The 64146-nt window shown below is 37.1% G+C and overlaps 3 protein-coding genes across 3 annotated transcripts; 2 read left to right on the forward strand and 1 right to left on the reverse strand.

The window, feature by feature from the left end:
• The first annotated feature begins 5757 nt into the window (after positions 1 to 5757).
• On the forward strand, positions 5758 to 11550 carry LOC145766229 (uncharacterized protein C1orf50 homolog). The gene is made up of 5 exons (XM_082577898.1): positions 5758 to 5808; positions 6492 to 6619; positions 7257 to 7334; positions 8834 to 8974; positions 9272 to 11550. The coding sequence occupies exons 1-5, from the start codon at positions 5796 to 5798 to the stop codon at positions 9446 to 9448; spliced, it is 537 nt and encodes a 178-aa protein (XP_082434024.1). The 5' UTR covers positions 5758 to 5795; the 3' UTR covers positions 9449 to 11550.
• LOC145766228 (ubiquitin-like-conjugating enzyme ATG3) lies at positions 9513 to 18304 on the forward strand. Its single transcript, XM_082577897.1, has 7 exons — positions 9513 to 11695; positions 12295 to 12457; positions 12950 to 13104; positions 14229 to 14321; positions 14977 to 15132; positions 16288 to 16415; positions 17003 to 18304. Exons 1-7 carry the CDS (start codon positions 11624 to 11626, stop codon positions 17157 to 17159), a joined length of 924 nt encoding a protein of 307 aa, XP_082434023.1. The 5' UTR covers positions 9513 to 11623; the 3' UTR covers positions 17160 to 18304.
• Positions 18305 to 38028: 19724 nt separating this feature from the next.
• LOC145767275 (mediator of RNA polymerase II transcription subunit 8-like) lies at positions 38029 to 39304 on the reverse strand. The gene has a single exon (XM_082579066.1). The coding sequence runs from the start codon at positions 39257 to 39259 to the stop codon at positions 38636 to 38638; it is 624 nt and encodes a 207-aa protein (XP_082435192.1). The 5' UTR covers positions 39260 to 39304; the 3' UTR covers positions 38029 to 38635.
• Positions 39305 to 64146: the final 24842 nt, after the last annotated feature.

Genomic DNA, 64146 nt, shown 5'->3' on the forward strand with positions numbered 1-64146 from the left:
ATTTATTGCTGACTTTGCTGTAAACAGCCCGTAGAAAGCAAAATACAAAGTTTGGAATTTTTTATGGTATTTTCATTTGATTTAATTATTTTGCCTACTGCACGTAAGCGGCAGTGTAACTCAATTGATAAAAGCATCCAACTGGTATCTGAAGGTATAATTATAAGCACGGCGGTTACCTCAGTGGTTTGATTCTGGATCAAGAGGTTGAAGATTCGATGCCTACTGCCGCTGTTGCGATTCTATTCATGCATAACTTACAAAAACTTTTGTCCCTTTACAGTACATTATGTTCGATTTTTCGTCATGTTGATGAAAACAGTTCGTGCTGCATAGGGTGGGGCAGCGCAAATCAAGAAAAAAAAAATTATCGTTATCGGACATTATCGGCGATAATTTATCGTTTATCGTTATCGCTTAACTTTTTTTTGATTTATCGTTATCGCTTTAGGCATTTTTCGTTTATCGATTATCGTTATCGCTTAACTGAAAAATGAGTTATCGCGCCCAACACTGACTGTTGGTCACAGCGGAAAACCATAATATATTCGTGGGAAAGTTGCTGCCTAACCATGGCCACCTGGAGATGCGGCCTGATTTGTCACATTTTGCAGATTTTGATTACAGCTACTGCTAGTGTTTGACTGACATTTTCTGAGATGCTTTTACTTTTTGCGGTTTCCGAATGACATAAAACTTTTTTGTTGTCTTGGGGAAGCAGTAGCAAATGAGAAAAAGTAAGTTGAAAAACGCAAAATCAGACTGTTATTGAAAATTAACAGTCTGACTAAAATCCTCGAAATCAAATTTTCTTTGTTTTTCAACATGTGAGGATGTTAAGACCTATTGTGTCATCTGGGGAAAAGAATAAAGTAAGCGTAAAAATCTAATTTTTAGAAAAATTTATTTAAACGTTCGCCCAAAGTTAGAAAAACCTGAAAATTTTTGCAAAATGTGACTAATCAGGCTATATTTTTAGGTGGCCATGGCCTATAACATAAAATTCCCGAATCCTTTCGTCTGTATGCGATGACACCAAAAAAATACTCTTCTGAAAACGTCTTTTTCACGAATTGTATTTCAAGAAAAAATAGCCACAGACTGTCGAAAAAGGAGCGCAATACATTCGCACTAAAACTTGTCACCACAATACAGATTAGGGGAGGGTGGGGTAAGATGAGCACCTTTTTGCTGAAGTCGCTTTTACAAAAGAACGGTTTGTTTTGGAAAATTTTAATAGGGTGAACTTAAAGCACTAGTGAATCAGCTACATTTTAGATTGAGTTTTATCACCTTGCGATTTTTATATTTTTTATATTGATGCTTATTCGCGTATTGCTCAACTTACCCCGGCATAAATTGTATGGGGTAAATTGAGGAATGACCTGGGGTAAGTTGAGCAATTCGATTAAGTTGAAGCATTCCCCTGTCAGTTTGTTTGTATAATTGCGAGGCATTAGGCTATGCTTCACAACACAACACTGTTTTTTTTATCCAATACGAACCTAAAAAGACACAAATTCAACAGTTCAAACATTAAATAAGCTAAGGCTATTTCTTTTGGGGTAAGTTGAGCAACTGCTCCAACATACAGTACTTCAACTAGCATTGCACACTTTACCCCATCCTGATTTTTGTGACAAAATTACAAATATTTAAAAAACTACAGGACTAACCAATCTGAACGTTTTATTGAATATCCTCACACTTCATGCTTACCAATACAAAAAAACAGATTTGATTTACATAGTGTAACAATAAAGTTATTCAGTTTTTGGCAAAAAAATAAAAATTTCGAATTTTCGACATAGCCTAAGCAATATAATCTGATATAATTGCGTGCCATTGTAAAATGCAATTCTCAGTGGACATAACAAATACATTGAATGAAGTGGCATTATGAGTGATACATCCAGAATAAAAAAATTCCTCTGACTCGTTTTTCCAAAAACAGGGGTTGCTCATCTTACCCCATTGCACACTTTACCCCAGTCTCCCTACTGAGAAGAAAAGACGGAAATTTTGTCTAGTTGATAAGCACAAGCAAAACAGTTTTAATTTCGACCAACCTTTCCAACAGCGATTCTAAAATGAGAGAATTGATTGCGATATTTCAAATGCACGTAACCAGCTTCTGTGACGTAATTTTCCATATGCATTGTTATGCAATTTCACAGGTGTTTAAAAGGATTGTGCAATGTTTTATAGGTGTTTCGAAGAGATGATGCAATCTCTGCTCATTTTTTAGCAATATTCCTTGACGTAAGACGCCAGGTTAAGTAGACCTTAACGGTTTTATGTGACGTTTGATTTGGGGAACGATTGTCCGTAACAACTGTCTGTTGTTTTTCAACCCTTGCGAGTAATGCTGTTGTGAAAAGATTATTTTCTCTTGTCTCTGATCAGAGGTGGGCAGTAGCGCACTACTTTTGTAGTCCCCCTACTTACTTGCAACTCTTTTGAAAGTTCTGTTTCAACGTTTTTAAAAGCAGTTTTCATCTGAAGTTTCTTCAAACAGACATTTCTAGCTAAAACTGTGTACTTTTCTTGTAAAGGGAAACAGTTTAGGCTATAAATTTTCTAGGCGTTGCAAAGTTACAAGCTGTGAAGAATCGTCGCAAATCCATTGTTATTTCGTTTTTTAGCACCTTGGAAGTACAGAATGAATTTAAGCCAAGCACCGAAATCGTCGATTTACACGACATTTCTTCTGCTGAGACTGCAAATGTCATGCATGAACGCATATAGGCGTTCAAAAATAAATAATTTATTTTTTCGCAAAATTTTTTAAATCTTATTTGAGAAGAACCGAAACATTTCAGTTTGTATAAAATGATAATTTTCAATTGACTCAAGGTGAAGAATGTGAATGTTCATTCTTTGAGAGTAGCCTAGGCCTATTTGTCAGCCATTTTTAAATGTAATCTAAAAATTTAGTCAAAAAATACAAAATTTCATCAACTAAACGCAATGAAATTATTGCTGAGTTAAAAAATACCAAGTCATAACTTAGGCCTATATATAGCGCCAAAATCTCGGGCTAATACTTGCAACCACTTTAACACAAGATCATGACAGTACTGCGTGAAAACCTCGAAACTGGCAACTGCGATGCCAATCAGCGTGTAGGCTATGCGCTCTTCGCCAAATGCAACTCCCTATTCCTTCCAGTGCTGCGGTTGAGACAGAGACATTTCTCTGTGGGAAAAGGTGTGACTCAGCGACTCGCATTTCAAAAGGTTCGTGTATTTGAAAGATGTGTAACAATAAATTTCACCTATCAATAAATGAATAGGCCTACATGATCGAAATATGCAAGTTGTATAGCCAATCCGTAGGCTACACTGCAAAAGTGGCACACGTTCCAGTTCCCATAGGCCTACTGACAGGAAGGCAACGAACAAACTACTCGAACGTGTTTTCTATACCGACGTTGAAAGTTCAAGATCATTTTGACATCACAATAAAGTGTTTTCTGTTTCAGTTTAAGACAGAAGTAGCGGTAGCAAGTAGGCTAGCATGCAACTTTTAAAGTAGCGGATGTCCACCTCTGGTTTATAAACTAAGCCACGCAAAAGAATGCAGGCAAATTTGCTTGAATCATCTAAGAATTCGGGCAGAAGCGATATTTTCAAAAACACGCTGCAAGGCCCTCGATGCCACGGAAGACATCAGTTCAGTTTGTTTTAATTTCTGACCATTATCACAACGAAAAACAAAATAGGCTATGCCAAACATAAACCGAGGTCTAGAAAAAGGTAGAATCGCCAAAACGCAAACGTGTTGCAAAAATTTACATGTGACATTGTGTAACTTAGGCTATGTCATTATCATACTCATAGCTATGCATTGTCCGGCGTCCGCCCCATTGCTGATTGGGTTGAGAACCTGAATTCACGAACGAAGAAAGTGCAGGATAAAGCGAGTGGCTCTGGTCCTAGTTTGACTTATGGTGTGCGCTTGAGCAACGCATTTCAAGGACAGCGGCACCTGGTGGATGAAATAATTTACCGACAACAACACTTCAATAAATGGAATCTTATAAGTTCACTTTGTCAAACGCGGTGATCGGGCATGTGTCAGTGGTTCAAAACCTTTCTCAGTCCGGGAGATAAAGATTCAATCTAAGAAGAATCATACGACAAGATCTCTTTAACTATAGCGTACGTGAACATCAAGTCTTGTGTAACATCATAACATTTGATGCATTACTTCGTAAATATGTTTTTTCTTTTGTTGGAAGATGCGAAGTATCGTCTAACTCTATTGTTGCCTCCCTGATGAGGTCTGATTGCCATCGTATATCAAATTACCGTCTTCATTATAATAATTCTATGTATGCTATTAACTAGTTTTGATGGCTGCCATGTCATCTGATTGTTTTTATCGTTCTCAATACTTTCAGTTCTTCTAACTTGTAACGCTACCGTACCATTGTCTGTAAACTTGTAACAGTAGATAGCCTATTTATTGAGATTTTGTGCATTTGCAGTTTGTGTATTATTTTGTTATTTTTTGATGTTATTTCGTTGTTGTTGTTCGTTATTTGTGCATATGCAGTTTGTGTATTATTTTGTTGTTTTGTTTTGGATATGGACAGCTTTGTCTGATGCAAATAAATTATTATTATATTATAACAACTGTTGGCAAACTCTGTAGAAGACTCAGAACTATGAAATGAGATGTTTGTCTCAACTAATTTGCAAAATGCGTGTTTCCACCTAATTTCATTCCTGGTATTTCAGGTTAAAAAAGAAAAATTAGAATGTTGTTGATGAGACAGTTAAGGTATTTTGCTGTGTTCAAAGCTGTTGAGTGCAAAAGTGTCAATATTACAAATTTTCTTTATTTTATTAAACTTTTTTCGTTTTAATATACATCGTGTGACATCAGGAATTGAATTTTTTGCACAGAAAAATATTTAGCTAATTTTCAACCTACAGCGCTGGCTTCATTTTGAAGTTGATACTTGATATACAGTAGCTTTTTTCAGATTTTGAGATGTGGCAACCTGGTTAAAAGGGAGCAGGTCTGGTCAACAGAACAGAACAGCAGACTGAGCAGAGAATCCAGAGATCTACCTTTTCCAAGATCCTGATCCGATGGGTATATACAAGTCCTGATCCATAGTTTTGGAAATATAAAGGATCCTGCCAATTTTCAATGCTTCTATAAACATCTCTACTTCCTGGCAACCCTATTACACAGCAGGCCTACTTTATTCTTTAAAAAAGTGAATTCTAAATGACATGTCAATGTAATTTAGAATAGCAATGCCATTTTGAACTTGGATGCACACTGAAACTAATGCTCACTTCACGTCATACATAGGCTAAATATAACGAATAATATCTGGTAAGTTTATACGCTGGACTGCTTTTTAACCTTTAATCTGCTGCAAAAACTTTTGAATTCTGGACACCTGATCCTGCTTTTCTGCAAAAATCAAATTCTTGTCATGATCTTGCCAGTTCTTAATGATCCATCTCTGCAAAACAGAGCACTGTCTTTGTAAACTATTATTGATTGATCATAGATTTAACAAGAAAGAGAAAAAAGCATAAGCTGTAAAGAAAAAAACTTGTGTAGGTTTCGAAAAGGTAAACCAATACACAAATAACAAGGGAGTAAAAGAAGCATGAGCTGTAAAGAAGAAAAAAGGGTGGGTTACGACAAGAAGAAAATAAAATTTCTTGCTAAACCTATCGTTATGTTGAAAATCTAATTTTAGATGTAATTACAGGTGATAAATATATTTGTTACTGCAATTTTTTGAAAGTTTTGTATTGGTGACAATGAGCAATTCAGGTAGGATTAATTGTAAATGTTTGGGTTTGATTTTCTGAGGGTGGTGACTGACTTTGGTAGTCTTTCGCTGCCATCCTTGTTGCAAATTATTTGTGTTGTATAGAATTTTGTTTTTTGTCAGCAAAACAAATAAACTAAAATACGAAATTTAGTGTTAGCTGATAGCTAGTACCGGTAGCATTACTTTTTGTACGTTAGCTACAAAGAGTAATAAATTGTGGTCTTGTTAGTAGGTTTTAGAAAGTGGTTAATGTTGCTACAAAATGCCACAACAGCGCACGCTTTTTGCAATATATTGTACATATGCAAAAGAGTTGTGCATACAGAATGTGACACTTTAGGTGACGTAGCGATTGCTTAGATTGGAGCTGGTATACAAGTCCCCCCTCCCCCACTTGGTGACTCATGACAAAGACAGGACTCAACCAACATAGGATGAAACTACTTTACCTTTGCTTTACTGTTCACACACTTCAATCCACATCTTTTGGTCGATTCCTCTTTGTCATCAGTTGCCAGGGGGGGGGGGGGGGGGGGTCTTGTATACCAGCTCCCTTAGGTTTACAGCTTTGATGATGTGAAGTACAGTCGTGTTCTAAAGCTGCAATTAAGTGTATAAAGCTTAAAACTTGTTTTTTAGCAATCTAAAATTATCAATCATTAATTCCTTTTACATGCTTCAGAGAAAGAGAAATCTTTAGCTTTGTCGTCTGTCACTTGTGGAAATTTTAGTGGAAGAGCTCATTTAGTAGAAGGAAGTAAACCAAAACACAAAGAAGATTTAATTGATTTGGCTCAACAAATACAGCAAGTAAGTGACAATTGTTTTCCATTTATATTTAGATTATCGTTGTCTTAATTGTTTTCATTTTAGCAAGACACACAATTGTATGCCTTCGTGTAATCTAACCAACAACTTTTGAGAAGTGTTTCTTACTATTTCTAGCCCAAAAATATGTTTAGATTAATGTTGTTGACCCACACTTTTCGGTACCCGGTCATTTGGCCGACAGACATTTGGTCGACAGGACGTTTGGTCGACAGACATTTGATCGACAAGACATTTGGTCGACAGGACGTTAGGTCGACAGAACGATTCATTTTAGGGTTAAGGTTAGTTAACCTAACCCAAATGTCCTGTCGACCAAATGTCTTGTCGACCAAATGTCCTGTCGACCAAATGTCTTGTCGACCAAATGTCTGTCGACCTAACGTCTGTCGACCAAACGTTCTGTCGACCAAACGACCGGCTACGCACTTTTCAGGATGTTTAAAATCTCATGTTATTAATTCTCAGTCTTATTTGAATATCACTACTATATATGCATCATTGAGTAATTAATCTGTTGAATCTAGGAGATGTTTGTATGTCTGATGAAAGTTTTTATACATCATAACATAAAAGTCTTAGTAATAAAAATGTTTAAATTTTTTTTTTACTTTTTTAGTGTGACTCTTCAATTCAAGCTGCTGCAAGCAGCAAGCTTCGAACTATTTTAGATCAAATGAGGCATCTTCAAGAGCAGGTACCATACTGTGAACAATAATGTTTACTTTTTAGCATCATGAATGAAAATATAAACAAAAATTGCATATGTTTCTTCCAGATTTTAAATCAGACAATTACAAATGTTTAAACCAAGGTTCTCAAACTCAAATTGCTCTGAGAGCCAAATGAATATTTGTCAATTAACTCGAAGGTTGCAATACCGTTTTACATAGCGGAAAGTTAAGCCTGTCTTCCTGGCCCGTTCCGCCATTCTAAATTTTGCAATTGGGTGCTACAGTCCACAAATTTTCGATCCATATTCTCCTTCCACTGGCACCTCTGCAGCCTAGCTTGCTACCAAAGCTGGTGGACCTTCCTCGGTTAGATCACCACCTCAAAATCACACCACTCATTGCCGGGTTAGCAGGCTCGTTTTTTTAAATCTCTAACCTGGCTATGTTTATTGTGCTCTTTTCGACGTGTGTATTCTATTGTACCCGTGCATTGCCCATGCTGATAAAACAAACCATCACCTTTCAAAAAATAATAACACAGTACAAGTGCAATAAAAAACGTAGTGAGAACGCATCATAAACGTAAGATTATAAAAAAGAAATAATAATAAGAACAAAGAGATAGAAAACACTGTAAAAATAAAAAAGTGCAAATGAAATGACTTGGATCTGGAGAGGAAAAATCTTGCAACAACCTCTCAAACAGCGCATAAAAAACTAAATTCTTGAATAACCAACTGTAGCAAATGAGCTACCAAAGTTGCTAATTGTGATAATGGCACAAGAAGTGAATAGACAATGCGATTGTGATGTAACAAGACGGGTTTCTCGTATGCAGGAAAATGGTATGACACTGGGCTAGCACTTAATAGTTGTGTGAAGTTTGATCACTATTTTCAGATTTTTTCAGCAATTTTAGTGTGAACTGTGAATATTAATTATCTTATCAAGTGAACAGTGAGTAAGAGTGAATTTGAATTGTTAATGATTTGAAAATTCAAAAAAGCATTGCGACCGCACCTAAACGTCCTCGCGCCACGTATTTGAGACCCTAGTTGATTTAAACAATTGTGTATTTGTTAATTCAAAAGTTTCTCAAAAACATTTTTGCTACAATGAAAAATGAATTTAAAATTACAAAGAAATTTGTGATTTTAAATTTGGCTCTTTTGTGTTTGGTCTGTGCATGTTTGTCCATCTTAAAGTTGTTTTCTCTTGACTGCTATGGCATATGTAGTTTTTGAGTAACTAGTCGTTATTAAATAGGAAAATCAAGACCAAGTTATCTACTATGCCAGACAATTAGAATATTTTCAACAAAATTTTACCCAGCTTTTCAAACTTTTTGACTTGGTTTATAAGTTACAGATTTTTATAATGTTGATATGCAGACTTTTACAAGTTACAAATTTTTACAATGTTGATATATGCAATGTTTTTGTTATGACTTTAGTTCTCAACTTGTTTGGGTGCTGTTGAACAATTTGTGTTTTATAGTTTGCTAATTAATATACAACTTTAGGCACGTAATGTTTTGGAAGAAACAAAACGAGATGCTGATTTGCATCATGCTGCATGTAATTTCAAGAAAATACCTGGAAAATTGTATTATCTTTATAAGCGAAAATCTGGACAAACATACTTTTCTATGCTTTCACCTGAGGTGAGATTATTTGACGACTGACATATGTGTGGTATTTTAATGCCCATATAGTTACTTTTATTTAGTTTTTCTATACTTTTTGTGCTATCTTTTTCAAATAATGAATTTTAACTTACAATTAAAGCTGGAACGAGTTTATTTTATGTTGATTTTAGTCAAATAACCATTGAGTGTTTTTCTTGTGTTCTACATTAAAAAAAAATCCAAATTCAAGCAATATTTGTCACAATACTATTACCCTCCAGGGGAATTTGTAATTTTGTATGACTGTATTGATGCATCAATGTCTTTGTTCAGGAATGGGGTTCAAGTTGTCCACACGAGTTTCTAGCTTGCTATAAACTGGAGTTTGATTTGACGTGGACTCCATTTGAAAATATCAAAAAACGTGAAGAAGACAATGCCATGATAGAGAAATTGATTAAGCAGCAGTTTCAAACTGCCCTTACCAATGAATCGCATGACCAACTTTAAGTTTTGTGACTTAGGACTCTGACTTTCTAATTCACTTTTAATTGTAACCTAATTATTGTTGAAAGTGGTACAGTATAGGGATTAGGAATGGTTGGTCATTCTGCACCATTACATTTTACTGTCAATCCATCTTTTTCAATATATATACATGGTTGTTCTGGGTACCATTCTCAGTCAAAGAAACTTTATATAATTGCCATATACTGTATTTCATTTGCTACGATTTTATATTGAAGTGTGTGTCACAGGAGGTTTCTAAAGATTAAAGCAGTGCTAAAATATTTTCATTAAGCCCATTAAGCCATTTGAGTTTCACCCTTATTTGAGATCATCAGTGATGCATATCTATGTGTTTTGAGGGCATGTTTTGAAAGCAGGTCTGTGACAAGATTGAACAAAAGAAACTAAATTTACACCTTTGTGAATAAAATGGAAAAAATACAACTTTTTTTAAACGGTTGAAATTAATGGATCAGCTTAGTGTAATGGTGGGAATTAGTTTGATGCAAATTTTATTGTGTAATTTTAGAGTTTTTTTAAGTAATGCTTAGTATTATAGGAGCTTAGGTAACTCATTTGCACTATGTTGTAGCTGTTAGGTTACTGGTTAGATTTGGTGTCATTGACAAGATGGTTATGTGGGTGATAGGTATTAAAAATGTGTGACAAACTTAAAGAAGTAGAAAAGTTCCTACAAAGGTTTTATAAAGGATTACTGTAATTTTTTTGCATGTGACAAGAAAAACTTAGAAACTTTACGGTTTTTGTATTGTACCGGTATTTACATATATGATGTAGGCTACAGGGTAATACTAAAGATATGCTTCGTATTTCTAAATGATTGCAATGTCGTATATATTGTCATTTGCGGCTTAGTGAGTCTTACGTGTTTTTAATGTTGAATTTTGAAATACGTTGTTTTTTCTCGTATGCAACATTTTGTGGATTAATTATTATTTGTTATGGGTGAATCATTCAACCTTCTGCCACTATATTAATTATTTTGCAGTTTGCACATCTTGATCACGTTATCGTTATAGTTGTCAAGTAATGGCGGTTTACTATTATTGCTAATCTCAGTGTAAGGTGCAACGTTTTGAAATAATGCAAATCACTGATCAGGCATCGCTCAGCAAGTGTTTCATCGCATAACCAACCTAGTCGTTGAAGTGTTGCGTTCCTATTCCAACTAGTAAAATTTATGCCTCTTTATTGTTTATGCAGTTGTTAAAACAATGCAAAGGGCACTCTTATATTAGACTCAGAGTTGTTATGCAACATCCATAGAAAAAATTTGCCAAAGCATTTAAACAAACATATATCATGTGACTAAAACATGTGGGCACATGAAAACTAGCGGTTGTGCAATGTGCATGGGGCTAAGCGCGCAAAGAAAGCAGCATAGTTTTAGAAGGAAGTCAAGCTGATTCTTTGGATTTTCTATCCAAGGTTACGGTACTGGTGATTTTGCAACACGGCGCTGTGAAGGCAAGATATACAGTAATTTAAGTTTACCATTTCTGGACCATTTTCAACCACCAAAAAACAATACGTAAGGATTCTTTGGAACAGCACACCATGGCGAATACGTACAGCCAGTAAATCACTAGCACTAGCTGGCACAAGGTCTTACTAGGTCACCCAAAGTAGTTTTATTTTACAGTGAGGCTGATAAGGACTTGTAGATCAATACCAGTAATATATCGCGATTGTTTGCATCACTTATCGTCAAGTAATGTGTTGTGGCAGGTTGAATGTCTCCAAAAATTATATCTTTGTATTGTTTTGAAATAAAATTGGGGAGTGGTGTGTTGGAAAAAGGAAAAGTGTTGCTGTGTTTTTCCCATTTGATATCTCGTGCATTTCTACTCCTAAAGATATTGCATTTGTTCACGTGTTTGTTTCGTATACTTTACGTAACTTTGTTATTCTGCACTACAGACGTTTTTCGCTTGATTTAAACTGCAGCTCTTGTTTTCAATGAGGATGTTTTCTTTTTGTCACCGATACTATTTTATGACGTACGTGTCGTATATTTGGAAACAAAAATTCACAGTTACAATTAAATAGCTATTAGTTTACAATAATTTCTATGTTTTCAGGGTATAGTAGGAAGTAGAATATATTCTTTCAAGTGACACCATTACATGTTGCTAGTAACATAAGTCACGCACAATGCAGAATGTCTTTAACTCGCTGAAGAGCAACGCTCTGGGTGTGGCAGAAATGCTAACTCCCGTTTTAAAGGTTTGTTTGACTTTTTGTTTTATTTCTTTTTAGTTGGATTTGCTTTATGTGACTTTAATCCACCGGAATGGCCCGATTCGGTGAGTCCGATCCCTTAACGGGGGATTTTTTCAATTTTTTTTTTAAATTATCGGGTACCGTGGCCTAATTATCATTGCCGTTTTAGGGTTAGGAGTTAGGGTTAGGGGTTAGAGGTTAGGAACTCACCGAATCAGACTCACCGAATCGGACTCACCGAATAGTAGCAGACCCGTAATCCACAAGGTTTACATCAAAGTTGCATTGCAACCTGGTGAAGCACCGCTTTACTTCGCTTCAATTTTTTTTGTAAAGCAAAGATAAAGTGGTTTACCTTTGACAGCTTGTTAACGGTGCTCTCTTGCATCAACTCGTATAAAGGTTATCTAATATTATAAATTTTTTGTTGCTGAAAGCCCTATAAATAATGTACTCGGTTAAGCTAAATACTGTCTGTTATGTAAAGCAGCGAGAGCAACTCATATCTGCAATGGATACAGCGCTGTATAGAAACACGCATTCCCACGCTCTGATCGTTTCGAATGTACTTTATCATTGTACCGTACCTTTATATGTTCTAGGAATCCAAGTTTAAAGAAACCGGTCATTTGACACCTGAGGAATTTGTGGTAGCTGGTGATTTTCTTGTCTACCATTGCCCGACGTGGCAATGGCTACCAGGGGATAAGTCTAAAGCCAAACCCTTTTTACCAGCAGACAAGCAATACCTCCTGACAAGGAATGGTGAGCAATTTTCTTTTCACGTCATCAGCATTCTCATGTTTGTGCTACGTTGCACTGTTGAACTCAATCACGTATCTCGCACATGTGTCGGCAACATGATGGAGTGGTGAAAGTAATTGACTGACGCTCAGAAGGACGTCGGTTCGACTACCATTGAGTACACTGGGCTTTGTTTTGACAGGATGGGTAATGACAGCAGTGAAGATCAATACAAAATTACTTTCCTTGTTTCGCGGTCGGTTTTATCCAATTTTTTTAAACTTTCAATTATAAATCTGGATGCTGCAAAAAACAGGATAATCAGCTATCGAGGTTGAAAGTTTAAAGGAATTTCAAATTCTCTTAAAAATGGTTTATTTTAATGAACATTATAAGTGCTTGTATATTGTTATCACCATCGTGATATACAGAAGCATAGTTTGTACTGTGGATGCGGTGCAGTTATTATTATTTTTGTTAAACACCCCTATAATTCACGTCATCGTTACACAGTCCCCTGCCACAAACGTTGCAAGCAAATGGAGTACAATGATGAGAATGAAGCAATAATTGAGGACGGTGAAGATGGTGGATGGGTGGACACACATCACAATGCAGACTTCAATAAGCTACACGATGAAGTGAAGGAAATGACTATATCCAAAGAGGTTTGTATCTTCTCAGTCTTCTCTCTTTGTATGTCAAAGCCAGAGTTGGACCAATTGCATAAATATATTTCAATTACAATTTACATTACAATTTTGCTGTAAAAATTTTCAATTACGATGGAAATGTTTCGATAATGTTGCTTATCAGCTATTTAGTTATTGTTTATATTTTAATTTTATTAAAAGTGGTTGAATTGCGCTTCATAAGCATCAGGTTGCAAAAAATTTCTTTGCAATGCCTTCCACAACAAGACTACTTTAGCAGCGGCATGCAGCAAAGTCGTAATGGAGCAAACACATACAGCAAACTAGCACTATTTGTGAGCCGCAAATAGTGCTCAATTGTGAATGTGCCAAAAAAACTTCAAATTCTACGAGTTTATTTCAGACGCTGCAAATACTTGTCACAAAGACGACTTGTGCGTTTGCAGCGTTTCTGTGTTACCTTATCTGTAAGTTGCTTAGATTTTGAGCAGTGAATAATCATGCAATCCGAACCAGTTCTGTTTCAACGATATTCAGGTTCTAGAAATCCGTTCTTGAATTGAAAGCTTTAGAACATAATGTCTTACGAAAAATCAATAAAAATATTACAAAGCTTCTAGAATAGATAAAATGTAAAGTTAAGATAATTTTCTTAGTTAAATTATCTTAATTTGAGTAAGCTATGTATCATGTAATTTTGTTCACCAATGACAATGGATGGATGGATGGTCATTTTATTTTTGTTTGGATGCGAAACGCCGAAACATACATAAAACAAAAACTGACAGTGTGCATCCAATGAGAGAGTGCGAAAGACCGTAGCCCTGAAGGCGTAGTGATTTTGATTTTGCTTGACATCTTTTTGATTTTGCTTGACTCCACAATGATTTTGCTTGACATCGATAAATCTTTCTTCGTTGGCTGCTTGCTTGATAATTTTAAACTTTAAAATTGACTGAAATAACGTTATTGTTTTATAACAGCTAAAGTATTTCAGCGACAGTTTCCTTGTCGATTTTGCTTCAGATTTACTGTGTCACCACATTATTACCCAATATATTACCCAATTACCCAATACAGCCCCTCGACCCTTATAGTATGAACGCTTGCTTGTCGTTTCAAACTTTTTAAATTTACAGAAAGCAGACTCGGTGTCAGAGGAAGACACTGATGATGAAGAGGCCTTGGACATGGAGGCTTATGCAGAGCAAATGCTGGAGTGTCAGGATGAGGTGGGGAAGTTTGTGGTGCAACAATCTCGCCTTTTATCGTCTCATTTGCGTAACATTTAGAAGTCAAATGTTTTTTTGTGAATTTGTTTTTTTTTTAATCGCTGGGACTAATCAATAATAAAAAGCATTTAATGGATTTAGATGAACCTAAAAATCATTTAAGAATTAAGATTATTATGCCATCATTATTCTTGCGATATAGTTAGTCTTTCAAACCTGTGCTTCAGAAAAAAGCCTTATTCCTAAAAAAATCATTATTTTTTTACTTTTGTTGTTAGTTTGCGTTATTTTTAGTACCACTATATTTGTTTCCTTGATAAATTGCAATTTCAAAGGACTGTCGATAACTGCAGCTGTGGTATCTTAGATTACAACTAATTGGGCTTTGGAGAAGTCAATAGCCATCAATCTATTTTAGCCCACCATTTTGAAAGTTGATTTTTGGTACAAAAAGTTATTATGGCGAGATGAAGGTTTTTCATTGCTCGAAGCTGCGAACTCTCTTCAGGAGCTCACCAAATTTAGGTTTACTTTATTCTGACGGCATGCTACCGAAGAGAGTTAGACGAAAAGTACCGTAGCCTTGAGCAGCGAAGAACTTTTTTCTCGCCATACTAGTAAAGTTGTTTTGATCCGAAAACGAATTTTGTTGCAGGCAACCGTTGACGTAGTATCGGCACAAAAAGCCAAAGATGGCGCAACCACTCAAGTTGATGACGGGACGATTTTACAAACTAGAACTTACGATCTCCACATTACGTATGATAAGTATTACCAAACTCCCCGACTGTGGCTGTCCGGATACAATGAGGTACGTATACAATTCAGTGCTGTGTCTTTATTTCATCTAATTTGAGATTTGATGTCTTTTAAAACCTACATTGCAAAAGGCTTTAGTTTGTGACCATTTATGCTAATTTCAAACTATTGTAGTATTGCGGAGTTATAATGAGGTGCTATTGGCTGTTGGAGAAAAGTTTATGAATTACCGATTTTTGAATATGTATTAAACGCTTTACTTCTATTTTGTGGAACTTTATTCAAAGCTCCATCGCGGCATGACTCCATTTATAGTTTGCAAAGAGAAAAAAGTCCAATAATTCTTGACATGCGTGAATTAAGACCTTTTTGTTTTAAAAGTGTGAAGGAGTTGGCTTTTTTGAAGTTGTTTCAAATTTTCGATTTTTTCAAAGTGTTATTATTACAGTAGTCCCCGCTTGTTAAGGCCAATTTGGTCCGGTCTGGAATTACTCCCATTAAAAAAAACAAAAAACGCGCTTAATAAGCCCAGTCCGATTACATTTGCTTGAATTTGGGTGAAAAAGCTCCACAATTTACTATTTTTGCGTTGCTTTCGACAATTTCCTGTTTATAACGCTACTAACGTTCTTAATGTAACTATTTCGTCACAAACGGTTTAACCTGGTTCTCATTTCACTAGGTTGTACCAGACGTTACTTATACGTCATCTACGATTGTACTCTTTGGTTGTAGAAAACACGGCTCGTGGTTTACACAACTTGCACAAAAACGCAATTTTCGAGAACCGATCGTTGTGCACAGTTGTTAACAGATGTAGGAACTTTTAGCCACAGTTCAGTCTGCCATAGTCAATTCTGCTTAAAGGAGTGGCAGGAATTCGTCCCCCACCTAATAGGCCCACCCGCTTATTTTTCAGCTCAAAATCTTCCGGTCACGAGGTGGGCTTATTAAGCTGGGACTACTTGTATTATTATTATGTATTTACGTCAGCCAGCAGAGTTGCCCATATCTAAAATGACACAGTGCACAGACTGCAAATACATGAAGATCTCTTGTCATCTGTCCAGTGCGACTTTAACTACTAGTGTGTTTCCATTCCACTATCACATTGATTACGATAAACTGATGCATCAAAAACACATATTGATGCGCAAAGGGCTGCAAGCTGAGATGACGACTAATGATGCATCAAAATACCTTTCAGGAACGAAAACCTCTTTCGATGACTGAAATGTACGAGGATATCAGCCAGGATCATGTCAATAAAACAGTGACCATTGAACCACATCCTCATCTTCCACCGCCCAACATGTGCTCAGTACACCCTTGCAAGTAAGATAATATTTTATATTGTAGATGTGATGTCCAGTTTTCAGAGGTGTACCGATCCAAGGTTTTTAGAATCCTGATCCGATCTTGTTTTGCTTTTTGAGATCTAGATCTGGAAATTTCTAGATATCTCAGATCCGGATCTGAAACAGATCCGAAGCAATTTTATGTCCGAAATTTTGTTATAAAACTATTTCACCACATGACAGATTCACACTTTGTGAAAATTAATTTATAAAACGGAATCATGAAATTCAGTACCGGTTGCTTACTACTTAGTAGGTGTATGGTGCTTAGACTACATCATGCATTACTGCCTGATCACAGCTTATAGCACTTTTGGTCCCTACATTTCAAGCATCCTGACTTGTAATGTGTTATCTTCCTTCAAATGCATAATTGCGTACTACATGATGGTGACGCAACCACTATGGTTACTGAAATAACCATTCAGTGCATAGCAAAGCAATAACTACAACATATAGGGCAGGCTGTAAGCTTAATATTGAAATAAAGTTTATCATTTGTCAATTTAATGCCTCACCCTTCTGTGACAAGGCAGTGAATCCAGTTTACACTTTCAATTTCAGGCATGCTGACGTGATGAAGAAAGTCATGCAGATCGTCGAGGGTGGAGGTGGTGAATTGGAAGTGAAAATGTATTTGCTGGTCTTTTTGAAATTTGTTCAAGCTGTTATCCCGACTGTCGAATACGATTATACAAGACATTTTGCTTTGAAAGCATAAGACCATTGTTTCGGACAGTAGAAATCGCTTAATTCGTCACCTCAACGGGAATGCAAAAAAGTGTCGAATAAAGCAAACCCACCTGTTTGCAAACTAGTGGATACATGCTTCAAATTTAAATTCTGAGCTGTATCGTATCGTGCTATTGTTATTATAATTCTCGGACCATTGACGTATTTTGTAACTTTGGAACATTTATTTTTAAATTTTTTCTGAACGGGATCTTTCATATTTTGCTTTAACTAGTAAACCTGGGAATTGGTTAGATTTTTTGCTATTTTGTTGGACTGAAGAAGCTCTTTACCTTTGCAATATTACTTTGTCTAAACTTTTTGATTTAAACTTAATAAGTTATAAAAAATACCAGCCCCTCTAAACCCCCTTTCTAAGCACGGTTAAAATACAAAGAGGTGACGAAACTATTTAAAAGTCAAGTCAATTTTATTTTCTTTCAATACCACATATAAGCAAACAAGTAAATGTGTAAAGTGTAAATGAAAAGCTTCATGTTGGAAACGACAAAACTGTGACCAGTTGATCAAATTGACCACTTTAGCAAAGATGAATTAGACAAATTCTACTGTGTAATATGGAAACTGTTACAATGTCCCAATCCATGCTGCACAGTTGTATCCTGTTTCATTGATCCTTACTTTAAGACCTGGTCTTGAATACCAATGTGATATAGGCATAAAATTTACCGACACAGATTTTCAGCAGCATTGGTTTCCCTGTTCTCCCGCTTGAGTTAGCCTGTGTTCTAATCATTTGGATTCGTGCATATTATGTTACTTTTTTGATTGAAATTTTATTCCTCTTTATAAATATATTTCCTCCAGGCACAATCGCTGTTTACTTAACAGATATTTCCATGATACTGGCACTTGTCCGATGACGGGTTCTACGTTTTGCTCGCTGTATGTCGTAGGACTTGTTTATATAGCCTAAGTTTTATTCTTGCTTGAGATTTCAGATTATGCTCCGAGTGTTTATCCCTATTATAAGGATTCCCGTCTACTTGGTGTGAAGCCTTCACAGTACATGAGGTCTTGGTCTATGTCTAAACCGGCTTACGGAATTCGGTTTAGAAGTCGCAGTGTATCAATACAACTCAACTATATGTATTTCTCATTAAAAAATTTGTGACAACACTAAGTGTTGTAAACAGTGCTTTTTTCGTATGAGTAAGCATGCCATGCTTTTGTGACTGAAACCCGTGGCATCGAAAAAGGTCTCGTTTACCCGACTTCATCGCGATCTCTGAAAGAATAGGGAAAAGGGTCTTGTTTTCCGTTTCATCTTAAAGTATGAAGGTTTTCAAAACCTCAACATCTGCACATTTTAGTTGATTGACTGGAACAAAGCCTGGCGAAGACGGGACGTAGGAAGGATAAGCCTATGTTTGTAAATAATTTATCCTATTTTTAAACACAGAGTCAGGTCTTTACAGTAGCGTTGACTGGGAAACCCAGGATTAGGCCTGCTTTTGAAGCTGGTAAGAGAGGAAACGCGATCAACCAGTAACTAAACCAAAATGAGAATGACACGATTATCTTACTACTGAGCCTAGGTAAAAATGAATGAGAAATAGCGACTGAACAATTGAAAAAGCACGACATTATTATCAAATCAAAGAATTTGAACAATACACACGCACACTGGAAAAATAACGCAATTTGAATGCAACAGAAACCTACTAAGTAAATTCACAAAGCCGGTCACAACTACTTGATCAATCTGTTCAAGAACTAATTTTAAGCATTACCGTACGGTAAACCTTTTGCGCTTTTTTGTTTGTCGTGTCCAGGCTTACACCTGTAAGTTGAAGATTTAAATTAAGTGGACGGGAAGGCAAGGAAGCCAATCTTCATGTCCACCTTCAGGCATGTCTTTAAGAGCCCTGCCAAAGACACAGCCGCATGCTGAGCGGTGTCGAACCGGCGCCCTTTCGATTGCCGTTCCAGGGCTCTCGGCTATGCAGCCGACTTACGACATCAAACGGCGCCGCCGACAAACAAAACCATGTTCTCCTTGCAGGTAATTGTTTTTGTCATTGTTTCCTACTTGTAACTACTGTATTTTGTGAGTCGTGCAAGGCATGGTGTGTTGCGCTTAAAATGGCTTTGCCCGTGGTAGGATTTCTTTGTGGGGTTTTCTTTGCCTGCCTTGCTCTTCATTACTATGAGCTAAACGTATCAAGATGTGTTCCCCTCACGACCATCAACACTCTTGATAACGCACCATGGCCCATCTTCATAGAAATTGTTTATACAAATCTTGAAAATATCAGCTAAAGCTATATGGTTTAATAAAGCTATTGCCTGAATATGTGTTGTTGTTTTTATTTTTGTTAGTAACTTTTTCGTTTTTTCTTTTCTATTTATCTTAAATTTTTCTGAAAGTGTTGCAACCCTGCCAAGTTTCTTTCAACTAAACAACTTTTTTCGGTCACAAGCACGTTTTAACGCTCGTGTTTTGTCGCTTCTACCTTTTTATCAACCTTTGCTATATTAACGTGCATTGTTTTTGATATGATGGTCAGAAATAGAAACAACTGAACTGAATTCCTGCAATATTTGACCTAGAGATGCAGCAAACCCAAAATTTTTATCCGCACACCGTACCGCAACTAAATCATCTATCCGCACACCGCAATTTATCTGGAACTTTGACATTGTACCGCTCCGCACACCGCAATTTATCAGGAACTTTGACATTGTACCGCTCCGCACACCGCAATTTATCTGGAACTTTGACATTGTACCGCACCGCACACCGCAAATTACAAAACTTTCAAAAAATATTTTAACGCGTTATTTTTCAGAAAGTCAATTGTGGCAAAAAGCACCCATGGCATAGGCCTATAAGTGGTAACCTACTACCAGTACAGTTGTGCACTAATTGACTAACCAGATCATATTCTCTTATCAGCAATGCATCTAAGTTCTAAGACATCATGCTTTTTCAAATAGAATGTTCCTTGATCCAGTATCAGGACTTTTGAACACTTTTTGTAAGCAATAATGCAATTTTTATATCAGTGGCTCTATGAACTACACACACAAGAGTAAAACTTATAGCCTGAACTCACTGGGCTAACTGTTATAGTAACTAATGCGGTAGTTGCGCTGGGCCTATAGCCTGGGAGCTGAGCTTATCAGCTAGGCTATTAACCACAAACATTCGTACAAATTCCCTCACAGGACAGCCCCAAAACCCTGTCAACTGCAAACCAGGGTTGCCAGACTAAAATTTGAAAAAAAGGCCAAACTCACCAAAAAAAAGGCCAACTTGAGGCCAAATAGGTAAAAAAAAGGCAAAAAATAAGCCAAACTCAAGCAAGATAAAATAAGCATTGTAAGTCGTGACTCAATGTGCCAGAATCTGAGCTTGGATTTGTTCTTACTAAATATCAGCATTTAGAAGCGGAGATGCTAGACTATGAAAAGGTCTTAAAGCCAAAATAATACAAAAGGTTTGGTTTTGAATCTTTATCCTCGGACTGACAGAGCTTTGATAGGTTATTCCTGGTATGTTTCGCATACTTGTAGAGGCTTTTGACGCGGGCCGGTTACTGAGATTGACAGAGTTAAATTTCCGATTGTTGAAGTCTTGTTGCCAGGGAATTATTCCATCCATTAGGTGCCGCTGAATGGAGAGCAGTCCTTAAAATGCGTTGCTCAAGCGCACACCCCGAGAGTCGAATCAGCACCGCTTGATCTTGAAGCTTCTTCGTTCACGAAGTCACGCGCTAAGGCTAACCAACTGTGCTATCGACTATCGAGGCAGACTTAAAAAAGCCAAACAAGGAAAATATTAGATAAAAAAAGGCCAAATGGATATTTACCTGTAACTGTCTATAATATTCATATTTCTTGATATATTATGACTTTAATAAATTATCTAGCGGATTTTAATAAGTTGCAGCAAAAATATTTCTGAAAGTACCGTAGCCCGAAAAATAGCAAGTATAAAAGATCTGTGGCGAATAAGTTTAAATTCGCTGCAATGGTGAGATCTGGCACCACTGGCTGGCTTAAAAGGGTTGAGCGCAGTCTGACTCGACGCCAGTGTCACCAGTGCTTCCACTTTGAAGGATTTTATCCCGAAATCGGGATTTTTCAACGCTTCGAAGGATAAAAAAGGGATTTGAAGAAAAGAAGGATTTTTTAGGGATTTTTAACAATTTTACAAGGAAATTTTGTCTTAAAAAGGGATTTGTTATTTTTAGCAATTTTAAAGAAAATTTTATTCATATTCCCTTTCAAAAGTTCTAAAAACGACTGGAATAACGATGATCAGCTGGTTTCCGTCGCCACTCGCCATCCGGAAACCCTCTCATTCTCTCTTCTTTCACCCATTCTCGCCTTTCCGTCGCTTCTCGCTTGGTTGATTTCTATTCTCGGCATTTTGGGAATTGGAGTTTAGACGTAAGTTCAGTGAGTGAGTTAGTTTTAATTCTTTTAGTTAAAATTTGGTAGTCCGTTGATTTACGGTTGAATTTGAATAGCAATGACAAAGTTTAGTGAGTTTCGACGTACAGTGGCATGATAAGCTTAGGCTAGTGGTATCCTTCCGGTTTAGAAAAGTTAGTTATAGCCTAGGTATGCTAATCTATTATGGCGTGATAATACTAGAGCTAGCTAGGCTGTCCTGTGTGTAGGATATGTATCGTGTACAAAGTCAGACCGAGTCAGTATCATGAATAGGCCTAGTATCTTAAAGTTTTTCATCAGTCTCAGATGATTGTGAAGATGTTACTGACAAGGAGAAAAAAGAGATAGCCTAGCCTATAGAGTTGAACAAGTTAGCACATCAAGGAAAACCAAACTAGACACAAAAAATAAATTTATTAATAGATGGATATTGGATACGGTAATTCGTTACTGGACATTTACCACCTGTACATTTTCAGTGTTAGGGAAAAGTTAGGAGTCTGGGTGGGAAAGATTAGAGTGGTACCGGCACTGTAATTGGTAAATGATGTCCAGGACTCCGGGTGGTAAATGTCCCAGAACCGACTAACTGACAAGCAGTTTTTTGGCTGGACAGTGAACAAAGGAAGTAAACCATGTTATTGTAAAATATGTGTAGCCTACTATTCTAGTAAAACAACGTTGCTTCGACATATTGAGCTACGTATAAACAATAGGCATGAATAGGCCTAGGCCTGAATTTTCATCAGCTTCAGATGATTGTGAATATGTTACTGATGAAGACAGAGAAAAAAGATGTAGAGTTGATAAAGTTAGTGCATCAAATAAAACCAAAACTGCATACAAGAATAAATTTAAAGTTGTATTATTGGCACCTTTTTTAACTTAAATAACGTCAAAAATAACATCGCCTATCAAGGAAATTTTGAAGGATTTCCGACTGATAAAAAAGGGATTTTTCAGGACAAAAAAGGAAATTGAAGAGGATTTATCAATTGTCAGAAGTGGAAGCACTGAGTGTCACACGAGTAGGCTATTAAACAAGTATAGAACATGTCTTGAACAATGGTGAATATGGTTTTCATCTGGTAAGGTTACGATATATGAGAAATATTGATTATATTATGCATTTTGAAGAATAAATTTAAAAAAAGCCAAATCTAGAAAAAGGCCAAATGTATAATTTCTAAGTCCAACAGACTTAAAAAAAGGCCAAATTCGAGAAATTTGGCCTTAAAAAGGCCAATCTGGTAACCCTGCTGCAAGCCATTTGCATAGCTTTCAGTGTTGTGCGGATATTGAAATTTGATAATCCAATCCAATCCGAAATTTTTTAGAAATATCCGAATCCAATCCTGATCCAAAAATAATAGGAAAAGCAATATCCAATCCAGATCCGAATATCCGAAAACTAGCATTATACTTATAGCAGACGAAATGGCCCGTTTCGGTGAGTTTGATCCCTTAATGGGGGATTTTTTCAATTTTTTTTTAATTATTGGGTACTGTACCGTAACCTAATTATCATTGCTGTTTTAGGGTTAGGGGTTAGAGGTTAGGAACTCACCGAATCGGACTCACCGAATAGTAGCAGACCCTATAGCAGACATATGTTACACTAACATTTTTTTCTTACCCTACCATCCTTGTCTCAATTGCAGCATAATGAATTTATACTGATATTAAAGTAGCACTCAGCCTACCAGTAATCAATCTGAAACACAACAATAAACCACAATAACAAAACAAAGAAAATAGCAGTGTAAGCATGCACTATTGCACACACTTATCAAAAGCATACTGTTTTTGAATATAGCCTAATGATACAAATGTCATTATAAGATCAGTGTATAATAAATTGTCACTAATCACATGCTAACTTCCATGAACCATACAGAAATGTAATTCGTTCACAAAACTATTCTTCCTCAGACCTAAACACAGAGTTGAGTACAAGTAAAGCATCAACAGTAGTTGATAATGTGAATACAATCTAAAATGTCAAGTTAAAAGCATAATAGTATACTGCACAGCAACAGGAGATCTACTATGGCAAACTTTTTAGCTTCTGCTGGGCACCGGCCAGCACTTTCTAGTACCGAGGTAGGCTACTTTCATCAACCTCTTAGCGTGGCATGCCTGCCTTTGCTTAGTTGCTGGTTTGCTTCTGCTGACTGCGACAGACTGCGACTCTGCGAGTACCTGTCGGTACATCGGTATCAGACTAGTGCTGCCAGATCTACGGAGGCTAGCTTCCCTGAAACGAAGAACAGCAACTACATGAAATTTATGTCATTCAATTTATTAAAACGTAACTAAACAAAGTTAAACAGATTCGGATTCGGATAATCCGGCTCCGGATCCAGCTTGGGAAAAATTGAATCCAATCCAATCCGGATCCAAAAAATTTCTTCAAATCCGGCAGGATCAGACTCCAAAAATCCGGATCCTGAACAACACTGATAGCTTTCCAGCTTAGGGTTTCCGATTCCGGTAAGCACTTTAACGGCAAAATTTCATTAACTGTCGAGAAAACCTCAGCCAATCAGAAGCTACGTTGTCTGTGACCTGAAATCATAAAAAACGCGCGAAAACCCAAATGGAAGACATTTGCAAAATTGCATTAGTTTCATAGCTGGCGGTGTGACGACATTTGCATTAGCTGACATTTGCATTATTAGCTTCATAGCAGGCAGCTTAGTGCAGGAAAACGCAAGTAGCCCACATCATGAATGATCATCCTGAAACTCAGGTAAGGTTTGTTGCAATTTGATTTAGATCTTACAGTATGAGTACTGAGTAGGCTATATATTTTTACTAAAGTAGTGGTATTTGAAGTTCAACAGTTGTCTGCTACATGGCATGTGGTTGCACTGTGTTTATTTGCCAGCGCATACAATTATTGTTGTTGTAGTGGTTCACTTCTGTGGAAGATGGCATGAAGTTCATTGAAGAGTATGCAGAGAAAACAGCAACAAAACTTCTTGTTGCACAGAAACGAGCATATGGTGTGTATGTTGTTTGTTACATAACATCCTACAAAATTCATACTGAACTGTAGAGGTTTACCTTTGTTGACAGTAGAAATTTTGGGTGCAACCTAGTTCGTACCCTGAAAAGATCGAGAGAAAAAATAAAAAAGCTGAAGCCAGTGATCGCAAAGATCAAGAGAAAAATTACCACAAAGCCGAAGTTGCTGATCGGAGTTTTCTTTTTTCCGCAAACATTTTAAAATTTCCGGTAATGATCCTTAGAGTTTGCCGAAGTCGCTAATCGCAGTTTCAGCAAACATTTTAAAAGGGTTAGGGTTAGGAAAAGATCAAGAAGAAAAAATTAAAAATAGATGAAGTCGCTGATCGGAGTTTCCGCAAACATTTTAAAAGGGTTATGGTTAATCGGAGTTTTCGCAAACATTTTAAAATTTCCGGTAAGGATCCTAAGAGTTTTTGTTTGTTTGCAGAAACTGCGATCAGCAACTTCGGCTTTGTGCTATTTTTTTTTTGATTTTTTCAGGGTACGAACTAGGTTGCATCCAAAATTTTAAAGTTTATTTAGCCAGGCTATAATGTTATCATAACTTGTGTAAATGTTATCTTTTTACGGCAATTCGATGTATTGATTTTGAAGTAACGTTTTTAGAAGTACTCAATTTTTTCAAAAAGTGGTATCTTCACTTTCAAGTGGCATAAAAATGTAGGCTAAAATGTCAACGAGAAGTGCTTTTATCAGGATTTGAGTGTTGCTACTATCACCGCATTATGTATATACCACGAGTTTTTTGCAGATTGTTTTATGAAGTAGATTGTGCAGCATCCACTAGGTTCTGCTGAATGGACAGTTGTCCTTTCGATGTGTTGCTCAAGAACACATCTCAATAGTCGAATCAGCGCCGCTTGGTCTTAGTAGGGTGCTTAACCACTGAGCAAATGGGGCGGACAGACTTTTGTGGCCACTGGCCATGTCACCTTTTCATTTACATACTGGGGTATTGACTATGGTACCTCAACTAATGGTATCGTTTTCATTCCGGATGCATTAATGACAAAAAATAAATTGATATGATAATTAAAAAAGCACTACCGGGTGTATTGATAAGCAACATTTTGATGTTGCATATTGTTTAACATGCCAAACACACATGTGTGGACTTTTTGCCGAAAGGACTAATTGCCGAAAGAACTGATCTGTTTGCGAATGATATTTATGTGTTAATGATAATACATTTGTATAATTTCAGCAATTTGTCTTTTCGGCAAAATGAGTTTCGGCAAAATGTCCTGGTACCCAAACACATTACTACAATTATTGCAGAAATCTCAAACAGCATGATTTATTGGCGAAAGGATAGCCTACACCATATATTAAGCTGGAATATGTCCAGTTCAAATGTCGACCAAAAGAAGCTTTACAGCAAAGTACTCAGGTATGTAGCAAAATTATGTAGTGCCTCACGCTTACATTACTTCAGGTAAAATCAACTTATCGTATGGATTTTATAACGATTCATGACAGATTGTTTAACAGGTCATGGTGACGGATCAGTGCAATGCCAAAGTTAAACTTCTGAAAATTGCTGAATTTCCCGAATATAAGGTAACTTATACTATTGTGTGATTTCACCAGTAGGCCTATCTTTAAATTCTTACATTTTTTGTATCATTGCAAAGTGTCTTCAACTTATACACTCAATGATATTGGTTTCCTACAGCTTAAATGATCATGTTAACACGAAGGAATTTTTTTTAAACTAAGCAAGAAGATCAGTCGTGATCAGTCAAGCAACTAAGCAAAACCATAAAACTAAGCAACCGCACGGCATTTAACATAATGCATTAAACTGGACATAAATTATAAAGTAAAAACGTTTTCGACCATACCCAATACACATGTTAGCCCTTTTGAAGCAACGAAAATTAACTAATTTTACACCATCCACATTGAAAATGAATAACTGGTCTACACAATGAATTGAAAAAATGAAATACATAAGAAGGAAACGGCAAAGCAGGGGAGAAAGGCACATCACATGGCTAATTAATTACTAATAATTCTGTTATCTTTGCAATGTTTAGGTACGAACAAGAAAACATGTTCTCGTCGGAATTTTATCGGAATTATAACTCTTCGATTCCTAATTACTTGAAAAATCGGCCCAAACATTTCATTCACGAATGTTTGAATCGTATCATTTCATCCCAAGACGTCACCGCAAGCTCCATTGTTCAAGATGGAGATACGTTTGTTGTGAAAAGCACTTCATCAGAATTACGTTACAGAACAACCTTTGGCAGTTGCAACTGTGCGCCAAACTGCACATGCCAAGATTTCCAAATCAATTTTCTTCCTTGCAAACATATGTTTGCCATTATTCATAATGTGGCAAATGTTCGTTGGGAATCTTTTCCAACGTGGTACACCAAATCTGTGTTGATTGTGCTCGATCCCGACGTGGTTGGTAAGCTAGCGGTGCCTTGCCCATCACATTCTCCACAAAGTGTTGTGCAACCGTCTTTCGATTTTGCCACCAATGTTGAACCCATAAACCACGACGCCCCTGGACCGAGCAATGCATCACCTACCACACCTATGACATCTATGAGGGATGTTCATGCATCTGTAGATCGATTGTGTAATGTTCTGTATCGTGTTAACGATCACACATTGATAAATGATACAGTCACTCGGATAGATGCAATGACAGCTGATGTTCTATCAATCTGCCAAGACGCTGGATTAACAATCGCAAGGGAGGATACTCGGCCTAAATCTCTGAAGGCAAAACGAAAGCGCGGATCGGATAGAAAAGTTGCGTGTGATCCACTGCCACAAAAACGTGCGAAACCAAACCCCTACACTCACCGTTATGGAGAACATGCGGATGCAATGAGGGCTGCTTATGGTGCAAAAACTTTGGACGCGATGAGGAAAGCAACTACATAGAATTGACTTGTTTGCAATCAAACCAGGCGACAATGAGCGATTGGCAAACGCGATACCCCCCAATTCAGGGATAATATGCGTGTCTGTGACCGCAGGGGACCTGGAGCCGAGTTGTTTTGCACGTTGATAACACCGTGCAGTTGCAAGCACAGTTCTGTGATCTTCACACCAAGGTTTTTTTCAGTTGCTAACACGGTCACAAATCGCAGCACATATGCGTGCTTAACTTAACGTGCTAGTGTTAAATAACAGCCTAATGGAAAGTGTTGTGGACTGAATTTGTTAGTTCAAATATATTGATTTCGATGACCAAAGCCTCAAATGAATTCACAAATCTCGCAATTGTTAACGACGACATATAATTGAGGATGTTAATGCACACACAAACTAGGGAAAGTATTGCTTGAAGAGTTAATTCCTGGGACAAAAATTGAAAACTGTAGGCTATGTTGAGCAGAAGCTGGTTTAGTGTGTTAAGGTGGTCAAAACTGTTAGCATGCGTCTACTTACATCCAACAAATAACGAAACTCTAAACTTCTCAGTTTGGTCGGGAAAAAAAGGGTTGCGAGGACAAATGGCAGGTCTCATCTAGGCAAGGGGAGGAGAGACACATGGATGATGATCTGGCCTAACAATAGTGGAAGTGCCATAGTGCATTGGCTATTTACAAAAAGTTAATACCGCACATGTTAAACAAAAATTATATATTTTGGGTACCGCAGCGGCAGAAAAAGTTGAGAAAAGATTTAGACAAAGGCAGTTGGAGCTAATTGAGCTAAACTTTTAAATGTGGCAGAATGCAGACTTACACATTTCAGCTAGAAGTATGTTTGATTAAAGTAATTTCAAAAAGTTATTGGGATTCATAGTACCGAAGATGAAGAGCAGTTTTTTTGTCGTATCCAGGCTCATGCCAGGTGGTTGAAGATTTAGATCAGAGGTGACGAACCTGCGGCCCTTCAGCTAGAAGTATGTTTGATTAAAGTAATTTCAAAAAGTTATTGGGATTCATAGTACCGAAGATGAAGAGCAGTTTTTTTGTCGTATCCAGGCTCACGCCAGGTGGTTGAAGATTTAGATCAGAGGTGACGAACCTGCGGCCCGTCAAAAAGTTTTGTGAGGCCCGCAAAACTCTTTAACAATCGCTCATGCATTAAAGACATCTCAAAGCTGTTTTATGCATTCACTGGTACACCTTTCCTTTGCTATTTTCTTGCCCTAAACACTAACTTTCAAGGTATAAAGTTAGAAAAAGGAAAGCTATAAAGCAAAGTTGTTAAAACACTATTCACCAACTTCACCTTGTATTTTTGGTCGATTCCAATATGTGACGTCATAGAATTTTGACAAGCGCTAAGTTGTGTGGCCCGATAACCATGTGTAATTGACAAAGTGGCCCGCGACCGCAAAAAGGTTCGTCACCCCTGATTTAGATTAAGTGAACGGGAAGACTTATACGACCATATGCTCGTTTCTGTGCAACAAGAAGTTTTGTTGCTGTTTTCTCTGCATAGTCTTAAGTGGACTTCATGCCATCTTTCACAGAAGTGAACCACTACAACAACAATAATAATAATTGTATGCGCTGGCAAGTAAACACAGTGCAACCACACGCCATGTAGCTGACAAAACAAGTAGGCTAAATTATTGAGTTTCATGATGATCATTCATGATTTTGACGTTCTTACGTCACAGACAACGTAGCTTCTGATTGGCTGAGGTTTTCTCGACAGTTAATGAAATTTTGCCGTTAAAGTGCTTACCTCCGATTCCGAAGGAAAAAAAACTGATCCGTGTTTCCAATTTAAATTTGAAGTTTCATAGTTGATTTTCTTGAAAAGTTGAAAGTTTACGAATGTTTAATTTCTTGAAAGTTTACGAATGTTTAATTTTTTGAAAGTTTACGCGGCAAGCGGCGCGGCTTTGTCATTTCAACCTTCCACGCGGCGCGGCACGCGGCGAAAAAGTCAAAAGCGCCCGCGTACGCGGCGCGGCTTGCATCACTAATTTGACCTTCGACATTAGGAATTCTTGCGTGGAAACACTGCCACACTGTTTTATAGAAAAATATAATGCCTGATTGAGAGATTGTAGAAGTTCCCACTCCTAGTAAATTCCATGCCAGAACCCTTTACATTGCATCACATTCGTGTGACCGGTTCACGTTGTACTTGTTCTGTTTTTTTCTGGTGTGTAAAAATTCTTCAAAAAACTCAGAATATTTTTTTTGCAAAGAAGCAATGTTTATATTTTACAGCTATTTGTCAAAGAAGCTGATTGAATATGAAAACTAAGGCTAAAAGGAGATCTTTATGTTAATTTGTTTTATCTTGAGATTAAATGCACTGTCAAAGGGCTATAAAGATTAAATAGGCCTATAGCCTATTATTGATAAACCAAGTTATGATGAAACGGTTTATAGTAGGTGAATTTATCTTTTCTAGCTCAGCCAGGCTGAGAATCGCATAGGTCACACTTTAATTTTAGGCAGCTTGGCTATTTGACATAGTAGCCGGTCAATTGGTCGACAGTCAGTTGGTCGACAAGACGTTTGGTCGACAGACATTTGGTCGACAAGACATTTGGTTGACAGGACATATGGTCGACAGAACGATTCATTTTAGGGTTAGGGTTAACTTAACCCTAACCTAACTCTAACCCAATATGTCCTTTCGACCAAATGTCTGTCGACCGGCCACCATTTGACCGGCACCGGTCTTTTAATTAATCTAAAACACTATTTAACCGCCATGACATATTTTTTCGTAAAAAAAGTGCATATTATTATTTATTTGCGTCAGACAAAGCTGTCCATACTCAAAACAAAATAATGAATAATACACACACTGCAAATGCCCAGTAACACTGGTCTACAAAAAAAGAATTTTTTTCTGCTGTTTGAACTTTGAAAACTGATTTGAAATAATTTTGGGGTGCTGAATCCGAATCTGAACTCAGATTTTCACTATCATATCAGATTTTTTAGATATGATAACAAAAATGCTTTATTTGCCAAAAGTGAAAGATTTGGCGTTGCGTTTACCACCAGCATATGCACTATGCAGTGCTATAGCGAAAGGAAATGGCCCGTTTCGGTGCGTCCGATTCGATGAGTCTGATCCCTTAGGGTTAAGGTTAGAGGTTAGGAACTCACCGAATAGTAGCAGACCCATAGCGAAAGGTAGTCTTAGACGGGTGCAACCTAGTTCGTACCTTGAACCATTCGTACCATGAAAAGATCAAGAGAAAAAATAAATAAAAGCGGAAGTCGCTGATCACAGAGGTTTAATAGCACAAAGCAGTCCTCGAAATTAGCGGCGGCACACGGCAATGCCATGGTAAATGCCACCGCAAACGTCATAATGGCCATTCTTCTACGGCAATAACAATGCCGTCGCAAAATGAGCACTTAATTCGGACAAAAGTTGTTCAAAATTTCTTCCTGTTTGATTTACTCGCAGCGGGAGTTTAATCAGCAGAAACATCGCACCAAGACCTCACCTCGGACTATTTTACTTGCTGTGAACACTGTCACACACACAGTCTTCAAAATTAGCATATTTTTACTTCGCAAACACGTTGACGAGGCCAAACAGCAAAAATTGAAATTGCCTTGGCAATTGCTGTGAACGTTTATTACGAAAAAATTGTACCAAAACATGTAAAACGAGAAGGAAAAATAATAATTGAATAGTCTATCACGACCGCACTGTTTGATTTGTTGTGATGTAACAATACCAAAAGTAGCGATCAACGCGATACGCACGCTGTTACGGTGTTTCACGTTATAACTCATTGGGGGGAAAAGTAAATTAATTTTGGGTTGATTCAACGTTCGAGTCAGCACAAATCGATTTAATTTTTCCGGGCAAGTTATATCGCGTAACAACAATGCCCAATAAGAAATTTACGTTTGTTTTACATTAATTCGACATCTAGCGACGTTAAATTATCATGAAATAACGTTAATTGCTCAATCAGGTACCGATAACAAATCAACAGCTCCCTGCGAGAAGATTGCCTCGATTTACCTATACAGTACATTAACATAATTTCGGCACAATTAGGATACTGCGAGCAACACAAAGTCTGTTGGATAAAGAACTAGTCAGAATCGGAATCATCGGAGGATAATAATAATAATGTATTCTGGTCCAGTACACATGGTACTACAGAGACCATGAGGCTGATCGTCACTGGAATACTTGAAGACGCAAAACTGCCCGTTCATGAAGGCGCGATGCCATATGATCGGAAGCATTACTTTTCTTTACTGCCGAAGAACCATTTATCCAATTTTGTACCACTTTTTATATTCGCAACGACACCGATCAAAAATAAGCATTCAATGAAAGAATAACTTTTGGGTAACAATTAAGCCAGTATTTATAAGGTTGCAAACTTTTTACAGTTCACAAGAACATTGTCAGCGTATAAAATAGCGGGCCCCCCCCGAAAAATTTTGTGAGGAATTGTTGAAATTGTATGTTTCCACATCAAATGGTTTGATATGCTTCTATACAGCTGATGTTAGTCCCACGGCGGACTTAACTTATCCCGGGGGGGGGGGGGGGGGGAATAGATTTTTGTTGTTATGGTTGAAATTACCCATCGATCAGACTCCGTTATTTTCTTTCATACAACTTCAAATACACTTTAATAGCAACATTTGTTGGGGCTAAAACCAACGCTGAACCAAATGGCGTCAGTTGAAACAATCTGAAAGATTGAATGGCTCAGTGGCGTAGCCAGGGGGGTTTGGGGGTTACAACCCTCCCCCTTGGCACGCATGTGACGTCACGATATTGAGAATGATGCTTTCAGTCTCTTTATGTCTCTAAAACAAAGTTTACTTAACTTTAAACGAAACTGCATTAAAAGAGCGAGTTTTGCCAATACCAAATATTCAAATATCTCAGCCAGGAATTAGCAACAAGAAAACATAGAGACTTAGCTTTATTTCCGAAAAATGCTGAAGAAAACATGATCTCATCTTTTTGCTATGCCACCTGACAGCACCATTTTATAGGAATTTTCATACCCACATTTTTGTTGAATATGCTCTCAGAATGCACCAAATTCAAAGTAAATTTTCAAAATTTTCTGGAGGAGTCCCCCAGACCCCCCGCTGCTGAGTGTCGGCTTAAGCGAACACTCCGGTGGCTTCGCCAGCCTGACGTCAAAAAAAAAAACCCTTTCAAAATTTCTGGCTACGCCACTGGAATGGCTGTTTTCTAGTTTTTAGTCTTCATTATAATTTCAATCAATTACCGTATATGCCTGCAAACATAAAATAACTTATATCCAATTGGTCATGGATAGGCATGCAGGGTTTTAAACCAGATTTCAAGTTTACTTTGCATGCTTAGCAATTTTTATTGAAGCAAAATTTATTTTTTAAACATTCACAATTGATGAAAATGGCTGTTTTAATGTCTATTTTATATCATATCTAGGCTATATGTCGTAGTATCATTGTTCATATGTGTTCTATCTTTTTCTTTCTTTTTAATTGATTTTCAAATTTTCTGGCCCCCCCCCGAAAAAAACTCCTAAATCCGCGCCTGCCTGATAGTACTCTTGGTTTAATAGCTATTGTAACAACACTAAAATACAGTAAAGTTAAAGCAGTGTCAATACATGCCTGCTCTTAAGCTACCTGGTACTACTCCAAACCATTACACTTTTCATGTAAAGTGAATACTGTACTATACTGCTGAATTGCAAAACTTATCAGGCTATAGTCATCATGATGATGTACCGGTAGCTTAAGAGCAGGTAGCGGTAGCTTAAAATTTTAGTCTGTCCATCAGTGGCCGATACATCGAAAGGAAGAAATGTATAAACTATCTAGGTGTAACTTTGGATGAGCGATTGACTTGGGATAGTCATATTATTAATCTTAGAAAGCAGCTTGCAAAGGTCTGCGGCATAGCATTTAAGCTGAGATACATTGCCCCTTTAACAATATTACAAACTTTATATTATGCTTTGTTTCAATCCAAGATCCAATACTCGATTATAAATTGGGGAAGAGCAAACTCTACATTGCTTGCTCCACTACAAGTGCTACAAAACAAGTTCATTCAATCCTGCTTATTTTTGCCGAGGTCAACAAATACAACTGTTCTTTATCACCAATTTAATGTGCTCAGAATTGACGATATTATTAAATTAGAGACTGCAAAATTTATGTACAAATATGTGCACAAAATGCTGCCCCGGGCCTTTGCTGGCTGCTTTATTTTTGTAAACGAAATTCACCATCATTAAACCCGTCAGAATCAAAAGAATGATTTATATTTGCCTTCTACAACGTCAAACTCTGGTAAGAAGATGCTATGTTTTAATGGAGTGAAACTATGGAATCAAGTACCAAAAGAAACAAAAGAAAAGTCGTATAATGTTTTTAAATATAAATGTTTATTAAAGAATTTGTACAATGATCACTCCTGAAACGTATCATCCGCTTATTTCTCTACACAGTTTTTTTATGTTGCCCTGTGTTATTCCATTGTTAATGTATTATGTAAAGTGCTGGTATTGTGCTATGTGTTAATGTTCTTAATTTTGGGTCTTTTGTTTAAATGTTTGGGTGGCAGCTGACTTTGGTGACCTTTTGGTCTTTCGCTGCCATCCTTGTTGTGCGAATTATTTGTGTTTTTGCTTTTTGTGTCTTTCTTTTTCGCCAACAAAAAAATAAACTGAACTGAACTTACCCTGGCAACACCTGCCACAATTTTTAATCACAGCCAGTGGGTTAATACAGCCACTAAATTTTTTTAAATCTATGGCTTGCCAGTGCAACTGGTAAAAGACAGTATATACCATTTCTTTGCTACACTGGCTTTTTAAATGACTCAGCTTGATAAAATTAAAACCAGGGGTGTTGTTGATCACCTTTATTTATGTTCTTGTGATCATTTGTTAGAAGGATGATATAATCTTAGAATTAATCGTATGTTTTCATAAATCACTAAGTGATATTATTATTTGTATCCATTTGATAGCATTGACAAAAGTTGTTTCAGATACATTAATATAGTACTCAATTGTATTTGCTCTGCTGTTGACATATTTTATCCAAACTTGAGTGATGTTTCGACTTGGAAATGCCTCTGGTGAACCCGGGCCACCACAAAATCCAGAGAAGCTTTTGAAGGCACAAGAAACAGAACGCAATGATCTTATGTTTAACCTGAAGCTTTTTTTTATAGCATGTGTATCTCTCAAAGCTGTGTCATTTGCATATGACCACTTGTCTGCATAACCGGATACGTGACCTCTACTGGTTAAGCACAAAAGGACTTTTTTTCATTGAAGTAATTGTTCCTGATGATGAACTATTACATTAGATACTGTGAAACAACTGCCAAGAGCATTTCATGTAAAGTCTTTGAAATACGACATTTGTGGAAATTCAATACAGTTGTTTGAATCAGAATAATTGTTGCTCAATATTGTGTACTGTGGCCATATGGCCGTCATTGTTAGATTTCTTAATTTTCCTCTGAAGCAGTGTATTTACTGCTAGCTGATAGAAAATCAGTGAAAATGTTTATCATTGTTTAAAGTTCCTTGTTGAGATAAGAATGAAAAATTATCAAAAATTATTATTACCAAAAACAAGCCTTTGGATTATTAAAAAATATGCCATTTTATCAGATTGAATGTCTATGTCGGAAAACAGACAAACTCTTATCATGTCTGCCGTATGACATCACTGTGAATGTGAACATACTAGATTTAATTAGGACTGGGGTAGATTACGATGAATCGAAAGAACGTCTACTGAAGCGTTTTGAGCCGACGTTGAGTAAACGCATCACTGACGTCATCTCACGCTCGGACATCGGCTGCGTTCCGAAGTGCTTGCTTAGATAAGAGTAATTCTTCCTGAAAATGTTGCATCGAAAGAATTAATTCGATAGCTGTTTATAGATTAACCACCGAATGAAATCAAATCTGTTTTGGTCTGTAACCTTGAAATGTCACCAAATGAATTAGCAAAAGTAACAGAGGACATGTTTAATTCAAAACAACTCACAGGTGATGTGACACTGTGACAGTCGATCTGCACATCACGCTGTAGCAACAAACCCTCAATCGGAGTAACTTAAACGCCAACTTCAATCTAAGCCAGTAAAGTTCATGTTGTGGTGTTTTTTTTAAAGCCAACTTAAAAAGTTTTACCAACTTCCCAAAAAGATCGCAACGTTGGTTTTGTCACCAAAGATTTTGACAAGCTGCATTAAGTGTCTATTGCCAGGCACGGGGAATGAGACACGCCCAGTCAACCAAATGTTATCAAAGACAGCAATCAAAAACAAGGCATCGGCCTCAAGGTAGCAGTGATGTTGTGTCTCGTCTCGAGACACTGATTTTAGCGTCTCGGTCTCGAACCTTCAAAGTCTCGGCCATGTGATGTCTCGATATTTACAACGAGACACTTTGGAAGATGTAGGCCAGCGCTCTTCAACCGGTGTGCACGGTGCACCCTAGGGTGCACCAAAATATGCATGGGGTGCACCAGTACGAAAAGGTATACACGGGTGCATCACAAACTTGTCACACTAAACAGATACTTTTAACAAAAACTTTCTGTGAGGAAAAATGAACCATTAATATTTGACTGTCAGGATATTAGAAAAAAGATGTAAGTTTCAAGTCATTTTGCAGCAACTGAAGGACTATCAGCGGTCGGCAACCTGCGGATCCGGAAAGTCTGCGCTCTAGCTCACGTGATACTTTTTTGTACTAGTTCGTGTCACAATTAAACCATTGTGGTGCAATAATCAAAAACCGAATAGTTGCAACAAGGAGACGCAACACTTTACCTTTGTAGCTACGGTTTGCTTTGCAGCTAGTAATGGTAATTTGTAGCTATAGTCAGTATACAATTTTGGTAAAGAGGTCACTTTCTTCAACCACAGACATATACAACCAAGCAACCACACGTATGTGTATGGCCGAAAACGTTTGTAGCTTATAGTTTATGTTCAATTTTAATGGATTATGTTAAATGCCGTGTGATTGCTTGGTTGTATATGTCTATAGTCAGTATAGCTAAATATTGTAGCTAAATATTTAATTTCAGCATTACTTGAATAGATTTGTATTGATTAATCATAAATAATAGCTAAATGCAAGAAGAGAATAACTCGAACAAAAGGCTTTCCTGTAAGCGTTAGGTTTTTGCTGTAAGCAGTCAATTTTATGGTGTGGCTCAGATTTTTTATATCGCTTTTACCTCAGTTTACCTTTTAAGTAAACAGGGTGCATGAGTTCGTCACAACAACTTTAAGGGTTCACCAAACCAAAAAAGGTTGAAGAGCACTGATGTAGGCTACTAAATGCAAAGGTTTTTGTGGCGACAATTTTATTAAAATGCGTCAATTTTCCGTTTAGTTCGCTTTATTAAATTTAAACTGACCCAATTGGATGAGGAAAGCGGAACAGTGCACGAGGTCAAAAAAGAGAAAAAATATAATGCTTAGTTGCGTATTTAGATTATACAGTATTCTGAGTTCTGACTGCACAATAACAGCACAACTGCATTTTTCTTGACAAAGGAGTTGAGATTTAGAGAACCTTGAGTTCAGAAATATTTACTGATAAAGTTAAGTAGGCCTACGGTATGTAGAACATAGATATCAAAACGTAAGTAAGAAAACTTAGAGCCAAGTGAAGAGGAAAAGACAAGAAAACAGTTCAATCGTTACATAAATAACCAAACACACGTTGCAATTCTGGCAAGAAACTGTCGTGTTTGCAAAAGCTTGCTTGTTCTGTCTGTGCCTACTTCGTTAGCGCCGATGGAATGTGTCTTCTGCAGGGGTGATATCGTCATGAGGCCTCACCGTGGCGACTCTCGGCAACTATTATAAAATGCAATGAGCACGTCCTCTAAACGCAAATGCGACATATGTTAAAACTGAAAAATCAATCGTCCGCCCCCGGCTCAAGATCACGCGGCGCTGGTTCGACTCTCGGGGTGGGAGTGCGCTTGAGCAACGCACTTCAGGACAGCTCTCCATAGCCTAGTGAATGGAATAATTCGGCGGCAATAACAGTCAACACTTAAACAATCAGAAAACTTCACTCTATGCCAATCTCTGTAAGAGGCCCTGCGTCAAGAGCCTCTACAGTCTACAAGTATGGGAAACTACCAGGAATAATCTATCAAGGCTTTGTTAGTCCAAGGATAAAGATTCAAAACCAAATCAACGTAACAAAGGAGTTTTTTTTAAAAGAACTGTGTTGGCCAAAGTTAGGCTACCCCAGGATGGTGACAAGCAAACGACAAGAAAAAATGAAACACACATTATTTTAAAGGTTGGCCAAATGATGTACGAACGATTACTTTCCACGTTGTTGTTAAATTACGTAAAACGTGGAAAATAACCGCTCACACATCTTTTGGCCAATGTTTAAAATAACGTGTTTCATTTTTTCTTGCCTTCAACCGCATTGCAGTAGCAGTATATAACTTTGTAAATTTTATTTTGTATCAACCACTCGAAACAAACAAGTTTTACTTTGAATTTCCACGAAGAAACACAAGCATCTGAAAGTGTTCATCTGACATTTGGCTGCGTTTTGGTTTCAATATGTCTTTGCCCATTGAAAACATTCTTTCAACTGCAGCGCTGGAAGGTATTGGCGTGTTGTAGCGAAAAAAAGACATTAAAAAGTATACGTTGACGCTGTACGCTAAAAAACCGCGAAAACTTTACGCCGTAGCCTCAAGCCCTCAAGCGACAACTATCCAAAAAAATGTGGCGGTTAGCGTAAACAAAAAGTCTACGGCGTAGAATTTGAGGCTTATACGTACATCTCTGATTGTCATGGTGCGCAAAACGTCAGTGAAGCAATACGTCAACGATGTCAACACGCTCATCAGATGATCGTTGCAACTAGTAAACGATAATTGTCCTGATGAATTCAACACCCAAACTTTTCAGGATTCAAAAATGTTTTAACTTATTTATAATTTTTTCACTACCAGTAGCCTACTGGAATTAAAACATAAAGAGCTTATTCAAAACAGGTCAATACAAATTTTACATGAAAATCACAATATGTTCTGCATATTTGAACTAAGTGGGAGCATTAGCAGATGCGGCAACAATCTTCAAACCTCTGCCATAGTGTATTGCTGCAACAAGTTCTTGTGTGGCGCGTGGGACAGAAGCATTGCTTACAGAAGTACGTGTCAGTGTCTCTCCTCGTAAGTTAATTTTAGAAGATTTGATTTTGTCCAAAACTCTTGTGCATTGACTGTTGAACAGTTTTAACTGCCCACTAGATATGGATGCTTGTTCAGCATGATTGGCAACTGCTGCAGCGAGTTGTCTTTCTGCTTCTTCCACTTCTGGATCAGGTTTTGTGCGCAAATAATTAGGGACTTCAGCATGGGACATCTGAGAAACTCTTCCATCAGTCAACCTTAACAGCTGCGGATCAGGATCTTGACAAAGTTTTAAAGGAACTAAAGAATAATTACGAAGTGGAGGTGTCTTGTCAGATTTGATACCACTCAACAATGAACTGATCTGACCTGAAAGCAATGCAAAATTATCTAGGACAGTTGGCCAAGTTAATGTGCTATGTTCGTGATCCAGCTTGTATAAAAAATCTTCTATTGCTTTTCGTATATCCTTGGCGCGTGCATTAATCAAATCAATAGCATTTCCCAGCACCGCCACTTCAGAACCTTGCATTTTTGTTTTAATGGCAACTATTAGTATTAATAACAAAAGCTTCACAATCACTGCTGAATTGTCAAAAGCTAATTAGCAATTTTTAGTTATCTAGTATAATATAGGCTTTTATCACTCAAAATATAGATCTGGCTTAAATTAATGTTGATTCTTTGAAGCGCTTTGCAGTGTTATCCTAAAAATTATTGCAAAGCAAGCCAACTAGTAGCCCTAAAATCCCTTGTTTATAACTGACTTGGAATCTCGGAGCTGGTGTACAAGTCTCTGCTATGGTAAAAATACCATGACGTCGTAGACAGAAATCGAACAAACACATATGGTGAAACTACTTTACCTTTGCTTTACTCACACACTTCAACCCATTTGTCTTGGTCGATTTTGTTATGACATCATGGTATTTTTTACCAAGGCAAAGACTTGTACACCACTTCCGGAATATCTTTTGTTCCAAAATACTGCAAAGAAGTTTGCTTTTGCTGCATCACCTTGAATGTCAGATCAAATGCAGACAAAACCTCATTATGTTACTAGAGACATACGGTAACGATGTAGTATCATGATAGAACATTACTGTTACAGAGACATATTACTGTATAATGATATAAATTGGTTGCATTAAGTTTTAGCTAAATTCTGCTTGATTTATCAAACAATGTAAATTTTTTAAATGTTATATATGTCGTTGTGCAATGTGCATTAGCCAAAACCATTACTGGGCAACACTAAAAGGCGGAATGCGGAAATAAAGCCGGGCGTGAAATGGCGTAAGCAATTGTTAAACACTTTGACTGTTATAATTCCACAGTTATTGGAGTAAGTTTCGAAAATTGAAAGAAATTTATTTAAACAGGAAAAAGGCGGAAATGCGATTTTTAACAACAACTCACCACCGAACCTACTTTTATGTTGAAATATCATTGAAAGATATTGTTTAGAAGCAATTGTGAGGTCATTAAACACTTTGACTGTTTTAATTCCACAGTTATATATTGGAGTAAATTTCGAAAATTGAAAGAAATTTATTTAAACAGGAAAAAGGCGGAAATGCGATTTTTAACAACAACTCACCACCGAGCCTACTTTTATGTTGAAATATCATTGAAAGATATTGTTTAGAAGTAATTGTGAGATCATTAAATACTATGACTGAGGGAGGAAGGAAGTTTTCTTAGAAAGGCACTAGATCTAAAGGTGGATGGGAAGAGGAAACGCGGTCGTCCAAGAAGAACGTGGAAACAACAAGTAAAGGATGAATTTAAAAAAGTCGGACTGAAGGAGGTAGATGCAAGGGACAGGGTGAAATGGAGAAAAAGGATTAAAACAATTGCTGCGCGGAAACAATCGGCCACCCCCACTAGTGGAGAACAAACCGACGATGGATTATGATGATGACTGTTTTAATTCTAAAGTTATTTCGGCTTATTTCCGTGTTTCCGCCTTTTAGTGTTGCCCACCATTACTGTATTATCACTTAAAACTTGCAAATGCCATCTTATTCTTTAAACAATCGGCCACCCCCACTAGTGGGGAACAAACCGACGATGGATTATGATGATGATGATGATACCGGTATTATTAAAATTATTAGGCAGTGGCTATTTGACTGGCGCCGGTCTTTGAATCTGAAACACTATTTGACCGTCATTATGTCATTATACAGTCACTTTTTTTCTTTTTCTCTTTCAAAGCAAAAGACGAGAAGCGCATATATAACTTCTAAATCTGACCATTTTATTCAACTCGTTACGTCGCGCAGCGTGCAATACGTCGTCGGCTCCTACTCTAGAGTGACTGAGTTGTATACTACTACCCGGGAGCGTTCCTTTGTTTTTTTAACTAAATTTTGACCCGAAGTGCATATTTGTAGTCAATTTTTAATTTGAGTTGCATTACATTTACATACCATTACCATTTTTTTAAAAGAAGCATTGTAACTTGTTGAGAGCAAAAGTAACTTGTTGAGAGCAAAAGTGTAGCCTAATATGCTTCGTTCGGCAAACACGGTCACATCAATCAATCAATCATTTTATTTTTCGTCATTAACGCGTCCGGGACGAAAAAGATACTAACTACAAAAATCGATATAGACCTACCAGCACGTTAATGAACAGGAAAAGGTGGCAAAACCTTGAAAGGTTTAAAACGTGGCTGAATGAAAAATTATGTAGTAGGCTATAGTTAGCACGGCCACAAACGGAAAATTACCCAGAGAAATTCTCAAATTCCAGCAAATTAAAAAAACTCTAACTTTATTACTCACATTTGAAAAGACCTATAAAAATGAGCTGTAGACAATTCAAATTAAAAATTGACCACAAAAATGCACTTCGGGTCAAAATTTAGTTAAAAAAAAAATAAATAAAAAAGAGGAACACTTCCGAGAAGTATCGAACTCAGTCCCTCTAGATTAGGAACCGGCGACGTATCGCACGCGCCACATTACGAGTTGAATCAAATGGTCGGATTTAGAACTTATATAGGCGCTGTCGTGTAATTTACGTTGTATGCTACAGTAGAAACTCCTGCCGCGTTCCACGCATAATGCCTTTGGCCAACGCAACTGTTCAGTTGGCGCTCCCACTCTGTTTACTTGCTTGTTATGTTGAGGTGCGGTGCAGGTTGATAATCTTATTGTCTGAAGTACTAAGCTTAATTCATTTGTTTATATTTATTTAGATGTTCCATTTAGTTTGTTAAAGCTAATATAAGCTTGCGTAATAAAGTATGTATTAGTTCACGACAATTTAACAAACTAATTGAAGATGGATAGCAAGTTTATAAAGCCCAGTTTGTTCAGCGCTGATCCCAACTCTAGTCAAGCTAGTAAAGAGTGGAAACATTGGCATCGAACATTCGCGAATTTTCTTGCAGCATTTCCAGCTGAACCAGAGATCAGTGATGACGATAAACTGCGATGTTTGATTGCCCACGTTGATAAGGATGTTTACGATTACATCAGTGAATGTAATACTTATGAGCTTGCAATAAGAACTTTAGAAAGATTATACGTGAAACCAAATAATCTCATATTTGCCAGACATTTTCTAATGACGTGCAAACAACAGGCAGAACAATCATTAGATGATTATGTATTAAACTTGAAGCGGCTATCTCGAGATTGCAATTATAAAGCCGTAACCGCGGAAGTTTGCCGCAATGAAGCGATTCGTGACGCTTTTATATCAGGGATATTGTCTGCATCAATACGTCAAAGACTCTTGGAAAATATTGGAGAAGAGACCATAACCCTCGATGCTATTTTTAATCAAGCTCGCTCATTAGATATTGCTCAGAAAAATTCTGATGCCTTTCTAGTTTCAAATCAACAGCAAACCTACTGTCAAGGAAACACATCAACATTTGCCAACACGATACAGTGTTCTCAGAGAGAATCGGCTGAACAAGAGATTTCTTTGCGTGAAAGACTTCCGTTAAATGAAAGTTGTGCTGCAGCTGACTTGAAGAAAAAATGCTCCCACTGTGGCTGTCCTGACAATCATGGAAGAGAAAGATGCCCTGCGAAGAACAGTAAGTGCTATAAGTGTGGTTATCTTGGTCATTATGCAAGAGAGTGTCGTTCTCGTAGAAAACGAATTTCACAAAATCCGTCTAGTGCTTCTTTATTCTCCTTACATTCTGCTCCAAATAAAGTTAACTACACTGTGTGTATTAACGGTGTTACTGCAAGAGCACTTGTGGACACGGGTTCTACCCTAAGTCATGTGAGCAAACATTTTGCTTTAAAGAATGCAATTCCTATCGAACCGGAGTTTAATGAAATTGGTTTGGCCGTGAATAAAAAAACTTCACAAAGCGATGGATTTTCTACTGTTAAAGTTTACTTTCAAAGACGTGAATACGATAAAGTGAAACTTATCGTGCTTGATAATTTGTTAACGGACGTTATTCTGGGGCAGGACTTCTTGGCTCAGCATAAGCACGTAAAAATTAACTTTGGAGGTAGCGAAGCTCCTTTGTATCTGGGGGCATTAAAATGCGTGAAAACGGATATTTGTCCAAGATTGTTTCAACATTTATCGCCCAACTGTAAGCCTATTGTGACTAAGTCCAGAAAGCAGTCTGCTGCTAACGAAAGGTTTATAACTGAAACTATACAAAAAGATCTTCAGCAAGGTGTAATTGAGCCAAGCACTGCACCATGGCGAGCTCAAGTCCTTGTGGTATCTGGAGAAAATCACAGGAAAAGAATGTGCATTGATTACAGTCAAACTATCAATAAGTTTACGTTGTTAGACGGATATCCATTGCCTAACATGCAAAATTTGGTCAACAAGATTGCTCACTATTCATTTTTTAGCACATTGGATCTGAAAAGTGCATACCATCAAGTTGAAATTCCTGTGGAAGATCGGCCTTATACAGCTTTTGAAGCCAATGGTAGATTGTATCAAAGCAAAAGACTATCGTTTGGATTAACAAATGCTGTACCTTGGTTTCAAAGAATTGTTGACAATATCATCGAGAGCAATGATTGTAAAGGCACATTTGCTTATTTGGACAATATTACCGTGTGCGGTAAGACAAAGGAAGAACATGATGAAAACCTTCAGCATTTCCTAACAGTTGCAAACAAGTGCAATCTCACTTTCAATAATGACAAGTGCACCTACTCCACGGACAAGATCAACTTACTGGGGTATGAAATAAGTAATGGCAGTTTAAGCCCTGATCGCGAAAGAGTGAAGTCGTTATTAGAAATGCCGGTTCCAACCTCAGCCAAAGAGCTACGACGAATTATTGGTCTTATGGCATATTATGCTCGATGGATACCGCAATATTCGGACAAAATAAAACCGCTTGTTGATAGTAATAGGTTTCCCCTGAGTGATCAAGCTATCTCGTGTTTTAACGAACTTCGGCAAGTCTTGGCAGAAGCCACTTTGAAGGTAATAGATGAAAACTTGCCCTTTTCAGTCGAAACTGATGCCTCGGATATTGCGTTGTCCGCAATATTACATCAGGCGGGAAGGCCTGTGGCGTTTTTTTCTCGCACCCTGAATTCGAACGAAAAGCGATATTCCAGTATCGAAAAAGAAGCTACTGCCATAATAGAAGCGGTTCGAAAGTGGTCACATTTCTTTTTAGGCAGACATTTTACTTTGATCACTGATCAAAATTCAGTTGCTTTTATGTTCGACCACAGAAGAAGAGGAAAAGTAAAAAACGACAAGATAATGCGTTGGCGAGTCGAATTGGCACAGTATTCGTATGATATCGTGTATCGCGAAGGCAAACTTAACGTGGCATCTGATGCTTTATCTCGTGCGTATTGTGCCAGTACAACTGGGAACACACTGAAAGAAATTCATGAAAATTTGTGTCATCCGGGAGTTGTGAGAATGCAACATTTTGTAAGAACAATGAATTTGCCATACTCGATAGATGATGTGAAAAGATTGGTCACAAATTGCAAAGTTTGTTGTGAAGTGAAGCCAAGGTTTTACAAACCTCCAAAAGCTACATTGATTAAAGCAACGCAACCATTTGAACGCTTGAGTATTGACTTTAAAGGACCATTGCCGTCAAATACTAAAAATCATTTCTTTTTAACTGTTGTTGATGAATTTTCGCGTTTCCCCTTTGTTTTTCCTTGTAGTAACACTACTTCTCATACTGTAATTATTTGTTTGAAATCTTTGTTCAACATGTTTGGTATGCCAGCCGTAGTGCATAGTGATAATGCAAAATGCTTTATATCCAAAGATATAAAACAGTTCTTAAGTGAGAGAGGCATATCCACAACACATTCGTCAGTGTATAATCCGCGTGGCAATTCACAGTGTGAACGTTATAATGGTGTTGTTTGGAATGCAATTAAGTTAGCTCTTCGTACTAAAAATTTAGAAATTTCACAATGGGAATTAGTTGTTCCAGAAGTATTGCATTCACTTCGATCGTTATTGTGCACATCCACAAATGAAACGCCTCACGAAAGACTTTTTAATTTTCCACGACGTTCAACTTTTGGGTTATGTGTACCTTCGTGGTTGACTGAAGAAGACAAGGTACTGGTAAAACGTTTTGTACGTAACAAGTACGATCCACTAGTGGACGAGGTTCAACTTGTGAATGCAAATCCAAACTATGCTGTGGTAAAGTTCCCAAATGGAAGGGAAGCAACTGTATCTGCCAGAGACTTGGCAGCGCCAGGACGAGACTTTGCCGACCCCGTCAACCCTGCTGAAGTGGAGAAATCGAATAAAGTGAACTCCAGAATTAGAAATGTTTCTGATGACGTCGAACGTGAAATTACCTGTGAGAGGAGCTCTGCAGACGATGGTGCGGTTATTAACACGCAACCTATTGAACCTAATGTTGAATTGCAAACACAGAAAAACTGGCGTTCTGTTCGTATAAAAAAACCGCCAAAAAGGCTGAACTACAATTGAGCGTTTGTGTATTTATTGTACTGTAATTTTATGAAGGGGTGAATGTCGTGTAATTTACGTTGTATGCTACAGTAGAAACTCCTGCCGCGTTCCACGCATAATGCCTTTGGCCAACGCAACTGTTCAGTTGGCGCTCCCACTCTGTTTACTTGCTTGTTATGTTGAGGTGCGGTGCAGGTTGATAATCTTATTGTCTGAAGTACTAAGCTTAATTCATTTGTTTATATTTATTTAGATGTTCCATTTAGTTTGTTAAAGCTAATATAAGCTTGCGTAATAAAGTATGTATTAGTTCACGACAGGCGCTTCTCGTCTTTTGCTTTGAAAGAGAAAAAGAAAAAAAGTGACTGTATAGTGACGTCATAACCGGTCAAATAGTGTTTCAGATTCAAAGACCGGCGCCGGTCAAATAGCCACTGCCAAATTATTATTATGATATGGTACTGTTGAAAACAATTGAATCTCTAGGCATCCTTCTTACATCACAAAAATTATCAGTTTGATTTATTTCTTTCTGCTGGTGAATATACAAAACCCAAATAATTTGCACAAGGATGACCACGAAAGACCAAAAAGTCAGCTGCCACAGTTATAGCCCAATGAAGCAAAATCTAAATTTACTACAAGAATCAGAGAGAGAAACCTTTTATTTTGTCTGTTGCGAGAAAAGTATACGGTACAAAATATAGACAATGCAAATAAAATAGCACCATAACTAGAATCTACAACAGACAGGAAGCAGCGATTTATTTCTGGTTATCAAAGCAAAAAATAATACCTTTCGCAACATAGCAGGGGCACTTTAGATAGAATAAATAGTATGAGTTAGTTTTTAGTCATACTAAGCAGTTAAAACTTCTTACATACACTCATTCACATCACAGAGTTCACAGAAGCACAATATGCACTCAGCAGCAGGCAGGGTTGCCAGATTCTGCAGAGCAATATATACCAAATAGTAAAAAAAAATATACCAAATATATACCAAACTTAAAAAGTTATACCAAGTTTATACCAAAAAGATCTGAAAAACAAAAGTTTTCACAAAAATTACGTTTTGCACACATCAACTAGCTGAATTATATTTAATTTTTAACTTGGGCAAAGAACGTTTTAGTTTGGGCCAATTTTAATATATATGACTCGAAGATGAATTGATTACCACAGCGATTTCGCATTTTAATATTTAATCAAGTTTCAGAAAACAAAAAACTAAACGTTGCTGGAGCATTGGTTCCTGTGATGCAGACGAGACTACGCTCATGTGGCTAATGCATAAAACCCACCATGCAATCATCAAGAACCCAACAAAACAGACTTTACTCCGAATAGCACCAAAATGACCGCGTGCCACACTAAATGTCCAGACGCCACAGTGTGCGCTGCGCACCTATCTGGCAGGCACCTAATTGTCTTCACCCAGTGGCGTAGCCAGGAATTTTGAAAGGGGGGTTTTGACGACCCAGCGACAGGGGGTATGGACCTCCCCCAGAAAATTTTGAAAAATTACTTTAAATTTGGTGCATTCTTAGATCATTTTTAACAAAAATGTGGGTATAAATATTCCTGTAAAATGGTGCTGTCCGGTGGGTGCAACCTAGTTCGTACCCTGAACAGTTCGGACCCTCAGTTCGTACCCTGAAAAGATCGAGAGAAAAAATTAAAAAAGCCGAAGTCGCTGATCGCAGTTTAATAGCACAAAGCCGAAGTCGCTGATCAGAGTTTCCGCAAACAAACTCGAGGGTTAGGGTTAGCGGAAACCGCGGAACTGCGGAAAAATATTTGCGGAAACTGCGATCAGCGAGGGTTAGAGCAGAGCATAGATTACTCGATGATTAGAGTTAGGGTTAGCCGAAACTGCGGTTAGCAAAACTGCTGAAAAATGTTTGCGGAAACTGCGATCAGCGAGGGTTAGAGCATAGATTGCTCTATAGTTAGGGTAAAGGTTAGCGGAAACTGCGGAAAAATGTTTGCGGAAACTGCGATAAGCGAGGGTTAGGGTTAAAGCATAGATTGCTCTATAGTTAGGGTTAAGGTAAAGGTTAGCGGAAACTGCGGAAAAATGTTTGCGGAAACTGCGATCAGCGAGGGTTAGGGTTAGAGCATAAATTAATCTAGGGTTAGAGTTAGGGTAAAGGTTTGTGGAATCTACGGAAAATGTTTGCGGAAACTGCGATCAGCAAGGGTTAGGGTTAGAGCATAGATTAGTCTATGGTTAAGGTTAGCGGAAACTGCGATCAGCGACTTCCGCTTTTTTTAATATTTTCTTTTGATCTGTTTAGGGTACGAACTGAGGGTCCGAACTGTTCAGGGTACGAACTAGGTTGCATCCCTGTCCGGTGGCATAGCAAAAGTATAAGATCATGTTTTTTTTCGGAATTTTTTGGTAATAAAGCTAAGTCTCTATGTTTTCTTGTTGCTAATTCCTGGCGGAGATATTTAAATGTTTTGTAATAGGCAAAACTTGCTCTTTTAATGCAGTTTCGTTTACAATTCTAAAGGCAACTTTGTCTTAGAGACATAGAGATTGAAAGCATCACTCTCAATATTGTGGCATCATACGCGTGCCAAAGGGGGGTTGTAAGCCCCACCCCCCCCCTCCCCCCCCCCCCCTTGTCTATGCCACTGTCTGCGCCTAATAGACTTGCTCCGAAAATTTAGGAAATTTTTCACTTTGCCAAAGTATCAACGTCAGGGTAATAAAAAGAATTAAGTAATTATGATTCAATAATTACATACGATATAACACAATAGGGGTATTAGTAAACATAAATAAAGTTTTAGTCACACATTAAAAACACTGTTCAACATTTTTAAACCAAAATTTACATTCCATCATAACAGCACAGTAAAAGTCATAAGTCAACAACACTTGCAATGTTGCTCACTGAGAAGAATTCTTTAACACCTTGAGACAACAATACGTTGTAAAACATTACAGTTAGGCAACTCCAGTCCAATGACACTCATGCTTTAGAAAACCTTTAGGTGGTCATTAAGCTAAATCTCAAATGGTACATCCATTTTAGTGTTTCAACTTAACTTTTTTAAAGAAGAAACAAGTTTTTATTGGTTAACACACTCCAAATTTGTACATTGAAAAAAATACTAGTCAATTGACACAATATTATAAAATATACCAAACTCATAAAATCACCTACCAAATGCTACAAAATATACCAAATATATACCAATATACCAAACGAAAATTTTGACTACCAAACATAAAAAAAATATACCAGATTTGTGAAATTTGGCATATAAATATACCAGTTGGCAGCAGACCACCGTCATTCTGGCAGAATAATTCTGCGCGATCCGCCTAAAAAAATGATCCGTAAAAATTTGCGCGATAAGCAATGCGATGAAAGTAGCAACACTCGGAAGCTGATAAAATCACTTCTCGTTACCACATCAAAGCAAATCTTACATTTTTTCCATAGCCAAATGAACAGTGAACACAGAAATTTAAATAAAAAACTCGACTTGTCAAAGATAAAGCAACTGCAATTGCGAAAAGTTAGACAAAAATCGTGTCTATTAAGACTGCTATATGTGATATGGCAAGAAAAGTAAGCATCACAAAAACAACTACAAAAATATTTTCCCGAAATATTTTTCGGAATTTTATTTTTGAATCGTGTTCAGAATTAAATTTCCTTTCCAATGATGGCAAGCTCGTGGTGGGGCAGACGAAGGAAACGCGAGCAGAATGGTTTAAAAATGGGGTAAATGTCTTCCGTATTTAAAAATAAATAGAGATTTTAACGTTTATAAACGCCTTCAATTAGGCGCCTATAAAAATATTTTCCCGAAATATTTTTCGGAATTTTATCTTTGAATCGTGTTCAGAATTAAATTTCCTTTCCAGGGATGGCAAGCTCGTGGTGGGGCAGACGAAGGAAACGCGAGCAGAATGGTTTAAAAATGGAAGAAATGTCTTACGTATTTAAAAATAAATAGAGATTTTAACGTTTATAGACGCCTTCAATTAGGCGCCTATAAAAATATTTTCCCGAAATATTTTTCGGAATTTTATTTTTGAATCGTGTTCAGAATTAAATTTCCTTTCCAAGGGTGGCAAGCTCGTGGTGGGGCAGACGAAGGAAACGCGAGCAGAATGGTTTAAAAATTGGGGAAATGTCTTAGGTATTTAAAAATTAATAGTAAATTTAACGTTTATAGACGCCTTCAATTAGGCGCCTATAAAAATATTTTCCCAAAATATTTTTCGGAATTTTATTTTTGAATCGTGTTTAGAATTAAATTTCCTTTCCAAGGGTGGCAAGCTCGTGGTGGGGCAGACGAAGGAAACGCGAGCAGAATGGTTTAAAAATTGGGGAAATGTCTTAGGTATTTAAAAATAAATAAAGATTTTAACGTTTATAGACGCCTTCAATTAGGCGCCTATAAAAATATTTTCCCGAAATATTTTTCGGAATTTTATTTTTGAATCGTGTTCAGAATTAAATTTCCTTTCCAAGGGTGGCAAGCTCGTGGTGGGGCAGACGAAGGAAACGCGAGCAGAATGGTTTAAAAATTGGGGAAATGTCTTAGGTATTTAAAAATAATTAGAAAATTTAACGTTTATAGACGCCTTCAATTAGGCGCCTATAAAAATATTTTCCCGAAATATTTTTCGGAATTTTATCTTTGAATCGTGTTTAGAATTAAATTTCCTTTCCAAGGGTGGCAAGCTCGTGGTGGGGCAGACGAAGGAAACGCGAGCAGAATGGTTTAAAAATGGGGGAAATGTCTTAGGTATTTAAAAATAAATAGAGATTTTAACGTTTATAGACGCCTTCAATTAGGCGCTTATAAAAATATTTTCCCGAAATATTTTTCGGAATTTTATTTTTGAATCGTGTTCAGAATTAAATTTCCTTACCAAGGGTGGCAAGCTCGTGGTGGGGCAGACGAAGAAAACGCGAGCAGAATGGTTTAAAAATTGGGGAAATGTCTTACGTATTTAAAAATAATTAGAAAATTTAACGTTTATAGACGCCTTCAATTAGGCGCCTATAAAAATATTTTCCCGAAATATTTTTCGGAATTTTATTTTTGAATCGTGTTCAGAATTAAATTTCCTTTCCAGGGATGGCAAGCTCGTGGTGGGGCAGACGAAGGAAACGCGAGCAGAATGGTTTAAAAATGGGGGAAATGTCTTACGTATTTATAAATAAATAGAGATTTTAACGTTTATAGACGCCTTCAATTAGGCGCCTATAAAAATATTTTCCCGAAATATTTTTCGGAATTTTATTTTTGAATCGTGTTCAGAATTAAATTTCCTTTCCAAGGGTGGCAATTTCGTGGTGGGGCAGACGAAGAAAACGCGAGCAGAATGGTTTAAAAATTGGGGAAATGTCTTACGTATTTAAAAATTAATAGTAAATTTAACGTTTATAGACGCCTTCAATTAGGCGCCTATAAAAATATTTTCCCGAAATATTTTTCGGAATTTTATTTTTGAATCGTGTTTAGAATTAAATTTCCTTTCCAAGGGTGGCAAGCTCGTGGTGGGGCAGACGAAGGAAACGCGAGCAGAATGGTTTAAAAATTGGGGAAATGTCTTAGGTATTTAAAAATAAATAAAGATTTTAACGTTTATAGACGCCTTCAATTAGGCGCCTATAAAAATATTTTCCCGAAATATTTTTCGGAATTTTATTTTTGAATCGTGTTCAGAATTAAATTTCCTTTCCAAGGGTGGCAAGCTCGTGGTGGGGCAGACGAAGGAAACGCGAGCAGAATGGTTTAAAAATTGGGGAAATGTCTTAGGTATTTAAAAATAATTAGAAAATTTAACGTTTATAGACGCCTTCAATTAGGCGCCTATAAAAATATTTTCCCGAAATATTTTTCGGAATTTTATCTTTGAATCGTGTTTAGAATTAAATTTCCTTTCCAAGGGTGGCAAGCTCGTGGTGGGGCAGACGAAGGAAACGCGAGCAGAATGGTTTAAAAATGGGGGAAATGTCTTAGGTATTTAAAAATAAATAGAGATTTTAACGTTTATAGACGCCTTCAATTAGGCGCTTATAAAAATATTTTCCCGAAATATTTTTCGGAATTTTATTTTTGAATCGTGTTCAGAATTAAATTTCCTTACCAAGGGTGGCAAGCTCGTGGTGGGGCAGACGAAGAAAACGCGAGCAGAATGGTTTAAAAATTGGGGAAATGTCTTACGTATTTAAAAATAATTAGAAAATTTAACGTTTATAGACGCCTTCAATTAGGCGCCTATAAAAATATTTTCCCGAAATATTTTTCGGAATTTTATTTTTGAATCGTGTTCAGAATTAAATTTCCTTTCCAGGGATGGCAAGCTCGTGGTGGGGCAGACGAAGGAAACGCGAGCAGAATGGTTTAAAAATGGGGGAAATGTCTTACGTATTTATAAATAAATAGAGATTTTAACGTTTATAGACGCCTTCAATTAGGCGCCTATAAAAATATTTTCCCGAAATATTTTTCGGAATTTTATTTTTGAATCGTGTTCAGAATTAAATTTCCTTTCCAAGGGTGGCAATTTCGTGGTGGGGCAGACGAAGAAAACGCGAGCAGAATGGTTTAAAAATTGGGGAAATGTCTTAGGTATTTAAAAATAATTAGAAAATTTAACGTTTATAGACGCCTTCAATTAGGCGCCTATAAAAATATTTTCCCGAAATATTTTTTGGAATTTTATTTTTGAATCGTGTTCAGAATTAAATTTCCTTTCCAGGGATGGCAAGCTCGTGGTGGGGCAGACGAAGGAAACGCGAGCAGAATGGTTTAAAAATGGAAGAAATGTCTTACGTATTTAAAAATAAATAGAGATTTTAACGTTTATAGACGCCTTCAATTAGGCGCCTATAAAAGTATTTTCCCGAAATATTTTTCGGAATTTTATTTTTGAATCGTGTTCAGAATTAAATTTCCTTTCCAGGGGTGTCAATTTCGTGGTGGGGCAGACGAAGGAAACGCAAGCAGAATGGTTTAAAAATGGGGTAAATGTCTTCCGTATTTAAAAATAAATAGAGATTTTAACGTTTATAAACGCCTTCAATTAGGCGCCTATAAAAATATTTTCCCGAAATATTTTTCGGAATTTTATTTTTGAATCGTGTTCAGAATTAAATTTCCTTACCAAGGGTGGCAAGCTCGTGGTGGGGCAGACGAAGGAAACGCGAGCAGAATGGTTTAAAAATTGGGGAAATGTCTTAAGTATTTAAAAATAAATAGAGATTTTAACGTTTATAGACGCCTTCAATCAGGCGTCTATAAAAGATAGTTGAAAAATTGGAAATTACAGAAAATAATGGAAAAGACCTGTACAAAAATAAATTCCTTGTGTTACATTTGTTGATTAAGTTCTGTATCGCTGTAAGGTTTTCCCACCGCACCTTTGAGGCAACCTTATGCGATCGTTAGGTTTTTTGTTAACGCAGGACCTGTCGCCAGTAGCCATATTACACCTGCCTATACAGCACATCTTGAGTAGTGCAAAAAAATTGTACAGAATAGTTAATGCTTCATCAATATTGAACTTTTCAAAATTTGACAAAATGATGTGTAAATTGAAGAGATCCTAATTTGAAACCTTAAATTTCTCTAGAAAGCGTTTATAGGCTATACATTTCGAATGGGTATTTTTTTAAGTTTTAATAGATTACTGCATCTACAATGATTTGATTTAGAAATCACTAGGTTTGTTTGTCGTATCCAAGCTTACACCTGGTGGTTGAAGATTTGGATTAAGTGGACACGAAGGCAATGAAGCCAATCTTCGTGTCCACTTCCAGGCATGCCTTTAAGTGTCCTGCCAAAGACACAGCCGCATGCTCTTGAACGGTATCGAACCCGGTGCCCTTTCGATTGCTTTTCCAAGTTCTCACCACTCGGCTATGCAGCCGACCTCACCACTCGGCTATGTAGTAGGTATCAGTTAATGAAGAATAATTTGTATTCTCTGAGCACAACATAAACTTCTAAACATTTTTTCAGCAAATTGAGTAGGATGCTGCGGATTCTTTTGCTATATTCAGTCTTTAGCTTTTACGTAGAAAAACAAGTATCCGCGATCCTGTACTACCTTTGTCATTTCGCAGAACGAAATACATCGAACTTTTTTGTCATTAAATTCCCAAACTACATTGGCTCCTTCTAGACAATAACAAATGTAATGGCCGTTTTCCTTCCCTTCACCAAAATGTGCAATGGCACTTACGAATTTGTAATTACATTCAACGCCATTTGCATCCTCAAGAGTAAAAGTTTCATCTGCTGTGACACATCTTTTGGATTTGATTACACCAGTATTTCTACCTAAAGACAGAACCAAAACTTTGGGGAAACTAAATATTTGTTTACTCGTAGTGCAGTTCACACTTGTACATTTACAACATGGTGACATTTCGTTGTCAACGAGCAAGTTCTTTAGATATAAGGATAAAAGATTATTTTCTGAAATCCAGTGGTACATTGGTATAGAAATAATACTTTTTCGTTATTTCTATGAAGCTCACTTTTTGAACCGCATTCAATACACTGGTGATACGTGACGTATTCCAGTGCCAATGTTATATCAGACCGCTCTAAGAACAATGGCAATGACGATTCGCTAAAAAATTCGGCAGGGTCATGTTGCAAATCCAGTGGAAATTTACTTCTTATATCATTCAACGTGTTTTTAAGTAGTTTTTCTTCCACGTTTCTGTTAACAATAAGATTATGCATTATAAGTTACCTACATTTACTAAGCCAGGAGGAAGATTGCTATTAGGAGTTCCAGATAGCGTTTGCGTTTGTATAGCGTTTGATAGCGTTTGTAACGATGTAATATATCATCCAATGTCGATAGGTTGTGAAAAAATCAACATCCAAATTTCTTTGGTTAAGCTTTTCATCGCTGTTGTTGCAAAGAATATCCGCTGTCATGTAAACGGCCACTCCACAAGTATTGTTGTCTGGTTGCATCAAGATGTGTTTAGTGTCTACGGCACAATCGTCCTTACATAGCCCGTAATCAACCAAGATATTTAATAAACAATCTACGCCGTCACGAAAGAACTTTGAAACATCACTGGACATGCCATTGTTGAATCATAGCAATGTAACAACTCCTTTTGGATGGAAAAATGTAACAAGCGAAAATGACCATTGCACAAGAAAGGCAGAAGAACGACGGGTCGCAGTTTGTCCTCGTTTTCTATCATGGCCGTTTTGAAAAATTTTATTGACTTTACGGGTGTTCCTTGAAGAAGCTTGCTTGTGTAATCGCAGTCTAAAGCCCCTATGGCGTTAATGTTGCTCGGTTCATTGACTTTTAGCAAAATGTAAGCGTCTACCAGACGTTTGCTTAGCCAACCAACGGCCGATGGATTTGTATAGTGCTTTTCCAATTCGCTCTTGATTTTCCTACAGGGCCAGGGGTTATTACACGCCGTAAGTAAATCTAGCCAAGACACTTCGTGGTTTTTGTCTATTACGAGAGCGGTATCAGATAAACAGTTACGATTTATTGCCAAACCGTGCCACACCTTTGTTGAAAATTCCTTTATGCACCCGAAATCTTTTTTTATAGCAGTCCAAAAGTCATTTATCCGTTTGTCATCACACATAGAGGTTGCAAAAGCAGTGTTTTTATAAACAGCCGATGTGGACATGAGTCACTTATGACATTGCCGTATCGAATATGCTTTTTTGATTCATTGTTAGTGTAAAACCCAGTTGAACGACGTTTTTTTGGTTTTCTAAATTTAGAAACTACCAGACTAGTGCAATGGTTTGACTGATCTTTCAATGTTTGCTCGCTTTTGCTTTTGGAAGAAATGTGAGGTTTTCTGTAATCTTGGTGGATATAATGTGCAGAGTATATTTTTTCACTAGTTCTGATTTCATTTTCATATTGTTCCACAAAATTATCGATACTTACAACTCGCTTTCCTTTTAAATAAATTTGTTTCAAATCCCAAAAATGCTGCTCAATGATTTCTTGAGTTAAGTTATCCCGAGAAATATTTCTTAATTCGGAAGAAATAACATTTTTAAACCAAGAGGAATACCGAAAGTAGAGTTGATCATTTGGGCATTGATGATGAGACGAATGCCGGGATAAGTCTCCCAGAATTAGCTGCGAAGTTGTACTAATTCGACTTAAAACAATTCGAATGAGTTGGGAACAAAAGGTTTTGTCCATATAAACATTTTTGTGCTTTAGCTTTGAATTGCAATGGTTAAGGTGATACGAAAAGTTATTAGAATCTAAAAAAGCGACAAGTCGGTTATGGTAGCGTAAGTAAAATGAAGATTTCAATTCTTGTTTTTGATCCTCACGCATGCTGGTATGAAAATGGTCAGTCAGGTCGTTTACATCGGTTTCTTCAATTTCATTTGTTACTTTTGATTTAGTTTCGTAAGGTTTAACGCCTTGATGCAGTCTGTTAAAATGATAGTCCACTTGAAAAGACGTTCGTTCGCAATTGGTTACCCAATGGCAGCAATGGCGAGTGGTTAGCGCGTTGGGCTCACAGTCAAAAGCCTGCATGTTCGACTCCAGCCACCCGCACTTGCTGTTGTTTCTCTAGGCAAGAAACTTTACGATAATTGCCTCTACCCAGTGATCAATTTCGAGTAATGGGTAGTACCAAATTTAAGTCATAATTAAAGTAGACAACCGGAAACAGACATTGCCGTCGGCTGCAGCGTGGGTCAGGTGTACGTCGGAAGGCGTAGGCTACACCGATGCATAGCGCTCAAGTCCACTTTCCCGCAATGCAGGATAAAGATAAACAAACAAACAAACAAACAAATAATGCTTTCCATTATTTCGTCCAGTTCACGCAGGGTTGTACATGCAAATAACAACGAAATCCGATGCATTGCAGTCAATCTGTGTTGTTTATGTTTGTAATGTTTTTTTGCCATAACTTTAGCTGCACGCATGGCATGACTTAAACAATTGTGAACGAACGTTTTTTCTAAGTCGTACGTTATTGCCTCGCCTGTAACTACTCTCCAGCATCTGTTGTAATAATCTAACCTTGTTTCATTGCACATAGCACTTAATACAGCATTCCACATAGCCATGGAACCGTCAATCATCATCAATGCAGGCTTTTTTACTTTCCCGCAAATTTTTACAATGTCCATTAAAACTTTTCTCAGAAAACTCCGTATACTCTCAGAATTATGAGTTGTTGCGATGTTTGTTGCCACCGGGAGCGCTGGACCCCCGGTGTATGGGCTTCTCACTAAAAGCGAATAAATTTGAAAGTCTTTTTCACATTCTTGTTTTCTGACTGTACTTCCAGATGCGTCGAAATAAACTACATCATTGGGGCAGACCACTCGAGCCTGTATTAGACTTCATAGCACCAGAACAGGCACCACTCGACCCTGTACCAGACCTCACAACAACAGGACCGGCACTACTCGTCCATTTAGCAGACCTCACAACAACAAGACCGGCACCACTCGACCCTGTATTAGACTTCATAGCACCATTACAGGCACCACTCGTAAATACGTAAGTCATTTACCCCATTTTTAAACCATTCTGCTCGCGTTTCCTTCGTCTGCCCCACCACGAGCTTGCCATCCCTGGAAAAGAAATTTAATTCTGAACACGATTCAAAAATAAAATTCCGAAAAATATTTCGGGAAAATATTTTTATAGACGCTTCATTGAAGGCGTGTATATACGTTAAAAACTCTATTTATTTTTAAATACGTAAGACATTTCCCCAATTTTTAAACCATTCTGCTCGCGTTTCCTTCGTCTGCCCCACCACGAGCTTGCCACCCCTGGAAAGCAAATGTAATTCTGAACACGATTCAAAAATAAAATTTCAAAAAATATTTCGGGAAAATATTTTTATAGGCGCCTAATTGAAGGCGTCTATAAACGTTAAAATCTCTATTTATTTTTAAATACATAAGACATTTCTTCCATTTTTAAACCATTCCGCTTGCGTTTCCTTCGTCTGCCCCACCACGAGCTTGCCACCCCTGGAAAGGAAATTTAATTCTGAACACGATTCAAAAATAAAATTCCGAAAAATATTTCGGGAAAATATTTTTATAGACGCCTAATTGAAGGCGTCTATAAACGTTAAAATCTCTATTTATTTTTAAATACCTAAGACATTTCCCCAAATTTTAAACCATTCTGCTCGCGTTTTCTTCGTCTGCCCCACCACGAGCTTACCACCCCTGGAAAGGAAATTTAATTCTAAACACGATTCAAAAATAAAATTCCGAAAAATATTTCGGGAAAATATTTTTATAGGCGCCTAATTGAAGGCGTCTATAAACGTTAAAATCTATATTTATTTTTAAATACTTAAGACATTTACCCCATTTTTAAACCATTCTTCTCGCGTTTCCTTCGTCTGCCCCACCATGGACTTACCATCCCTGGAAAGGAAATTTAATTCTGAACACGATTCAAAAATAAAATTCCGAAAAATATTTCGGGAAAATATTTTTATAGACGCTTAATTGAAGGCGTATATACACGTTAAAAACTCTATTTATTTTTAAATACGTAAGACATTTCCCCAATTTTTAAACCATTCTGCTCGCGTTTCCTTCGTCTGCCCCACCACGAGCTTGCCACCCTTGGAAAGGAAATTTAATTCTGAACACGATTCAAAAATAAAATTCCGAAAAATATTTCGGGAAAACATTTTTATAGGCGCCTAATTGAAGGCGTCTATAAACGTTAAAATCTCTATTTATTTTTAAATACGTAAGACATTTCCCCAATTTTTAAACCATTCTGCTCGCGTTTCCTTCGTCTGCCCCACCATGGACTTGCCATCCCTGGAAAGAAAATTTAATTCTGAACACGATTCAAAAATAAAATTCCGAAAAATATTTCGGGAAAATATTTTCATAGACGCCTAACTGAAGGCGTTTATCAAAGTTAAAATCTCTATTTATTTTTAAATACGTAAGACATTTCCCCAATTTTTAAACCATTCTGCTCGCGTTTCCTTCGTCTGCCCCACCACGAAATTAACACCCCTGGAAAGGAAATTTAATTCTGAACACGATTCAAAAATATAGTTCCGAAAAATATTTCGGGAAAATATTTTTATAGACGCCTAATTGAAGGCGTCTATAAACGTTAAAATCTCTATTTATTTTTAAATACTTAAGACATTTCTTCCATTTTTAAACCATTCTGCTCGCGTTTCCTTCGTCTGCCCCACCACGAGCTTGCCACCCCTGGAAAGGAAATTTAATTCTGAACACGATTCAAAGATAAAATTCCAAAAAATATTTCGGGAAAATATTTTTATAGACGCCTAATTGAAGGCGTCTATAAACGTTAAAATCTCTATTTATTTTTAAATACGTAAGACATTTCCCCAATTTTTAAACCATTCTGCTCGCGTTTCCTTCGTCTGCCCCACCATGGACTTGCCATCCCTGGAAAGAAAATTTAATTCTGAACACGATTCAAAAATAAAATTCCGAAAAATATTTCGGGAAAATATTTTCATAGACGCCTAACTGAAGGCGTTTATCAAAGTTAAAATCTCTATTTATTTTTAAATACGTAAGACATTTCCCCAATTTTTAAACCATTCTGCTCGCGTTTTCTTCGTCTGCCCCACCACGAAATTAACACCCCTGGAAAGGAAATTTAATTCTGAACACGATTCAAAAATATAGTTCCGAAAAATATTTCGGGAAAATATTTTTATAGACGCCTAATTGAAGGCGTCTATAAACGTTAAAATCTCTATTTATTTTTAAATACTTAAGACATTTCTTCCATTTTTAAACCATTCTGCTCGCGTTTCCTTCGTCTGCCCCACCACGAGCTTGCCACCCCTGGAAAGGAAATTTAATTCTGAACACGATTCAAAGATAAAATTCCAAAAAATATTTCGGGAAAATATTTTTATAGACGCCTAATTGAAGGCGTCTATAAACGTTAAAATCTCTATTTATTTTTAAATACGTAAGACATTTCCCCAATTTTTAAACCATTCTGCTCGCGTTTTCTTCGTCTGCCCCACCACGAGCTTGCCACCCCTGGAAAAGAAATTTAATTCTGAACACGATTCAAAAATAAAATTCCGAAAAATATTTCGGGAAAATATTTTTATAGGCGCCTAATTGAAGGCGTCTATAAACGTTAAAATCTCTATTTATTTTTAAATACTTAAGACATTTACCCAATTTTTAAACCATTCTTCTCGCGTTTCCTTCGTCTGCCCCACCACGAGCTTACCATCCCTGGAAAGGAAATTTAATTCTGAACACGATTCAAAAATAAAATTCCGAAAAATATTTCGGGAAAATATTTTTATAGACGCTTAATTGAAGGCGTGTATGCAGATACACGTTAAAAACTCTATTTATTTTTAAATACGTAAGACATTTCCCCAATTTTTAAACCATTCTGCTCGCGTTTCCTTCGTCTGCCCCACCACGAAATTGCCACCCTTGGAAAGGAAATTTAATTCTGAACACGATTCAAAAATAAAATTCCGAAAAATATTTCGGGCAAATATTTTTGTAGACGCTCAATTGAAGGCGTCTATAAACGTTAAAATCTCTATTTATTTTTAAATACGTAAGACATTTCTTCCATTTTTGAACCATTCTTCTCGCGTTTCCTTCGTCTGCCCCACCACGAAATTAACACCCCTGGAAAGCAAATGTAATTCTGAACACGATTCAAATATATAGTTCCGAAAAATATTTCGGGAAAATATTTTTATAGACGCCTAATTGAAGGCGTCTATAAACGTTAAAATCTCTATTTTTTTAAATACGTAAGACATTTCTTCCATTTTTAAACCATTCTTCTCGCGTTTCCTTCGTCTGCCCCACCACGAGCTTGCCATCCCTGGAAAGGAAATTTAATTTTGAACACGATTCAAAAATAAAATTCCGAAAAATATTCCGGGAAAATATTTTTATAGACGCCTAATTGAAGGCGTCTATAAACGTTAAAATCTCTATTTTTAAATACGTAAGAAATTTTCTCCATTTTTAAACCATTCTGCTCGCGTTTCCTTCGTCTGCCCCACCACGAAATTGACACTCCTGGAAAGGAAATTTAATTCTGAACACGATTCAAAAATAAAATTCCGAAAAATATTTTTATAGTCGATTTTGTGATGCTTACTTTTCTTGCCATATCACATATAGCAGTCTTAATAGATACGATTTTTTGTCTAACTTTTCGCAATTGCAGTTGCTTTATCTTTGACAAGTCGAGTTTTTTTATTTACATTTCTGTGTTCACTGTTCATTTGGCTATGGAAAAAATATAAGATTTGCTTTGATGTGGTAACGAGAAGTGATTTTATCAGCTTCCGAGTGTTGCTACTTTCATCGCATTGTTTATCGCGCAAATTTTTACGGATCATTTTTTTAGGCGGATCGCGCAGAATTATTCTGCCAGAATGACGGTGGTGGCAGCAGGGCTGGCTGCAGGTTTTAACTTAACCAGCGTTGCCAGACCTCAAGAAATTTTTAGCCAAAAACAAGTTTCAACAAGCCAAATTTTTTGCAACAAGCCGAAAAGAGGAGCCAAAGCACATAGGTAATTCAGGCACACTTCACGGACTTAACCGTACCTGTTACTGGCGTAGACCCTATGGTCTCGCCTTCTGCTTATTCAGCAATTTCGCATAGAAGCAGTGACGCTAGAAACCTGAGATTTCTTGACTTTTACTTTTTTTTCTTGCCCCAACTTTAATCACAATAAACCTTTTGTCACAGCCAGTTATGAAATGCAAGAAATTTGCTGAAATTCAATAGCTTGATTGACAGTTCACTATTAGCGTGCGGTTTCATTTTGTGTTTGTCGCCGGCGCTAAAATTCCATTCTCTACCCAGGCAGCAAAATCCGTCATTTTTACATTGATTCAATGTCGATTTTGCTGTCTGGGTAGGGAGTCGCGTTATGAGTCATGACGCGTTATGAGTCATTCTTTGCTGGCAGACAATAGTTAGGAAGGTAATTTGTTTTTTACGCAAATTGCTTTATAGTGCAAAAAATACATGGAATACTGTTTGCACAGAAACGGAAAAACAAAATTGATGAAATTCTGTGTTCAACGCAAGAAGACTTTCAAAACAAAATGTGAACTGAGAAATTTGACTAAGAAATGGCGAAAATAGGTCAAAAACCGAGTCTTTATCACCTTTTCTACCTAAAATACACAATCACGAATATATTTTGCGAAATAAATTGATTGAAGTGATAGATAAGGCTTTTGACCAACAGCATACTTTTTCCCGTTGTTATTGGATATAAGCCGATGGAGTAATTAGCAATAAGAGAGACGTAGACCTGATGGTCTCGGCCAGTAACTCTTGCCGCCAAAAGGAAGCAGTAACAGATACGGTTAAAATGACCAAAACGATTCCAAAAAAGGTTTCATTCATATTTTTATTTAGTTTTGGTACATTTATCTATCTTGCTTTCAAATGTCACACCAAGGTTCAGTTCGGTTTCGTATTTATTATTCACAGTAAAATTTTGCTTGTAGGGAAACTTTGACTTAGATAACCGTATGGGTTTTTCAGTGCCTCCATAGTGTAGATTCTATATAAAAAAAACTAGTACAGTATATTATGTTTTCTACTATTTGTGGATCGGAGTGTATGTGGATCTGTGCCGAAATCAACTTAATTGATTAGTTTCGTTTCATTTCTAACCTAATTTTGCATCAAAAACACTATTTCTACCTAAAAATTCTGTTTTTTTGGTTTTCAATTTATGCAAAATTTTGAATTATTATGGTAACTTTTGCACTTGTTTCAACTTGTGAATGATTGGGCTACTTTTTCGTGGCATTGGACTGAATACATAAAAAAAATATCTGGCAACATTGATTATTGTAGATGTAAAGATGATTGCAATTGCAAGTTTGCTACAATGGATTGATTCAATTGGTTGGATAGGAAGTAGAAATAGAATAGAAGCTGGTGTTGGGCATTGCCCAAGTGCTTTGTTGTCGATTTTATGACGTGATATAGTATAATTAGAACAGCAGCCTTGGCAGTTGTCTGTGTGACATTATGAGATCGGAAATCATAACAGAAATAGTCATTCATCGTTAATAGTTTTAGTATATTGGAAGTCTATCTTTTAGGGCAAAAATAATGTTGGGGCTAGAAATCCATTTCAGACTTGCATTCATTTAACGTGAGCAAAAAGTGCCGGCCTGATCAAAGAAGGAGAAAGAAAAAATAAAAATGATTTAATCTGTTGTGAGAATCGCATGGTAACAATAGGCAATCAATCAACCAATCTGGTTTATTTGTCAGTAACAGAAACATAGTACATGTTTGAAATATGCAAGTACCGGTAATATACGGTAGCCTACACAATTCAAAACTTATACAAGTTCCATGTGCAACCTAATTCTTCCCCTGAACACTTCGTCCCCTTAAAAGATTGAGAAAAAAAAATACAACAGGGCCGAAGTCGCTGATAGGAGTTGCCTCAAACATTTCAAAACTTCTCTTGCTCTTTTTAGGAGACAAAATAGGTTGCATGCTAAATGACGGTCAGGGTAAAACGAGTGCAACCTAATTCGTACCATGAACAGTTCGTACCGTCAGTTCGTACCTTGAAAAGATCAAGAGAAAAAATTAAAAAAAGCCGAAGTCGCTGATCGCAGTTTCCACAAACATTTTAAAAGGGTTAAAGGTATCGGGATCCGCAAACAAACAAACTGAAAAGATCAAGAGAAAAAAATAAAACAAAGCCAAAGTCGCTGATCGCAGTTTTCGCCAACATTTTAAAATTCTGGTAATAATCCTAAAAGAGTTTGCCAAAGTCGCTGATCGCAGTTTCCGCAAACATTTTAAAGGGTTAGGGTTGATCGGAGTTTTCCGCAAACATTTAAAAAAGGTTAGGGGTTAGGGTTGATCGGAGTTTGCAAAAACTGCGATCAGCGACTTCGGCATTTTTATTTTTTCTCTCGATCTTTTCAAGGTACAAACTGACGGTATGAATTGTTCATGGTACGAATTAGGTTGCATTCGGGTAAAACTACTGTATTTCAATTTCTCACCCAGGGTTAGGAATTAGGTTAGGGGTAGGATTCTTAATAAGGATTCAACCTATTGGTTAAGGTTAAAGTGCCCCTGACAGGTTGGACCCAAGTATAGTAACTTTTCAAAGCATTTCCTAGCGCAGAATTATGCTTAGCGAACTTTTTAATCTTAACCTTGAAGCTCGACTGGTTAGGGCGAAATTTATACAAAACAATTGCTTCACAGCGCCACCACTAACGAAACTCCATGTTTCACTGCTCTGGGACGACTTTGGTGGTGTTACATCATCCTGGGTGGGCGCCGTTAGCGACGGATAAAACAAATGCTTTCTAGATGTAATTGGTGGATCACAGTTTGGTCGGAGTTGGTACAAACGGTTTCTTTTTTCAAAGATTTATTGTTTTTTGCAGTTTAATAAAACTGTACTGGATATGTTCCTACAAAACCTATAAT

This window comes from Aplidium turbinatum, chromosome 3, assembly GCF_918807975.1.
Source record: "Aplidium turbinatum chromosome 3, kaAplTurb1.1, whole genome shotgun sequence".
NCBI classification, from domain to species: domain Eukaryota; kingdom Metazoa; phylum Chordata; class Ascidiacea; order Aplousobranchia; family Polyclinidae; genus Aplidium; species Aplidium turbinatum.

What these genes read in the sequence shown, in the direction of transcription:
- LOC145766229 (XM_082577898.1), top strand. An exon ending in TGAGGCATCTTCAAGAGCAG is followed by an intron (nt 7,335 to 8,833) that starts GTACCATACTGT and finishes ATACAACTTTAG; the next exon opens with GCACGTAATGTTTTGGAAGA. An exon ending in TTTCTATGCTTTCACCTGAG is followed by an intron (nt 8,975 to 9,271) that starts GTGAGATTATTT and finishes GTCTTTGTTCAG; the next exon opens with GAATGGGGTTCAAGTTGTCC.
- LOC145766228 (XM_082577897.1), top strand. Translation starts at nt 11,624, where the DNA reads ATGCAGAATGTCTTTAACTCGCTGAAGAGCAACGCTCTGGGTGTGGCA. An exon ending in ATACCTCCTGACAAGGAATG is followed by an intron (nt 12,458 to 12,949) that starts GTGAGCAATTTT and finishes ATCGTTACACAG; the next exon opens with TCCCCTGCCACAAACGTTGC. An exon ending in GGCTGTCCGGATACAATGAG is followed by an intron (nt 15,133 to 16,287) that starts GTACGTATACAA and finishes AATACCTTTCAG; the next exon opens with GAACGAAAACCTCTTTCGAT.
- LOC145767275 (XM_082579066.1), bottom strand. Translation starts at nt 39,259, where the DNA reads ATGCAAGGTTCTGAAGTGGCGGTGCTGGGAAATGCTATTGATTTGATT.